General features: G+C 38.1%; 1 protein-coding gene across 3 annotated transcripts; it reads left to right on the top strand.

Annotated features, from left to right (window-relative positions):
* Window positions 1–15811: 15811 nt before the first annotated feature.
* On the top strand, window positions 15812–58978 carry LOC115215815 (small integral membrane protein 14). Of its 3 annotated transcripts, none has more exons than XM_029785127.2 (5): window positions 15812–16005; window positions 43557–43640; window positions 45821–45869; window positions 53233–53381; window positions 57811–58978. In XM_029785127.2, exons 2-5 carry the CDS (start codon window positions 43566–43568, stop codon window positions 57844–57846), a joined length of 309 nt encoding a protein of 102 aa, XP_029640987.1. In that variant the 5' UTR covers window positions 15812–16005; window positions 43557–43565; the 3' UTR covers window positions 57847–58978. The 3 variants fall into 3 exon arrangements, with proteins under 3 accessions (XP_029640987.1, XP_029640996.1, XP_029641004.1); XM_029785136.2 differs by having other exon boundaries at window positions 15812–16025; window positions 43561–43640; XM_029785144.2 differs by having other exon boundaries at window positions 15813–16005; window positions 43561–43640.
* Window positions 58979–72089: the final 13111 nt, after the last annotated feature.

The raw sequence follows: 72089 nt of genomic DNA, 5'->3' as shown, positions 1-72089 counted from the left end.
TCTCTTAATTTCCTCAGAAGTGAAGCATAATAGGCTCCTGTAATTGTGGTACCCTTTGCCAGGAAATCTGTCTTCACTACTGTGAGCATAACCTTGTCAGCAGAGGGCTGCACCCTTGCCTTCTTTGGAGGAGGTGAGTCACGGTGCTTTCACTGCATTGACTGGGCTTTGGTCTATGGATCATAGTGATGGACCCAGGTTTTATCCTGTGTGATCAGTCTTTTGAAAAATTTTGACTCATCTTCTTGGCACATCTCCAAATTCATCCTCGAGCACTCAACGCGTTCTTGCTTCTGGAAATCCATCTGGCAGACACCTTTTGCATATGCAAATGGTCATGAATGATAGTTTCCACAGACCCGGTACTAATCTTGACCTTATGGGCTATTTGGCGAATAGTTATGCATTGACCTTCCAAAATGGCAGCCTCAACTTGACGGACAGACGTCTCATAAACGGCAGAAGGGGCGACCAGATCTGGGAGCTGTTTCTACAGAGTTCCGACTATGTTTGAATTCACAATGCCAGCGTTTTACAAGGTCATATGGTGGGGCATCATCACCATAAGTTACTTTCATTTCATCAAAAGTCTCCCGTGATGTGTGTCCTTTCAAATACAAAAACCAGATCACTGCTCGACACTCAACAGGCTCCATTTCACACTTGACTCAGTTCAAACACCTGTAAATCAGAAACCACAATTAGTTCAGAGCTGTAATTCGCCACTTAATCTATAGAGGTATAAATAAGTGCACATGCAAAATTTCAGCTAGATCAAACAACTGCAAGTGGGTCAGGGGCATTACTTATTGAACACCCCTCGTATTTAAGATGGACTTTTTTTGTGAGTGGATTTCCATCTACTCACAAGATTTTGGTCATCCCAGAGGTAAAGCAGAAGACCCTTGTCCAAGGTACTGGACAGCTATAGAAACTAAATGTTCAATCTATCATAGTTAACTTTCAAGACACTGCAATGTTTTGACAAGGAGGAAGAGAGAGGTGACGGACATTTGTTCAGTCTCCAGACCAGGTTTACAGACAAAATAAGTTCCCATAACCAGCCAACAGGGAAGTGACATGGTAGTTAAATAGTAAAAAAGAGAGAGCCATAGAAACATGGGAAGCGGGGGAGCAGCTAATATCAAGTGAGGTTTGTTGATGTTCTGCGCAATGATATGATCCAGATTGCAAGGCAATGTGTCAGTGTCTATCAAGACTGACAAACATTGCACACAATGATATTAATATACTCACACAGAAGCTAAGAAAAATAGAGGCATACAAGCAATACTTCAATCAGTTGCTGAATAAGAAAAATATGTGTAGGCGCAGGCATGGCTGTGTGGTTAGGGAGCTTGCTTCCTAGCTACATGGTTTCGGGTTCAGTCCCATCGCGTGGCACTTTGGGCAAGTGTCTTCTGCTATAGCCCCGGGCCGACCGAAGCTTTGTGATTGAATTTGGCTGGCGGAAGTTACTGCCGTGTGTGTAGGTGCTTGTGCCTCTCCGAAAGAGAGAGAGGGATGTGTATAAAAATGGGATTATCCCAAGTGGATCCAGTAGAGGGAATCACTATTGAAATTGACTGCCAGATGATAGAAAAGACCATTAAGGATAAGAAAGCAGGGATAATCTCAAAATGCTTAAAATAGGCGACAGAGTACAACATCCAGGTTATTTATAATTAGGTGTGAGGTTTTATTTCTAATAATAGTCTGAAACAGTCTCAAGATGCTTAAAATAGCTGGCTAAGTAGGACATAGTTCATTGCATATTCATTTATGTAGCAGGTGGTATTCCCAGTGACTGGTATAGCAGTATTACTATGAACTGCTATCTGGGTAAAGGAGATACTTTAGAATAGGAGTATCAAACATACAGCCCATTTCAATCTGGTCCCCTGCTCAATAAAAAATTCAAATTCACTGTTTCATTGAAATCAACACCATTTCAAATTAGTCATTTCAGTGCACCTTGAGGCATCTTTTGTTATCTCTGCCATTATAAAAGAAGGTTTATAAATCCATAAACTAAAAGTTGTGGCCTTTTTCCCCTTTACACTAAGCCAAATGAAATTTCTCTTTTCAAATTTGCACATTTATCTGAATGAATTCTGTTTATATGTACAATATGGCAAAGCTTTACTGCTGAAACAGCGCAAGCTTTCTATCAAGCACTGGTCTTTTCAATAACTGCATGCTTTCATTTGGGCAATATCTATCTATGCTCTCACTCTAAGGACTCTTACCTTAATACAAATACAAAGGCATTAAACTATAAACAACCAAAGTCATGAAGGTAGGAGAGAATTACAGTATACCTAATCAGAAAAAGAACTAGTTTAGATGATATGGAGATTTTGTCTATGACAAAATATGGTCAATGCATTATACACTTCTTGATAATCAACTACAGCAGTTCTAAGCTAATGTATTCTTTTCTCATATTCATTTCCTTATTAATATAAAGTTGTTACAATATATAGTGATCTCTTTAGCCAGTTACTTTGGTATACATTATGAATAATTGTCCTTATCCATCCCAGAAAATTCTGTTTGTGCTTTAATTCTGCCCCCAATAGAAAATAAGTCTGATTCTCCTGCTTTAGAAAGAAACAAATACAAAGGCATTAAACTATAAACAACCAAAATCATGAAGGTAGGAGAGAATTACAGTATAGCTAATCAGTTATGGAAAAACTGGATATTATAATGTGGTGTGAAAGAAAAAGAAAGTAGTGAATCTAGTTGAGTTAACAGTTCCTCATGAAGATAACATGGACGTCACTCAGGCTTGAAAGATTGACCTTGAAGAATGTGAAGATGCAGGCTGGAAAGCAGAGTATTTTCCAATTGAAGTTAGATGTAGATGCTTTGTTGGACATAGTGTGAGGCAACTGTTGTTATTGTTAGGCCTAACTCATCCTAAAGTAAATACCACCATGAATGATATACAAACTACAGTGGAAAAGGCTAGCCACTGGATCTGGTTAAAAAGAGACGATGAGCGATAGCTAGAAGAATATTGAGCTATATTTGATAACCAGTTGATCTAGCAAGCAGGGCCTTGTGTCAGTGCACAATGGTGCTGTTGAGAGGCAGGCCCCAAAACAGCATGCATTATCTCCTGATGACCTCCATACACTTGCTGGCTTCTGGTATGCAGAGCTTTCAACTGGTAGCATTTCATAGGTTTCTGTAGCGTTTTTGTCATGTTTAATACAAAACGTTACAGCATAGCAATCTTCAAATTTTCTTCACATCCTGACTGCATTCTGCAAACTAGTTATCCATAACAAACAATGTTTAGTCAGGTGTGTTCAAAGTGCTGTTATAATCACCTCCTTCAATTTGTAATTTAAAAAATGTTGATAGGTTAGCTTATTAGATCTATATTAATGATATACAAAAAATACAATTATCTAGGGCAGTTATAATTGCCTCTTCTACAAAAGTCTTGAAACTTCTGGACTGTACCTTGCAGCATCTGTGTAACCTTCCTTTGGGAGTTTGCTTCTTAATCTGCTCCTGTTTATTACAGTTTTCCAGATTCTAATAGAAGAATTCAAGACAGGCTGTTTATATGAATTCTTGTGTTTTCTCTGTTCTAATTCTCTTGGCTGAATGAGTTGAAGGATTAATGATCATTTCTTCTATAGGCACAAGCCTTGAAGTTTTGTGGGGAGGGGACAAGTCGATCACATTGACCCCAGTGTTTAACTAGTACTTACTTCATCAGCCCTGAAAGGGTGGAAGGTAAAGTCAATCTTGACAACATTTGAACTCAGAACTTATTGGTGGAAGAAATGCCACTAAACATTTTGTCTGACATGCTAATGATTCTGTCAGCTCATCACCTTAATAATAACAATAATAATAATAATTAGCTGTAAAATTCAGGGAAAGCAAAAAATGTAAGCATCTGTAAACAGTGTACTGGTTCCATGAGAAAAATGTTTATATATTATGACCGTCTGTCTTTATGTTCTGAGTTCAAATTCTGCCGAGATCAACTTTGCTTTTCGTCCTTTCAGGGTCGATAAATTAAGTATCAGTTGTGTACTGGGGTCGATCTAATCAACTGGCCCCACCTCCCAACAAAAATTTCAGGCCTAGAAAAGTATATTGTGACAGCTACAGAATGTAGAAAGTAATGTAACACTGATGACTATATAATCCAACCAAAATATCTCAGTTAAATTACTAGTTAATCTTAAAAGACATTGTACATATTCAAAGAACCTCTTTGGTTTAGTGGTATGGAACTTTTTTCTGGTATTCTTTTACTTGTTTCGGTCATTTGACAGTGGCCATGCTGGAGTACCACCTAGACTTATTCTCTGTAAGCCTGGTGCTTATTCTATCAGCCTCTTCTGCTGAACAGCTAAATTACAGGGACGCAAATGCACTAACAACGATTGTCAAGCAATGGTGGTGGTGATGGGACAAACACACACACACACACATACATACATACACATTTACAATAAATATCCAATAAATATTACTCTATACATACTCTATACAGTAAATATCCAATAAATTAAATCACTCCCACAGCATGTAATCTAAAAACTGGACACCCAACAAGAGAACACAACTCACATTAAACATGCAACACACAATACAAACACTAACACAACAAAAGGCTTCAACCAAACACCATAGCAAAACAAATAGATGGAATACCATACCAGGAAGAGCTTGCATTCCTCCAACAACAAAAAAGAACACGCAATGCTGCACATACCTCAGTGACATAGAGGTGTAGCAGGTGATGCAATAGAAATTTGCCTGAAACTATCAAATGTCAAAAAAATAAAATAAAAATAAATTTTAAAAAATAATAATAATAATGATTTAACCTTTTGGCACAAGGCCAGCTATTTTGAGGGAGGGGAATAATTATCTTTTCCACTATAGGCAAGATCTGAAATTTTTAAGGAGAGACTAGTCAATTAAATTGACACCAGTGCTCAATTGGTACTTATTTGATCAACCCTGAAAGATAAAAGGCAAAGTCAGTCTCAGAAGAATTTAAACAAAGAACGTAAAGAGGCAAAAGAAATGTTGCAAAGCATTTTGTCCAACACACATATGGTTCTGCCAACTCAGCACCATAATAATAATAATAATGATGATAAACAGAAAAAAAAAACTCTTTATAATCACAGATTAGATGAATGCCATAACAGATTTTTGTCAAAACCTGGCTGGAATTTTTTTGTGCATTTCAACTCAAAACAGGCATTTTAAAAATTCAAAACAAAACTTTAAATAATAATAAATTCTCTGTTCTTACCATTCTCTCTCTCTGTCTCTCTCTTTCTCTTCCTATTCTTTCTCTCTCCCTTATCCTATTCTCTCTCAGACAATCATCTAAACTAGACACTCTACCTTTATATTGATGGCAGTTTCTTCATGCCCAAAGATCACGATGAAGAGCAGTATGCCCTTAATAGGCTAAAATGATCCTTGAGGATGCAGGGTTTTTCTCCTGTCAGTGCTTAGTAGGGAGTCACTCCTCACAATCCAATCCTGTTCTTTAGACTTGACAAATTAACAGCGACTCAGCAGGCTTAAGATAACTGCCATGACCAGCAAGCTGTAAGATTTACATTGGAGTGGCTTTCTTCATTACAAATTGCCTTACAGGGCTAGAGAGCTGCAACTACCCTGGAGTTGTCAAAAAGGGCACCAGACTACTTGAAGGGCTACTTTCTTTGATTTGATATCAAGGTTGACTCCTTTGCTCTTTTCCTTTTATAAGGTACTGAAAAAGTAATAAGGGTTTGAGCTTGGAATTTCTTCCATAACATGTTAATTAACCTATAGCTGGAACCCTGACATGCATTTATTACTCTGAATTAGATAAGAGATGTAACAGAATGACTGAAAGCTTGGGGAAGGGAAGTGGCAGGGGTAGTAGGTAAATATCTTCATGTAATACAACACATATATTTAAATTGATAGGATTTTTCTAAGGATGTGGGCAGAACTTGTCAGCACAATCTTTTGGATTTCTCTGAGAAATGGTTCTCCTGGGATATTATCAAGATGTTTCTGACATTCCTTTCTTATCATACCAAGAGCACCCACAATAACAGAAACAGTTCTTGCTTTAAGATGCCATATCTTTTGTATTTCAATTTCCAGGTCCTTATATTTACTTAATTTGTCAAATTCCTTTACAAATATATTTTTATCAATGGGAGCATTTACATCTATAAGTCTACAAGTATTCTAATGACTATGTCTGGTCAATTAGTCTGGATCATTCTGTTGGTGTTGACTGGAAAATCCCAGAGGATAGTGACATTTTTACCTTCAACAACTGGCTCAGGATTATGTTTATATCAGTAAGCAGGAGTGCTGATTTTGTAGTGTTTACATATTTTCCAATGTAAATATTGTTTACCCCATCATGGCAATTTTTGTATTCGTTTGGTATCAGCACAAGTCATCCCAAGACGAGGTGGTCTATTGTTTCATCAAATTGATTGCAGAATCTGCACTTAGGGTCAGAACCGTTTTGACTGGTAGTTTTTGGTAAGCAAGCTTTGATCTTGTGCTGCCAATATGAAACCTTATGATTATTATTATTATTATTATTATTATTATTATTATTATTATTATTATTATATGAGTTCAGATCCTTCTGAGGTTCACTTTGCCTTTCATCCCTCCTGTGTCAATAAGGTAAAGTACCAGTCAAGAACTGTAATCAAAATTATTTTGCTAGCCTTGTGCCTAAATTAGAAACAATTATATTAAGTATGGAGGATTGGCAAAATAGATTAAGTATTGGCAAAATAAAGCTTTATATATTTCTTCCAGCTCTTGTTACCTGTTGGAAGGTGCGGTTTGGTGAGCTATTTGTGAGTGAATGTGTACATAACTATATATCCATATTAGTCTATTTATCTAGCTAGATGCATACACACACATATGTTTCAGTGTGTAGTGTGCATGTGCGTGTGTGTGTGTGTGTGTGTGTGTGTGTGTGTGTGTGTGTGTATGTGTGTGTGTGTGAGGGTATGTGAAAATTCTAGTGACAGCTAAAAGCATTTGAAAACCTGTTTAGGTCTGCTTGGGGCGGGGTTACAAGTAAGAGTATTAACTAGAATAAAATAAAGAGAGAATGAGAGAAAGAGAGAGAGAGAGAGAGAGAGAGAGAGAGAGAGAGAGAGAGAGAGAGAGAGAGAGAGAGAGAGCGTGTGTGTGTGTGAGAAAGAAAATAAGCTACATAATTGAGATTAAGAATTGTAGTTCTAGATTTTTCAATTTGACAGCTCTACTAGTTTTCTGTTTTTTGCTACTGCCCTAACACACACACATATTTATATATAAATAAGATGTACTACAATACAAAGCAAAAATATGAGTTAAATTATTTTTCTAGTTCAATCCTTTTCTTAATTGCAACAATTTATCACAATTATTTTCAACCATGGCTTTCAGGGCCTTATGCAGCCCTCAAGCAGCCTTCAACAGCCTTCCCTCTATAAATATAAAATTTTCTTCAATTGACTGATGTTTGATTTTTTGCAGTGCAGACCCCTAAAATATCCTGGTTTTGGATCTGGCCTGGATATTAAACAGGTTGAGGCCACTAACCTATAGAATAAGTGTTTATTCCTGGTTTCTATTTTTAATATAAAAGAAATACAGAGTGGCAATACTTGGGGACTTTAACAGGCTCTTCCAGAATGATTGGATCTATGGTGTCCAGCTTAAACATCTATGGTTCATTGCATACCAGAAATAAGTGCATGGTGAGAAAATTACTGAAGGTTGAAATTCTGGGCAAAGTGTCTCATATAGGATCTAGGTGGTGAGACGTTGGGTATAAAGGGAGGAGAAACTTCCTGATTCAGAAGATCAGAGCCCTTGAAGTCATAATAGATGTAGCTATTACAATAAAGGTCACATCTGTGAGTCAGTGGTTGTACTATGTTACTGTCTATCAATTGAGTGACCTTCTTTTAAGATGGTGTAGCCTAGGGTGGCTGAAATTGCAGAAGCAGAAACACTGTGTTACCTTTCAGGAATACCAATTTATAATGAGTAGCTTTTCCTTTGGGAGGAATTGAACTGATCACCGCAAGACAATTCATTAATTACTAAGTATTGCTATTGCTTACCCACCATGCTTTTATATTCTGAGGTTTTGGACGGTTGACTTCATCTATAGCCTTAGATGTACTTAGTAAAGTCCACTCTGGTGCAAGCGTTTATGATAGTATCAAAGACGTAGAAAGATTTTTTTTAATAACGTTTCATGGGTACAGCTCTTGCCTCTCTGGTTAAATGAAATATAATTAAAAAAATTAAATAGTAAAATTCTAGTAGTGCATGTTAAGTGTTTCTACTTAGGACATGACAATCCTGAAAACAGAGCATACCATTGCCAAACACATAACCGATAGATTAGTTTCCTATTGGCTCTGCTATCAATTATCTTGTTTTTGATAATTCATTTAGGTTACAATTTTTAAACTTTTCTTGTTCTTCTTTAGCTTTAGAAAATCATAAAATTAATTTAATTCATAGCAACGTCATTGACAAGTTTTAAAAATTGTAGATTAGTTACTGAGACAGTATAGCATTGCATATAATCACGTGAAATAATTTCTTCTATTAAATCTTGAATTCCTACAGCAGTAAAATTGATTTTCACACATGAAAAAAAAAATACTTCCATGGTTCTGCACAATATAGAGAGCAAAAACTACTCAGTCAAAATAATTTCTCATTTTCTAACTGTTTTGTTATAAAATTTATACATAAGATCTACCATACATTCATTTTATTTTAAACTCATATGTGGCGAATTTTGATTGGTCCAAATATAAGAAGTAAGAGCCACATCGACTTAAGTATAAATGCTAATGTTCAAATAGCTTATTATATCATCATTCAAAATTTATCATCTTATCCATATAATAAATAGGAAACAGAAATTTAAGAAAGAATGAAAGCTGTTACCAGTCTATCAATCACATAGTTTTATTTATCTAAGTTTATGACTGTTCTGGTAAGTTTAGTGTGTATAATTTATAAGTTAGTATATTTTGTTAAACGAAGGGCAAGTGATGGTCAAAATGATTGGGTTTTTTTAACTGGAAATGTTATACAGTGTTTAGATCCAACTTTTTCAGTTCTTGCATTAGGTTCCACCAGGGTTGAATTTCTTCCGTCTAGGGCGGAGAAAATAAATTGGTTATAGCGAACTCAATGTAACTGTGAAACCTGACTAACACCATGCAAATATGGAAAGTGATGATGATACTTTCAAAAAAAAAAACGAAATATGAGAAACTCTGTGTGTGTGTGTGTGTGTGTGAGCATGTGTATGATGTGTGTGTGTGTTTTGTATAACAGCATTGAAATATATATATATATACACACATACACTAAGAGAGGTATTCATACACACGTACGCATACAATTACAGTGTTATTTGAAATATTTCTTTTACAGAATACTATATCATATATTCTCTATACAAACACTTGTAAACTGTTAAACAATAAATATATCTATCCACTCTACCTGACGTATTGATTTCTATATCAGATATAAATATATATATGCTTGCACTATGTATAATAGGAAGTCATATTTTTCTAAATTAACTATGTATGTGTTTGTTCACACACACACTCACACACATATGTATGTATGTATGTATGTATGTATGTATGTATGTATGTATGTATGTATGCATGTGTGTGTGTATGTGTGTATGTATGTGTGTGTGTGTGTGTGTGTGTAAGTATAAATGCATGCGTTCAAACACACATTGGCATGAAAACACACACAAGCGCGTGCACGCACACACACACATTAGCATGAGTGTACACAAGCAAACAGGCACATTATCATTGGAATGTATGTATGTATATATGCATGTGTGTATCAGTGTGTCTATATACTAGGTGTCCCAAAAGTCACTGATGGGTTTCAATTTTTAATAACTTCCTTAACTTTGTAAATAAATGCATGAAATTTTGATACAATATAAAGGGCATAATGGAAATTGATATGCACATGTCAAATTTTGCAACACCACTACATCACATTCAAAAAAAATCACTTAAATGGCAGCCATTTTCGGCTTCACACGCCTGTGCTCTTTCCGAAACATGCACCATAACACCCTCAAGAGTTTCGGACCCCGCTTCTCTAATTTCTCTATTGATGTTCTCCTTCAGTTGCATCAGGGTATCCAGTTTGTTGATGTAAGCCCTCTCTCTCAAGTATTCCCACAAGAGAAAATCTGGGCGAGTCACGTCTGGGGAACATGAAGTTCAATTGACATTGCCATAGTGGGAGATTATTCTCTCTCTAAAGCACTGCCATAGCAACTGTATTTGTGAAGGCCATTCAAAGTAGACCTCACACTTGGTTCTAGCAAGATGGGGCAACTGCTCATACCACAAGAGAAACAATACAGTTGCTATGGCAGTGCTTTAGAGAGAGAATAATCTCCTACTATGGCAATGTCAATTGAACTTCATGTTCCCCAGACTTGACTCACCCAGATTATCTTTTATTAAACTTTTAATACTTTTGATATATATTTAAAATAATATAAATTAATTAATTTTATGTATTGGCTTATGTTTTTCATTGTTTGATTTGCCTAATTTAATATATTATATATATATATATATATATAATATATATATATATATATATGTAAAGTATTGATAGTCAGTTTTGATATAACAAACATATCTATTTGTTCTACCCAACATATCTATATATATAAAACTGTAGTTGTGTGAGTGTCTGTCCCCTTCGATTTAGATTCCTAACTACTCCCACATTTTGCGGTGCAGTTTAACCAAATTCGGGTATCTTATAGTCGTGATTCATATCGAGCCCGTCTGAGTATTAGCGCGCGTCTACGATGAGTCTACGATTTTAAAAATAATTTAACATCATTTTTTATTCCATTTTAATGCATAAGTTTTCGTGTGTCGATGGCGGCGGAGTTGGCGTCCATGGTCACACCTGCACCTGTTTGCTTCTCCCCCTTCTTCCCTCCCTCGTGAAGCTGTGGGGAAGGGAGTGTAAGGAAATCAACGTCGTAAAGCGTTGTCAAGGAGACCAGCGTTCTTTTAGAACAACGACTTCATGGCTTGAAGACACCAAAACAGAAATGGCTAAGAAAGCCCGAATTGGCATCTATAAGGGAAGTAACTCTCTAAAAATGCTTATATAGTTATTTCCCTTACAAACCCGAGCAACGCCGGGCGATACTGCTAGTTGATTTATATATTAGATCCATGCTTGCACTATGTAGAATATATTCATAATATACATAAATAATTCTTACATTATGATACATAGACATATGGTAGACCCTTCTGTCATAATTGACTGATGAATGCTCCACAATTTCTTACTGAACAATCTACACAGGTGATTTGTTAATCGCGATCAAATATCTGTGCTGTACATTAGCTTGTTCCTTCCATCACATCGATATTGCCTGTACAGGTGCACAGTGTGTCACATGTCAGATGGCGAAGTGACTGTAGAGCAACATAAAATAAAGTGTCCTGCTCAAGAACACAATGCACTGCCCTTTCTGGGAATTGAAATCACTATCTTGTGATTGTGAATGCAACCCTCTAACCACTAAACCTCATGACTTCACTCACATCTACCTACCCACCCACCCATCAATCAATCCATCCATCCATCTACTACATAAATAATATTTTTATGAACAAACAGTTACAAACACATACTCAAACACACACAAAAACACACACACACACACATATATATATATATGTATATATGGGTGTATATATATATATATATATAGTTACATATACACACATGCATATATATATATAGTTAATCCAAACATGAACAATGAGAAAACGCAAGAACGTGGGACAAGTATAGTGTTATTGGACGCCCAGGAAAGGAAAGAAAGAAGGAGGATTTAACGTTTCGAGCAGAGCTCTTCGTCAGAAACATAGAAAAAAGAAAGGTCCAAGGAAGGGAAGACGGAGAAAGAAAATTGCCAACAGTACACATGCAGTCACATATTGAATTTATGATATATTCTGTTAGGAACATAGTAGAGTACACTATAAAGCTCATCCACCTTCCAATTTACCCTGTGCTATCCAGTAGCAGTATTATATGTAATTCCAGGTTTGTGTTTGGGCATCTAAGTTTTAATGTCCAAGCTCACTTCCACAGTTTACAGCAGTGCTTGGAAGGAACGTGTGTAGTGTGATGAAAGATTAAAGGTATAGAGGGGCAAGGACAGGTGCCTTGCTGCTGAGTAGATACATAGATACCCCTTAGGTGAATCAGAGAGTAAAACAAAGAGAGCAATAGTGAGAGAAACGGTGGTGAAGATGTGCCAGGACATGCTCTCAAGGGACATTGAGTGTGCTGAGAACAAGTGAGGTGATATAGAGGTTTGGATGGAGAAAATGGGTAGGATAGAGGTGACTGTGGCAAATGATAGAAAGTAATGTAGGAGAGGCTGGGGTGCAGAGATTGCAGTAGATATGTGAGGGTATTGAGGGTGATACCAGATAAGTGAGCTATTAATGATAGAGAACAACACAGGGGAGAGGAGGTGACTGGTGGAGGCAGTAGGTGGTGTGGGGTGGGGAAGATAACGAAAGATAGAAATGGTTTGGAGTGGAGGGAGAAGGTAATTGAGTAAGCAGGGAAATGTAGTATGCTTTCTGTGCTTTGTGTTGCTCTCCATCATTAACACTTCACTTATCTGGTATCACCCTCAATGCCCTCACATAACTACTGCACCTCATCTCTCTCTATATATATGTGTGTCTCTTTCTTTTCATTTCACATCCATTATCCATGTTGGCATGGGCTGGATGGTCTCATCAGAGCTGGCAAGCTGGAGAGATGTACCAGGATCTGCTCTGATTTTTCTTGGTTTCTACAGCTGGACGTTCTTCCTAATGCCAATCACTTTACAGAGTGTGCTGGGTGCTTTAATGTGGCACCATCATGCATGCCTTTTATGTGGACTGGCATAGGTCCCTTTCACATGGACTAGCACAGGTGCTTTTTATGTGAACTGGCACAAGAGATTTTGCAAGGCAAAAACCTCTTCACCTGGGAAGGGAGCATTAACAATTCTGCTGTGGTGGGTGGGCTTTCTTGAGTAAAGCAGGGCACTAGATATCTCGGTCCTTTGTCATCTCCTTCATAAGGTGCAGTGTCCTGAGATTGATCTTCAGTACTTCATCCCGTATCTTCTCCAACTAGTTCCATCTACTTTAAGTGATTGGCACTTTCTTAAGCAGCTGTCCACATCCATGCATATCAAAAGACCAAACCAGCACAGTCTTCTCTCTTGCACACTGCATTTAATTCGTCTTATGCCTAACTTTTCTCTGAATACACTAGCACTCTGACACACATGTACATTTATATTGCATATCCAGCAGAGTATTCCACTCTAGCCTTTGCATGTCCTCTGCATTCAGGGCTCACATCTCACTGCCAGGTAGAATTGCTGTTCACGCATCATCCTTTCACTTGGAGAGAGAGAGAGAGAGAGAGAGAGAGAGAGGAGGGAGAGAGAGAGAAAGAGAGACCTCTGGTTGCCAAAAGAGGTGAAAGCTCTCTGAATTTTCTCTATTCTATTCTTATCCCAGGGGCAGGTGTGGCTGTGTGGTTGAGGAACTTGCTCCTACTTGATTTTGGGTTCAGTCCCACTGCATTCAACCTTTGGCTGATCAAAGCCTTGTGAGTGGATTTTGTAGAGGGAAACTGAAAGAAGCCTATCATATATGTATATGTGTGTGCTGCAATCTTTGTGTCATAACATGGCAAGGTTGTTGTAAATAAAAGTCACAGTCTTACAAGTGGTGTCCTTTGTTTCCAAACTTCTGTGGAAACATGTTCAGCCATGAGAAAAATATTACCTTAACAGGTGAAGGTTGGTAGCAGGAAGGGCATCTGGCCATAGAAGTTCTGCTGCAACAAATCTATGTTCCATTCAAGCATGGAAAAGTGGATGTTATAACAATAGTGATTTTATATATATATATATAAATCATCATCATTTAACAGCCATTGTCCATGCTGGCATGGGTTGAATGGTTTGCCCAGGGCTGGCAAGCTGAGGGGCTACACCAGACTTCGGTCTGATTTGGCATGGTTTCTATGGCTGGATGTCCTTCTTAATGCCAACCACTCCAAGAGTGTAATGGGTGCTTTTAAGTACCACCAGCATGACACTGGTATCTTCCACAACTACAATTTCACTTGGCTTGATGGCTCTTCTTCTTGAGCATGGCATAATGCCAAAAGTCTCAGTCATTTTTCATTACCTCCATGAGGCTCAATGCTCAAAAGGTGCTTTTTACATGCCGCTGGCATTGGTCACATTGCCTCCATGAAGCCCAATGCTCAAAAGGTGTTTTTTCTGTGCCACCAGTACAGATGCCAGTATCTTCCACAACTAAAATTTTGCTTGGCTTGATGAGTTTTCTTCTCAAGCATGGCATAATACCAAAGGTTTCAATCATTTGTCATTGTTTTCATGAGGCCCAATGCTAGAAAGGTGCTTTTTACATGCTACCAGCACGGGTGCCAGTTATATGACACCAGTATTGGTTATGATTACGATTTCACTTGGCTTGCAGGGTCTTCTCAAATACGGCTTATCACCAAAGGTCTCAGTTACTAGTCATTGCCACTGTGAGGCTCAAAGGTCAGAGATCATGCTTCACTACCTTGTCCCATGTCTTCCAGGGTCTACCTCTACCACAGGTTCCCTCTGCAGTTAGAGATCGGCACTTCTTTACACAGCTGTCCACGTCCATATGCATCACATGGCCATACCAATGCAGTCGTCTCTCTTGCACACCACATCTGATGCCTCTTATGCCCATTTTTTTCTCTCAAGATGCTTACACTCTGTTGTACATGCACATCCAGCAAACCATGCTAGTTTCATTTCTTTCAAGCTTACATATGTCCTCTACTGTCAAAGCCCATGTTTCACTGCCATGTAGCATAGCTGTTTTCACACAGGCATCATACAGTCTGCTTTTCACTCTGAGGGAGAGGCCCTTCGTTACCAGCAGAAGTAACAGCTCTCTGAACATTTAAGCATCTCTGTAGAGATTTCCTGATGGGCCGGGGGCTTTCCGTCTTCATGTCCTTGAGTGTTTTATCGATACACACACAAATACGCACACATATACAAACATTTTTATATACTAAAATATTATTTATAGATGTGTGTGTGTGTGTGTGTGTGTGTGTGTGAGTGTGTGTGAGTATGCGTCTTTATTTTTAATCGGCAGAAAATTAAAAAAAGCTCTCAAGGGCTGAGAGTTTCGTGTATAGTACTTTTAAAACTTTAAGAACCAAGCAGGAAACCGACGGTACTTGAGTCATTTTCAGTTTGTGTCTTTGGCCTGTTACCAACAATAGTTAAATATAGCTGAAAATGTCATATTTTAGTGAAACCAGGAATAAAAACTAATAAAAAGACACTAAAGTATGATTAACATTATAATGATGTTTTTTCTTTTCTTTTTTCTTTACTGCTTTTGCTGAAGTATTTTTTCTTAAGTAAATAATAAATACAAATAACAAAGAAAAAATAAAAGAAAAAATAGTATCATGAAATCAGCATGTGTATCGAAAATGCTGTTGCAATAAGTAGAATAGTCAAGCAAAAAGTTTGTAAATTTATTTCCGATTATAACTTACAAATACTGCAGGATCGCGAGCCGGAGTGATTCTGGCCTACATACGGGCTTCCAGATAATAATAATAAAATAACCTGACGTGGCTCCATTGATGATTTGTCATTAGAGAGAGGGAAAGCGAGAGTCAGAGGGTAGTGTTGTTTCGCCACTGATTACAATCTGTTTGATAAGCTCCCTCTTCGCAAATCCCATCAGCGTTTGGTATTATTATTATCACCAGCATTTTACTACGATAATTATTATCTTTTTCATCTCCTGAACGGTAAATTATATATATACCTCGTTAGTACTTTTCAATTTTCATTTGTTTCTTTATCTGTATATGTATTTTGATACTGCCTCTCCTCTATTGTTTACATGGTGCTGTTATTTTCTCGCCTCACAATATTTCATGTGCACTTTTAGAGCATACGCGCCCCTTATTACTGTGGACTATATTTGATTTTGCATTACAGTTTCTATTTTAATAACAGATGTTTTCTACGAGAGCCCAATGAAAAAACAGACAACTAATTCTCCTCTGTACATAACTACAAACACAAGTTGTTGCTTCATGAGGAATCTCTGAGCTGACATTCGTTTATATTTATTTTATTGTATGCATATTTACACAAACAACACGCACAAACACGCATACATATGTAGTCATCGAAATCAATGCACAATATCTAATCTTTTATCTTTATGAAGTAGCTTTAGTGCCGTTTCCTAATAGATTTATTCCTATTTTCAATATGTATATATTTAGGTATTAAATTAATATATAAGTATATATATTTTAGTATTAATTTCTGAAACATTTTCTATAAATTAATTTTAATTTTTCCTGATGCGATATTGGCTATATATTTCTGTATTCTGTTGCCATTTACATTTATTAGCTTTTGATATTCTGTCTTGAGAAATGTCAAAAGCTCTACATATCCGCTTAGGTCGATTCTGTTTTTATATAATGTCAATGTCGGCTGCATTTTAAAATTAAAAGCTGTTGCTCTTTTACTTTTGGTTTTGCTTCCTGTTGGCCATTTATAAAAACACAAACAATTCTTCCTTTGCGCGCACGCTCGCACACCCATATATATATATATATAATATATATACATATATATATATATATATATTATATATATATATATATATATATAAAATATATATGTGTGTGTGTTTGTATAAAGTTATGTGTATAATAAATTGCCCTCATAAAATGAGCCTCAAATTTTAGTTTAAAATGTGGTCAATATTGACATTATACAAAACACAAAATCGACCGAAACGGATATGTATGTGAACGGATTTATTTATATATATATATATATATATATATATGTGTGTGTGGTGTGTGTGTGTGTGTGTGGAAAGTTCTATTATAAATGTAAACAATATCAATTTTAAAATTTGAAGGAATTACTTGCCCTTGCTAGGTGAAAAATATGTCTATATATATATATATATATATATATATATATATATATATATATATATATATATATATATATGTGTGTGTGTGTGTGTTTGTGTGCATGTGCATTGGTCATATGTGAGATAAAGCCAATAGGAGAGCCACTACGAGGTCAATAGACCTGCTAGAAATAGACTCCAAATTTCCTAAAACCACAAAGTAGTCATTGAAGAAGCGCACATTGGACAATGTAACCAAGGTACACAATATTTGAAAATTGATAAGATGGTTGCTGCTGGAACACTTTTGATTATGGGTTTCGTCAGGTACAGCTGATCCCGCCCTAAAAAAAAATTTAAAAAAAAAACAGGAATGTATTCAGAGCTAAAGATTTCGTGGGATCGATCTTATAGTCGATTGAATTCATCAGTGGATCATGGAGAAATGTCTCTTCTTAACTCGCTAATGAATTATATTCCACCATAAGGTCGATTATAGGAAACACTAAGATCCGAAAATGTATGTACGTGGTGTTTACCTTTAGTATGTACGAGCCAACGAAGGCGTCTCTGAGTAACGATCGAACTGCTGGAAAAGGCGATGAAATAAATCCCCTCACTCCACCCCCATCCAAACATAAAACAAGGAAGGACATATTAGATTATAGTAATCTTAGATAGGTCTACCCGATCAGCTTGACCTGGGGTGAACACCATTTCTAACAAGACATTTTTATATTGAGATATATAGCATCACGAAATAAACAGAAACGACATGTAAATAAGTCTGTGTTTATATGTGTGTCAGACACATATACACACACATATATATATAATGTGTGTGTGTGTATTTATATAATACATGTATATATAATATGCATTATTTATAACATGTGCACACACACACACACGCTTGAATGTAAAGTATTTAGTACGACTGGATGGAAGACTTAGCAATCATAAATACAGGTGTAACATACGATTTCATCATCGAAAGAGTTAAAAATTAATAAAATTAGACCAGATACAGCCGATGTGTACTTTTTAAAAGTTTTATTATTACTATGATTATTATTAGTTCTGTTCTGGTTCTATTTTTATTTCTTGGTTTACCTTGCCAGCTAGCAGAATCGTTGGAGCATCGGAAAATACCTTGCGACTTTTGTTCCGGTTATTTTACATTCCGAGGTCAACTTCGCCCATCATCCTTTTAGCAGTCAATAAAGTAATAGTCAAATGCTGGGGTTGATGTAATCGACTTACTAAAATTGCTGGCCTTGTACCAAAATTTGAAAATTATTATTGTTGTGTGACTTTATTATTAAATTAAAACTTGAATATTACTCACAAAGTTTTGAGCATACTTTGAATGCAATCAAAGCATTGTGTATCCTTCACTTTTTAATATGATAGGATTTGACTTGAGAAAGATGTGGTTACCATTTCTAGCTGGTTGAGTGACTAAGAAGGCCTTATTGCTGGTGCATTTGATAGCAATCTTTGTATATGCCGTTTGTTTACATTTGATTTATTTATCAATTTCTATTTCACGTATTTTGAGCTATAAGGTAATACAATATAACTTTTATTTGGAATTATTTAGCTTTCTTTAAAATAGCCTCGCTCTTAATAACTACAAATATTTTGAGGGGGAATTAAAATATTTACTGTGGTCCTACATCGCAGTAGTTTTATGAAAACGACAGAATGAATACAGTAAAATTGCTGTGGGAAGTGGAGTATCCCACATTTGGGTTAGATTCCTTCTTCAGAATAATGATGACAGGAGGGAAACGAAAGACAGTAGAGTTTTGCATCCAGTTTTTGAGAAACTGTCTCGCCGACGATTCAACACCTGCCGATACATAAATAACTTTACACCTGTCACTGAGCTTTTTCAAAACTTCTGATACACATTCTCCTTCATATATTGCATCATCTGCGAACTTTGTGGTATATTTTACATTAAACAAACAAGCTGTCGCCATGTCAGTATTATTGGGTGCATATTATTCAAAGCACACAGTTATGTATGCCAGTCTAACCTGTCGCCACCTACTTCAACACAACTAGCCACTCCTTTAATGATTTATTGGTTAATGGCATCACTGCATATCAAAGATCCACATACTCAAAGAAACAGAAGGAACACTATTTCATGTTCAAACTTGGAGCCATGTCGCTAATGTTTCCTTCTCTTTCTACACTGCCTCTTTGTTCCCCTCTCACCTCAGTTTTTGCCGCATAGTTAGAATGGTCAGTTATTACCTGTTTGGTTTTGGGTTCTGTCTCACTGTACAGCATCTTGGGCAAATGTCTTCACTACAGTCTTAGGACAACTAAAGCTTTGTGAGTGAATTTGGTAAGCGGAAATTGAAAGTTTTCCATGTGTATGTGTGAAAGTGTTCATGATTTTTAACCAAGGGAAATTTATCTTAGCCTGCGTGTGATCCTGCCAGGGCAGCCATAGTTTTCACTGAGTCACTATATGGAATTTCTACCTACTCTTTTTCTGTATATTGAGCTTGGGCATTTCCTTGATGTTAATAGGGTCCTATCTTATTTCCTACTTACTAAGTTACCTTTTAAGGCCTAATTTCCAGGTTTTGCTTCCAGGTTTGGAATTTCTTGTAAGTATTTAACAGATTCAGTTATATCAACTTAGTCATCAGCATATAGTAATTTTCACAGACAGCTGTTCTTAAACTACTCTGTTATGGCCTGGAGTGCTGTAACAAGAGGAGTTTGACAAATGAGCCCTAACAGCCCCTGCCTGCTCACTAAATATATTGGTCTATCTCATTGCTGCCACATTTCTGATTGCATCTCTACATAGTTTGTTTAAGTAATTCACCTACTCTTAGTTTTCTTAGTGACTACCAGTTTCCAGAATATAGAACTTTGTCAAACATCTCCAGTTTGAAGAATTCCGGGTATAGAGTCTTACTGCTGTACTTCTACAATTATCTCACTAAGAAAGAGATGTTATTCTTTCTCCTGACCCAAAACTGAACTGCATATCATCTAGGTCAATTCTGTTTAATCAGGCTCCCAGATATCTTACCTCACATACACAGCACACATCTGCTTGCCTTTGCTCCAACATCTACATTCCATCCATATTTACCTTTTATTGTATTAATATTTAAAGTGCAGCCCTAAAAGTTTTAACCTGACAGGAAGTTGGGTTAGGTAGGTAGCTCAATGTTAGTTTTCTGCTTATGAAGAAAGTTTATATAATAATTTGATGACAGTCAGTGGACTCTTACATATGGCTTGTTGCTTTTCACATGTCATGAATTACTATTACTACATACAACCAATCACTGATGAACTATTGGGCTGTGAGGCAGGTGTAAAAATATACTGCCAGATGCAAGGATATGCCTCAACTTGAGGCAAAGAGAGGCTGACCTTTTACAATTATAGAAGAGTGTTGGTCATATGAGTGCACATATTGAAGGCAGCAGGCTGGTAGAATCATTTGCACTCTGGGCAAAATTTTTAGGGGCCTTTCATTTGTCTTTGTGTTCTGAGTTCAAATTCTGCTTTGGTCAGCTTTGCCTTTCAGCCTTTTGGGGTCGATAAAATAAGTACCAATTGAACACTGGAGTTGATGTAATCAACTTACTCCCTACCACCAAATTTCTTTCCTTTTGTCAAAATGAAATTAATGTGTACATACGTGTTATATGTGTTTGTGTGTTATTGTTATCATCATTTCAAAGTCCACTTTTCCATGCTTGCATGGTCATACAGAATCTGTTGAGATAAATTTCCTGCTGTTAGATACCCCTCCCTATCACCAATATTTCCCCTTAGCTGGACATGCTTTCTCAGAAGACTGGAAATGAATGACATTGCTTGTATGATGCTTATAACTTTAATGCAATGTCAAAACCAAGAAGCATAAAAGCATACATGCCAACACACACATACACAATAGGCTTCTATCAGTTTCCACTAATCAACTCCACTTACAAGGTCAGGGCTATAGTGGAGGACACTTGTCTGAGGTAATATATGGTGGGACTGAATCTGAAACCATGTGGTCAAGAAGCAAACTTCTTAATCACACTGCCATTCCAATTATATGTGTGGTGTGTGGAGGTTAATTATAATGCAGGCAGTCACCTCATCAGCACATCATGTACGAACCTGGCTAGCCTAGTATTTAGATAACTGAAGGAAGATCAGTTATACTTCAATTAATTACAAAGGGGAGCACTTTGAAAATCCAAGGTATGATCCAGTAGGCATAATACATCACTTTGAATCCTATTTTTCTCATTTAAATAAATAAGAAAATATATATATATATATAAATATACATGTGTGTGCAGGCTTGGTTGTGTTGTAAGAAGTTTGCTTCCCAACCATATGATTGTATTCAGTTCTACAACATGGTACTATGGGCAAGAGTGCATAAATTTACATATGTATTTCCCTTGATGATCCATTGTGGTTAAGCAACCAAGTGCATTTGGTACATCCAATGCAAGGTTCCAAATAGTTGCAATAGTAAAACATACATAGGAATTAATAATTTATACTTATATTTATTTAAAGTTTCCCCGGCATATGCACTGTATGTCATAATAACACTATAAGTACAGTGATAACTGATAATTATACTGGAAGCTAACTAGATAATGATAATCTACCTGGGAGGTCTAATTCAGACAATAGTAGTCATAAATCTAACTGTATACACAACATATACATACATCATATGTATAATGCATGTATATGTAATTTATGTACACCCATATATTCACACAAACACACACATGTTCATGCATACATACACACACATGCATACCTAAATATAAAGATCTACACACACACACACATATATAGATATATACATGTAGATATATGCAGTAATTGATTAAATATATAAACAAATGAGTATAGGCACAGCTGTGGTTGTGTAGTAAAAAGCTTCCCAACTACATGGTTCTGGGTTCAGTCCCACTGCATGACACCTTGGGCAAGTGTCTTCTACTAAAGCCTTGTGAGTGGATTTGGTAGGTGGAAACTGAAAAAGCCCATCACACACACACACACACACATATACATATATATATATATATATATAAAAGTATTTGTGTCTGTGTTTTGTCTCCCTACCATTGCTTGAAAACAGATTTTGATGTGTTTATGTCCCCGGAACTTAGTGGTTTGACAAAAGAGACTGATAGAATAAGTACTAGGCTTACAAATAATAAGTCCTGGGGTCAATTTGCTTGACCAAAGGCAGTGCTCCAGCATGGCTGCAGTCAAATGACTGCAACAAGTAAAAGAATAGTAAAATGAAATAGTTGCTAGGCATACAAGAAAATGAAAAATATGACATTTGAAACAAAAGACATTTAAGAGTAAGAAAATATGTTAATATATGAAGTTTAGGTGATAAGATAGTATAGATAAAGCAAAGTTATTTAACTACAAGTGAAGGCCAATCACTGAGGAAGTGTAATAGCTGTGAGAAAAGAAATTCAGTTGGCATATATACATATCATCATTGTTTAACATCCATTTTCCATGCTGGCATGAGTTGGACGGTTTGCACCAGGCTCCAATCTGATCTGGCAATGTGTCTACAGCTGGATGCCCTTCCTAATGCCAACCACTCTGAGAGTGTACGTGGGTGCTTTTTATGTGCCACTGGCAAGGGAGCCAATCAGGGGTCACTGGCCACTGCTACGATATTGGTTTTACTTGATTCAACAGGTCTTCTCAAGCATATATCACTCGATGCATCAGGGGTATTCTTAACAGGGCCGGATATGTGTGGCTGTGATCTCACTTTAGTTGCTGGGTCTTCTCAATCACAGCATATCTCCAAAGGTCTTGGTCTCCTGTCATTGCCTCTGTGAGGCCCAATGTTTGTAGTTATTTTTATCTAAAGCATCACCCTTGTAGCACTTGATTATGGTGCTGCTACACCAGTTATTGGGTATGACTCCTTCATGAACTACTTGATTTACAATGTGGGTGACAAGATCATAAACCACATCGCCCAATATTTTAAGCATCCCAGCGGGTATTCCTGATCGGCCTTCCCTGTTTTCATATCCTTAATTGCTTTATCTACCAGGGTACTATCGATTCGACTAGCTGGTCCCTCAATTGGGTCAGCCTTTGGTAGACTCTTCTCCTCTCATTCATTCTTTCACAATGGCATCTTAGCAGAATCATTAAATGCAAGGACACCATCATCTATGCAGACACATTTCTCTCCTATGACATTACGGTTTTCTCTCACACACTGTCTTGCAGTCCAAAATACTTTAGTTCTTTGGTCCTCATGTTACTGAACATTGGCAAACTTCTTCTGTTCTGCTACTCCCTTGGCTCTATATACCTGTCTCTTAGCTTCCCTTTTAGCTATCTGATACATTCTCCTGCTACCCACACTCTTCCAGGCCTTCCAAGCCTATTTGCTCTAATGGCCCTGTCTACAGTATTGTTCCACCACCATGTTACCCTAGGTCTGGAACTAGCTGCTTTCTATGTCACAGGACTGTAGCTCCTCCTCCCTATCATCAAATTTCTTGGTAAGGATATCCCTAAATCTCTGAACATGTGAAGAGTTAAGCTTCCAAGTCCTTTTTTTCCAGATTGTTCTGGTTTTTGGCATCCTTCTGGATGCCAGTTTACATTTGGCTATTCTAGACAGCCAAATGTAAATTTACAGTTCAACAGAAGTTTTCTTACGGTAAAACAATAGTTTTTCTGTGACAGCAGTTTTACATTTTCCAGATGCCTTAGCCAGGCTGAAATAATATCTTCACCACTTGACCTTTCTAATATCTTCTCCTTCACCAAAAGCTAGAAGACCACCAACTAAATCCATTGTTCTCAATGATATGTCTATCCTTCTGGATAGTTATAAAAGCAAGAACCCCAAGCAAAAATCAGTTAGTCGGTTCATGACAACTCAACCAGTTAATGAATGACAGCTTGAATCAGAGACAGCTACCATCAGTTATGGAGTGGAACACTAGAATCATGATCACAAGCAAGGCAGCTACTAAAGACAATGGTCAAATGGAGAAATGAAATTTACTGTCGGCAGCTATGAGACCCAACTTCCCACACTCTTTCACTTTCACTAACTCACTTTGACAAGATAGTTTGCTATAGATTATTGGGAGACATCAATCTACTGGCTGAATGTAAACATTAAGCTTTACATTCAGTTGGTGGGTATGAAGTTAAAAGAAAAATGTCTGCATGCACACACACACATGCACACACACCACACACACACACACACACACACACACACACACAGGTAGTCTTCACAGCTTCTAATTTTCATTCTATGATCATTTTACCATGTTTACATGATACTTGTTGCAGTTTCTTGCCACCTGTTGCAGTTCTTTGTTCATTACCTTCTTGAAGATTCAGCCTCCAGATACCAGATTTCACAACTTTGTCCAGTACTTTTCTTTGTCTTCCTTTTCTCTAGACCCATTCCACTTGGATCACATGGCACTTCTTTACTCAAATGCCATCCTCCATACATTGCATGTCTGTACCAGTGCAGCGCTTTTCTTTCTTTTCTTTTTTTTTTGTATTTTGTTTACATGCTGAATGTGGAGGAAAAGACAGACACCTTGATCCTTACAGGCCCTCCAAAATTGGTGAGATTGATGCTGTTAGTGTTCCATTTAAGTTGTTACAAGTCAGCATCTGCAGGAAGACATGAGCAGAGAGGAAGTTCCATTAGGATGATGTTCTAGGTAGAAGGATTGGGTATAGTGGTAAGTGTGGAGAAAGAGCAATTGAAACTACCAAGGGTAATGAGTTAGTTGGGGGTACCCCCGTGATAGAGATATGAGACAAGCCAACTCCAATGTGTAGAGGGCATTATAGTTACGATAGAAAAGATAGTGAAAGGGGACAGCATTCCTGTCAGCTAGAATGTAGACATTAGTGATGGAATGCCAAACAGCTGATTGGCCTTTCTCTGAAATGATCCAGGATATCAACTTCCATAGCAGCTGTACCATCCCAGATGTGGGATAGAACAGTTGCTGTGGTGTGTCCTGCTTGAGCCATTGTGTGACTGCTTGTTAACAGCTGCTAGGGACTGAAGTACTTCTGGTACTCTGCATCTGATTCCTCTTATATCCAGTTTTCTTTCTTGCTCATTTGTGCTCTGTTAATCATGCTTACTCATATTAAACTTCCAATAAAGCACGCTTATTTCATCTCATCCCATTCACCCTTTGTATATCCTCTGAATGCAATGCCCATATTTCACTGTCATACAGCATAACACTTCATACACATACATCATGATTCAGTGAAAGACTCCCTCTTCTACTAGAAATAGTAATAGCTTCCTGAAATTTTTTAAACTCTGCTTTCAAAGCATTTACTGCCACCATGCTTTACGCCACTTACTTGATTATGGAAGCTATCAACTACTTCTAGTTGAGCCTTAACACGTGAAGGAATTTATGACATGGTTGCTCTTTCTGTTAACTGCTCCTGTACATCTGTTGCATTTGAATTTTTTCTCTGTCAGTCTACTTGTCCCACTACACCTTTTGCGCACTCATAGTATATATTGAATACATCTTATGGAATTTTTATCTACACTTGTTGTTTATATCTAGCAGGACCACTTTCCAGACAGCAGCAGAGACGTATCTCCTTTCTAAATAGTTAAAACTTTTGTCTTTGCTAGGTTTACTGTAACATGTCTTGATTTTAAATTTTGTTTCCACATTTGGAATTTCTTCTTATTCTTGAAAAGATTCAATTACAAGAAACAGGTCACCAGCATATAACAATTCCTTCAGACAGCCAGTTTTAAATTTCTCTTTTATGGCTTGGAGAATATATATGTTCACATATGCATATGCACACACACACACGGCTATTTTTTGGAGCTTCTAATTTTGTGTGACCTGTTTCAGAGTTCAAATTCTACAAGGGCTGAATTTGCTTTATATTTCTTCTGAGATGAATTGAGGCAAAAACTAGTGTTAAGAATTCACTAAATTTTTCCCTCAGCTTTTGTAGTTAAAAGAGAAATTGCACTGTATGTGTATGTGTGTGTGTGCGTGTGTGCATGAATTTGAAGACTTTTTTTTTCCACACTTATTATTGTTTTGTAAATTAACTGCACCATAACTACATTGAGTAAACTTATAATCAAATACATTCTAGCTGAGCAGATAGACTTATCAAAGCTGTTGCAACTAGAAAGACCGTGATGAAGTGTAATTCATCGTGTGATCAAAGTTAGCTGAGCAGACTTATTATCAAAGTGAATCCAGTTGAGCAGACTTGTGATGGAAGGCGTTTCAACTAAGTTTCATCATTGAAAGCATTCTAATCATGACCATCTTGTCTTTTGAGGGTATATAGAACTACATGTAGAGGCTTACTCTACATGTAGTTCTATATGATTGAGCCCATTATTTGTGTTTTACTCAAATGTAAATATTTCTGTTTTCACATGGAAACTTCAAACTTATTTAAATTCTGGTGTTATATTTCCTATTCTCTCTCTCTCTCTCTCTCTCTCTGTCACACACACACACACAAAAAAAAAATATCTGTCACCAATGTTTTTCTTGGTACTGGTTTTATACCCTTTCTGCATTTGAATAATTGGGAAGATTTGTGTTGATGACTAATTTTTGCAGCTGGATGTCCTTTTCTATTGTTAGTCACTGAATCTTGAAGTGGGAGTGGAGCCTGTGTTTTAGGTCAATCAGGAAAACTGAGGACAATATTTAAGTTAGAACAGTGTAGTGAGCATGATTAATCCAATTCAGAATATTTGCACAGTGGGGGAAAAGACAACATTAGTGGTTTTTTTGAGGTAATCTTTTACAGTGGGATGCCATTTCTGACTACCAACCCTGTTAGTTGCCCTTTACAATACACAAGAATATATGTACTTATCCCAAAACTGGGACACACATGGAGGTGTAGCTCAATGGCTATTTTTATCATTTCAACAAGTATAGATAACTTTAGGTATGTTTCTACCCTATCAGATTGTCTCCGTAAAGCCAGGTTATAATATAATGACAATTATTACATTTATAATTACGACCATGGGGTCTGTTGTTTAAGACCTTATTCTCAAAGTATTGCTTATCACAGTTTAAGATAGCCAAGGTATTTATGATTTCTATGCTATATTAGCATCTTAATTAGTCAGGCTAGAAAAGAAACCAACAAAAATTAGGTACTACTTTCACTTTCAGAATTAATTTCTTAGTCTCATGATAAACCATTTTGTTAACAAATTTCTGTTAAAATAGTCTTTTTTTCAGTTTTGAAGATAATGAAGAATTTAGTTAAATAGATTTTTCATTATTAAGTTAGTGTTTGAAACATAAATTTAATTGAACTTTTAATGGACAGTTTTAAATAAGATCACTTTAAAAGTGCAGGTTTGTATCTTTAGAACCAGACTGGTTGGTAACATAAATGTTAACATGAAAGAACCTTAATTCTAATGTTCTTGATAAAGACATTAGTACCCTGTGATCTTCATTTATCTTATAGGTATTAAACTTAGTGCTGATGTGGAAAATAAATTCTAAATTTCTTAGAAGAATGTAAAAACTTACTTCATTAATTATTTGCTTTTATCTTGAATTCAATCAATAGCTAATAATCTTGAATTCAGACTTCTTAGAAGTATCTAGACGGTCACTTGATCCCCTTTTCAAAACAGCAAACAAATCTCTTTAATCAAATTCTCCTTCATCGTTGAAACGGGAACTTAATCTTAGTGCTGCAATTCCAGAATAAAAGCAAGATTGACACAGTTGCAACGTCACTCATAGAATATGGTTTGATTTAACCCTTTAACACACTGTCAAATGTAATGCTTTATTATTCACATTGTTTGAATTAATCATGCATTACCTTGTAGCTTCAAGATTTTCATTATGTGATGGTTTACTTTTAGAATGACACTGTAGGATAGCTGTGAGGGGCAAGATCTGGCCAATCTGAACATAAAACATGTAGGATATTTGGGCCTGATACAGCCAGTTTAAATACAAAACAGATAAACTCTAATGTACAAATCTACCTGCAATTCTGGATTTATAAATTGCATTTTATTAGCTGTATTAATGCCACAAATTTGTGTAACACTAATCATATGTTATTGAATACATATGGATGAAAGACTTGAGGTATTTCGTGTTGCAAGACAGTGTGTGAGAGAGAATCGTGATGTGGTAGGAGAGAAATGTGTTCGCATGGAGGATGGTTCACTTGCGCTAAATGAGGATGCAAAGAGAGAAGCTTGGAGACGCCACTATGAAAGGTTACTGAATGAGGAAAATGAATGGGATAAAGAGAGTCTGCCGAATGTTGACCCTACAGAGGGACCAGCTATCCGAGTTGATAGTTCCGTGGTAGCTAAGGCAATTAGAAGCATGAAGACAGGGAAAGCCCCAGGCCCATCAGGAATTACTGCAGAGATGCTCAAAATATCTGGCAGTGTCGGCTATAACCTAGTCACCCGTATAGTCAACCAGGTGATACACGAAGGAGTCATACCCAATGACTGGTGCAGCAGCATACTAGTCAACTGCTACAAAGGTAAAGGTGATGCCCTAGATACAAATAATTACAGAGGTATCAAGCTGTTGGATCAAGTAATGAAGGTTACGGAGAGGGTCATAGCCCAACTAATCAGAGAGAGAGTTAGTTTAGATGAGATGCAGTTTGGGTTCGTGCCAGGAAAAAGTACCACTGATGCTATATTCCTGGTAAGGCAGCTGCAGGAGAAATACCTAGCCAAAGATAAGCCCCTGTACCTGGCTTTCGTTGACATGGAGAAAGCTTTTGATAGGGTCCCCCGATCCCTTATCTGGTGGTCAATGAGGAAACTAGGGATAGATGAATGGCTGGTGAGGACTGTGCAAGCCATGTACAGAGATGCCGTAAGTAAGGTTAGGGTTGGCAACATGTACACAGAAGAATTCAAAGTAGAGGTTGGGGTCCACCAGGGTTCAGTACTCAGCCCCCTCCTATTTATCATAGTACTCCAGGCAATTACGGAGGAATTCAAGACAGGCTGTCCCTGGGAGCTCCTCTACGCTGACGACCTTGCTCTTATTGCTGAGTCACTATCAGAACTGGAGGAGAAGTTCCAGGTGTGGAAGGAGGGTTTAGAATCAAGGGGCCTTAGAGTCAACCTAGCTAAAACCAAAGTACTAATAAGTAGAAAGGTAGACAATCCACAAATATCTTCAGGAAGATGGCCCTGCTCGATCTGTAGAAAAGGTGTAGGTAGAAACTCTATAAGATGTACCCAGTGTAAGCTATGGACACATAAGAGGTGCAGCAATGTCAAAGGTAGGCTAACTGGGAAGATAGTTTTTGTATGTGGCAGATGCTCGGGAGCATTAACCTCCGAAAATCTGCAGAGAAAACAACTTCCGTCACTTTCCAGGGGGAAAAACTAGAAGTAGTTGATAGCTTCCGTTATCTAGGTGACCAAGTCAGTAGTGGGGGTGGGTGCGCTGAAAGTGTAACTGCTAGAATAAGAATAGCCTGGGCAAAGTTTAGGGAGCTCTTACCTCTGCTGGTGACTAAAGGCCTCTCGCTCAGAGTAAAAGGCAGACTGTATGATGCGTGTGTACGAACAGCCATGCTACATGGCAGCGAAACATGGGCTGTGACTGCTGAGGACATGCGTAAGCTCGTGAGGAATGAAGCCAGTATGCTCCGATGGATGTGTAATGTCAGTGTACATACTCGACAGAGCGTTAGCACCTTGAGAGAAATGTTGTACCTAAGAAGCATCAGTTGTGGTGTGCAAGAGAGATGATTGCGCTGGTATGGTCATGTGGCGAGAATGGATGAAGATAGGTGTGTGAGAAAGTGCCAATCCCTAGCAGTTGAGGGAACCCGTGGAAGAGGTAGACCCAGGAAAACCTGGGACGAGGTGGTGAAGCACGACCTTCGAACTTTAGGCCTCACTGAGGAAATGACCAGAGACCGAGACCTTTGGAAATATTCTGTACGTGAGAAGACCAGGCAGGACAAGTGAGCCCAGCCCACTTATGAATGCCTTTCCTCCCTTGGACACAAAGACCGGTTGAGGCAAGCGAAGTCGATATAGAACCTCATCCGACGACAGACACCCATCCCAACCCCCCATGCTTGCGAAGACATGTTGGGGCAAGCGAAATCGAAACCGAATTGAACCAGCCAGGATCCCTGGCCTGGTGGTACGTAAAAAGCACTATCCGACTCGGGGCCGTGGCACGTAAAATACTCCAATGCGACCGTACGACAGGCACCCATGCCAACCCCCTTTGCTTGTGAAGACATGTTGGGGCAAGCGAAATCGAAATCGAATTGAACCAGCCAGGATCCCTGGTCTGGTGGTACGTAAAAAGCACTATCCGACTCGTGGCTGTGGCACGTAAAATACTCCAATGCGACCGTACGACAGGCACCCTTGCCAACCCCCTTTGCTTGTGAAGACATGTTGGGGCAAGCGAAATCGAAATCGAATTGAACCAGCCAGGATCCCTGGTCTGGTGGTACGTAAAAAGCACTATCCGACTCGTGGCCGATGCCAGCACCGCCTCGACTGGCTTCCGTGCCGGTGGCACATAAAATACACCAATCTGACCGTGGCCGTTGCCAGCCCCGCCTGGCACCTGTGCAGGTGGCACGTAAAAAGCACCCACTACACTCACGGAGTGGTTGGCGTTAGGAAGGGCATCCAGCTGTAGAAACATTGCCAAATTAGACTGGAGCCTGGTGCAGCCTTCTGGCTTCCCAGAACCCCGGTCGAACCGTCCAACCCATGCTAGCATGGAGAACGGACGTTAAACGACGATGATGATGATGATATGTTCCCACACCCTTTTATTATAATATTCACAGTATACTAATTAAACATAGAATTCTAGTTTATTCTGTTCTGAAAAATCTGTTATACAAAAAAGTTCAGTATTCTATTTAAAATGTCAATAAGTCAAAATATAATGCAACAGATGTTGCATTGACAAATGGCCACATACATAGAAAAACAATAATTCTATGTTTTATAAGCAATATTTACAGCTAGCATGCTGTCATGTCTATTTGACAACTGTCCTTTTGTTTTTTAATATATATACTGCTGTGTAATCTATATACTTATAAAAAGCAAAGTTTGTTAATATGTTGACTGCTATTTTCACTAAATAAAATTGGTAATAAGTTAGGTTTTTTGTGTGTGTGTGTGTTTTAAACTAATCCAACCTCCATCATGCTCACTATGGACTTTTTTTTTTCCTCAGCAAGAGGTTGTTGGGTAGGAAATAATAACCGTTACAAGTTGAAGTTCAGAAGTGTGGAAGTTGTAACGATAATTTATGGACGTCCTTGTGTCTCGTCACTAATGCCAGTATAAGGAGTCTAAGACAACAAATGGAGTGGGAGTGAGTGACAGATGGAGTTGTTAAATGCAGATATAAATGGTTTTGTTCTGAAGTCACTGCTCTTTTAATCAAAATGAAACTGTAAATTTTTGTCTTAAAATGAATTTAGTTTATCAGTTTCACACACACACACACATTTAAATATATATTGGGTCATCCCATAGATAATGCAGTTTTTTCAATTGCATGAATTAAAAGTTGGAGGGGAACGGGATAAACTACCTGCATCAACTTGCTATAAAAGCAGATTTTACCTTGTACTTATTCTTAGTGTATGTTTTGAAGAGTGCAGTTTAATTTTAACAGTTATTTTTTCAAAGCTGTAATGGAAGTGACAAAGGAGCATATTTGGCATATTTTGCTTTATGAGTTCAATAAAGGCAACAACGCAATGGAAAGTGCGAGGAATGTTAATGCAGTATATGAGGATCGGACAATAAGTATAGGCCAGTGTCAACAGTGGTTCCAGAAATTCCAAGCCAGAAACTACAGTCTAGAAGATGAGCCTCATCTTGGAAGAGCTGTAGAACTCAACAAGGATGTCCTACAAACCCTGTTTGAACAAAATCCCATTGTAACTGTTGAGGAACCAGCAGGGAAGCTTGGATTTGGTCATTCAACCATTCATTTGCACCTGCATGCCATCAGAAAAGCCAGTAAATTGGGTCAATGGGATCCTCACAAAGTTTCTGAATCTAATCATGTGCAGAGAGTGAATGTGTACTCTTCTTTGTTGTCATGTCTCATGAATGAACCTTTTTTGGACTGAATAGTGATTGGTGATGAGAAATGGGTTCTCTATAAAAATGTTAAGTGCCGAAGACAGTGGGTAGGGAAAGTAGAAACACTGGCATCCCAGGCTAAAAAAAGGTCTTCACCTATGTTAGGTGTTGTTATTTGTTTGGTGGGATAGGAAAGGTTTAGTCCACTTTGAACTTTTAAACCCAGGTCAAACAATAACAAAGGAGATCTACTGTGAGTAGCTTGAGCAGCTTAAGTCAGTGCTAGAAAGAAAATAACCAGCTTTGGTTTCAAGACAAAAGGTGTTCTCACAGCAGGATAATGCTCCACCACATACACTGAATATAACATTCCAAAGGCTAGAGCAGTTTGAATGGGAAATGATGCCTCACCAATCATATTTGCTGGACATTGCCCCATCTGATTATCATTTATTCTGCAGTCTTTAAAATCATTTGGACAGAAAAAACATGAATTCTGTAGATGAGATTATAATAGTACTGGAAGGGTATTTTTCATCACAGACAAGTGAATTTTGGAAGAGGGACTTTGCAAGTCTACCAGATAGATGGAAGAGCTTTGTAGAAAATGAAAATAAGATAAACAAAGTTTTCTTTTTTTTTTATTTTGAAAAATAGAAGTATAAAATAACTGAAATATTTATGGGATGACCCAATATATGAAATCAAATATTGAACTCATTTGTTTTCAAAATATTTCCTTTTCCAAGAATAACATGCAAAATTCATCAAGCTAAGAAATGTAAACAAACATGTGCACATGAACACACATTCACATGCTCACACATACATACACACATATTTGTATGTATGCACATGCATAATTCAATACATATATATGTACATATATATATATGAGATAGATAGATAAATGTATATATAGGTATATATACATACATATATCATCATCATCATATATACATATATATCCATATTTATGTGTGTGTATATATATATATATATATATATGTGTGTGTATATATGCATACATGTGTGTGTATATATATATATATATCCATGTATATGTGTGTGTGTGTATATATGCATACATGTGTGTGTATATATATATCCATGTATATGTGTGTGTGTATATAGATATACATGTGTGTGTATATATATATATATAATTCCACATGTGTGTGTGTATATATATATATACAGACATATATAGTCCTTCATTAGATTCTACATTCATTTCACTCAGTATGAGAATGCATACCCAAAATAATGTCTCGTTTTCAGCAGTTTACAGACAAAGCTAAACCCATTGATGTAGTGATAGACAAGGTACAATTATGGTCAAAATATAAAATTCAGAAATAAAGAAACAAAAAAAAATATTCAGATTGACTATAAATTACAATCCTATCTTATTGAGCAGATTGAAGAATAAAGTTAACCATTTAGAGATAATAAAGTGGTGAAGACTGACCATTTCAGTATATATCAACTGTTATTTTGTTTCTGTGAAGGATCTAAATTACTTTCTGTCTCTTGTGACAAAACAGCAATTTGTACCGTCTAGATTTTATATACTTGGTTTGAAACAATTAGAAAAAAAAGTTAGTTGATATCCTTCATATAGTGCTTGTTGTTACACACACACACACACACACACACACACATCTAGTTATAATATATACATATCTTGAGAAGTAAATGGAAAAATATGGGCTGCAATAAGGATGGAGCACTTGCAGAAAACAGCACTGCTTGGAACTGCTTGAATACTCCGGAAGGCGCTCGAAAAATAAGGGGTGTTACCTTAGTTCACTGGTAGTGAACAGCTGACACCGTAGTGCATCTTTAGTGTTAGAAGCTGTGCAAAGGTAATGATAATAAAAGAAAGTGTTTATATTACAGTTTTTAGGAATAGCGTGTATATAAGTGAATGCATGTACAGATATAGATATATGTATACATATTTCCTTTTACTTTATTATACTATGTTTTACCTGACTCTATAATAGTAAGAATACATGTATAGATGGGTAGGTGTGTGTGTGTACATACATATGTATATGTTTAGATATATAGAAATATACACACTACATTGTATGTGGGTTAGACTTTCAACCAAACATAAATTAATATTGATATAAATAGTAAAAATAGTAAGACTATAAGTAAGAAGTATATATCATCATCATCATCATTTAACGTCCGCTTTCCATGCTAGCATGGGTTGGACAGTTCAACTGGGGTCTGGGGAGCCCGAAAGCTGCACCAGTCCAGTCAGATCTGGCAGTGTTTCTACAGCTGGATGCCATTCCTAACGCCAACCACTCCGAGAGTGTAGTGGGTGATTTTATGTGCCACCGACACAGGTGCCAGACGAGGCTGGCAAACGGCCACGCTCGGATGGTGTTTTTTATGTGCCACCGACACAGGTGCCAGACGAGGCTGGCAGACGGCCACGCTCGGATGGTGTTTTTATGTGCCACCGACACAGGTGCCAGATGAGGCTGGCAAACGGCCACGATCGGATGGTGCTTGTTATGTGCCCACAGCACGGTGCCAGTCGATGCGGTACTGGCTACGGCCACGTTCGGATGGTTTTCTTGTGTGCCACGTGCCACCGGCACTGGTACCACAAAGATACAAATTCCATTGATGTTCATCTATTTTGATTTGTTTTGATTTTCACTTGCCTCAACAGGTCTTCACAAGTGTCACAAGAAGGAAGGTATGCACAGGTGGACTGACTACGTCCCAGGTAGGGGCCATGGTTATGGCCTGACTAGTCTTGCCGGGTCTTCGGATGGTGTTTTTATGTGCCACCGACACAGGTGCTAGATGAGGCTGGCGAACGGCCACGATCGGATGGTGTTTGTCATGTGCCCACCGCACTGACTACAGCACTGATGGATTTCTTGTGTGCCACAGGCACTGGTACCACAAGATACAAATTCCATTGATGTTCATCTATTTTGTCTATTTTGATTTGATTTGATTTGATTTTCACTTGCCTCAACCGGTCTTCACAAGTGTCACAAGAAGGAAGGTATGCACAGGTGGACTGACTAGTCTTGCCGGGTCTTCGGAAGGTGTTTTTATGTGCCACCGACACAGGTGCCAGATGAGGTTGGCGAACGGCCATGATCGGATGGTGTTTGTTACGTGCCCACAGCACGGAGGCCGGTCGATGCAGAACTGGCTACGGCCACGTTCGGATGGTTTTCTTGTGTGCCACCGGCACTGGTACCACAAAGATACAGATTCCATTGATGTTCATCTATTTTGATTTGTTTTGATTTTGATTTTCACTTGCCTCAACAGGTCTTCACAAGTGTCACAAGAAGGAAGGTATGCACAGGTGGACTGACTACGTCCCAGGTAGGGGCCATGGGTTATGGCCTGACTAGTCTTGCCGGGTCTTCGGATGGTGTTTTTATGTGCCACCGACACAGGTGCTAGATGAGGCTGGCGAACGGCCACGATCGGATGGTGTTTGTCATGTGCCCACAGCACGGAGGCCAGTCGATGCGGTACTGGCTACGGCCACTTTCGGATGGTTTTCTCTTGTGTGCCACCGCACTGGTACCACAAAGATACAAATTCCATTGATGTTCATCTATTTTGATTTGTTTTGATTTTGATTTGATTTTGATTTTCACTTGCCTCAACAGGCCTTCACAAGTATCACAAGGAGGAAGGTATGCACAGGTGGACTGACTACGTCCCAGGTAGGGGCCATGGTTTATGGCCTGACTAGTCTTGCCGGGTCTTCGGATGGTGTTTTTATGTGCCACCGACACAGGTGCTAGATGAGGCTGGCGAACGGCCACGACCGGATGGTGTTTGTTATGTGCCCACAGCACGATGGCCAGTGATGCGGTACTGACTACGGCCATGTTCGGATGGATTCTTGTGTGCCACCGGCACTGGTACCACAAAGATACAAATTCCATTGATGTTCATCTATTTTGATTTGTTTTTGATTTTCACTTGCCTCAACAGGTCTTCACAAGTGTCGCAAGAAGGAAGGTATGTACAGGTGGACTGACTACGTCCCAGGTAGGGCCCACGGGTTATGACCTGACTAGTCTTGCCGGTCTTCGGATGGTGTTTTTATGTGCCACCATGTTCCCACAGCACGGAGGCGAGTCGATGCGGTACTGGCTACGGCCACGTTGGATGGTTTTCTTGTGTGCCACAGGCACTGGTACCACAAAGATACAAATTCCATTGATGTTCATCTATTTTGATTGATTTTCACTTGCCTCAGCAGGTCTTCACAAGTGTCACAAGAAGGAAGGTATGCACAGGTGGATCGACTACGTCCCAGGTAGGGGCCACGGGATATGGCCTGACTAGTCCTGCCGGGTCCTCTCATGCACAGCACACTTCCATAGGACTCGGTCTTCAGTCATTTCCTTGGTGAGACCTAAAGTTCGAAGGTCGTGCTTCACCACCTCGTCCCAGGTTTTCCTGGGTCTACCTCTTCCACAGGTTCCCTCAACTGCTAGGGTGTAGCACTTTTGCACACAACTATCTTCAGCCATTCTCGTCACATGACCATACCAGCGCAGCCGTCTCTCTTGCACACCACAACTGACACTTCTTAGGTTCAACTTTTCTCTCAAAGTACTTACACTCTGACGATTATGAACACTAACATTACACATCCATCGGAGCATACTGGCTTCATTTCTTGCAAGCTTACGCATATCCTCAGCTGTCACGGCCCATGTTTCACTACCATGTAGCATGGCTGTACGTACACACGCATCATATAGTCTGCCTTTTACTCTTAGCGAGAGGCCTTTTGTCACCAGCAGGGGTAAGAGCTCTCTAAACTTTGCCCAGGCTATTCTTACTCTAGCAGTTACACTTTCAGCACACCCACCCCCGCTACTGACTTGGTCTCCTAGGTAGCGGAAGCTATCAACTACTTCTAGTTTGTCTCCCTGGAACGTGGTAGAAGTTGGTCTCTGCACATTTCCAGTGTTTATTTCTCTTGAGCATCTGCCACAGACAAAAACTATTTTCTTAGTTAGCCTTCCTTTGACATTGCTGCACCTCTTATGTGTCCATAGCTTACACTTGGTGCACCTTATAGAGTTTCTACCTACACCTTTTTTACAGATCGAGCAGGGCCATCTACATGAAGTCGTTTGTGGTTGGTCCACCTTCCTACTTATTAGGACTTTGGTTTTGGCTAGGTTGATTCTAAGGCCCTTCGATTCTAATCCTTGTTTCCACACCTGAAACTTCTCCTCCAGTTCTGATAGTGACTCAGCAATTAGAGCAAGGTCATCAGCATATAGGAGCTCCCAGGGGCATCCTGTCTTAAATTCTTCCGTTATTGCCTGGAGGACTATGATAAATAGGAGGGGGCTGAGGACTGAACCTTGGTGGACCCCAACCTCTACCCGGAATTCTTCACTGTACTCGTTGCCAACCCTCACCTTACTAGCTGCGTCTCTGTACATGGCTCGCACAGCTCTCACTAACCATTCATCTATCCCTAGTTTCCTCATTGACCACCAGATAAGGGATCGGGGGACCCTGTCAAAGGCTTTCTCTAAGTCAACAAAAGCCAGGTACAAGGGCTTACCTTTGGCTAGGTATTTCTCCTGCAGCTGTCTTACCAGGAATATAGCATCAGTAGTACTTTTCCCTGGCACGAACCCAAACTGCATATCATCTAAGCTAACTCTCTCTCTAATTAACTGGGCTATAACCCTCTCCGTAACCTTCATTACCTGATCCAACAGCTTGATGCCCCTGTAGTTATTTACTTGTGAAGACCTGTTGAGGCAAGTGAAAATCAAAAACAAATCAAAATAGATGAACATCAATGGAATTTGTATCTTTGTGGTACCAGTGCCGGTGGCACACAAGAATCCATCCGAACGTGGCCGTAGTCAGTACCGCTTGTGGTACCAGTGCCGGTGGCACACAAGAATCCATCCGAACGTGGCCGTAGTCAGTACTGCATCACTGGCCATCGTGCTGTGGGCACATAACAAACACCATCCGGTCGTGGCCGTTCGCCAGCCTCATCTAGCACCTGTGTCGGTGGCACATAAAAAGTAGTCAGTACCGCTTGTGGTACCAGTGCCGGTGGCACACAAGAATCCATCCGAACATGGCCGTAGTCAGTACCGCATCACTGGCCATCGTGCTGTGGGCACATAACAAACACCATCCGGTCGTGGCCGTTCGCCAGCCTCATCTAGCACCTGTGTCGGTGGCACATAAAAACACCATCCGAAGACCCGGCAAGACTAGTCAGGCCATAAACCATGGCCCCTACCTGGGACGTAGTCAGTCCACCTGTGCATACCTTCCTCCTTGTGATACTTGTGAAGGCCTGTTGAGGCAAGTGAAAATCAAAATCAAAACAAATCAAAATAGATGAACATCAATGGAATTTGTATCTTTGTGGTACCAGTGCCGGTGGCACACAAGAGAAAACCATCCGAAAGTGGCCGTAGCCAGTACCGCATCGACTGGCCTCCGTGCTGTGGGCACATGACAAACACCATCCGATCGTGGCCGTTCGCCAGCCTCATCTAGCACCTGTGTCGGTGGCACATAAAAACACCATCCGAAGACCCGGCAAGACTAGTCAGGCCATAACCCATGGCCCCTACCTGGGACGTAGTCAGTCCACCTGTGCATACCTTCCTTCTTGTGACACTTGTGAAGACCTGTTGAGGCAAGTGAAAATCAAAACAAATCAAAATAGATGAACATCAATGGAATTTGTATCTTTGTGGTACCAGTGCCGGTGGCACGTGGCACACAAGAAAACCATCCGAACATGGCCGTAGCCAGTACCGCATCGACTGGCCTCCGTGCTGTGGGCACGTAACAAGCACCATCCGATCGTGGCCGTTTGCCAGCCTCATCTGGCACATAAAAACACCATCCGAGCGTGGCCGTCTGCCAGCCTCGTCTGGCACCTGTGTCGGTGGCACATAAAAAACACCATCCGAGCGTGGCCGTTTGCCAGCCTCGTCTGGCACCTGTGTCGGTGGCACATAAAATCACCCACTACACTCTCGGAGTGGTTGGCGTTAGGAAGGGCATCCAGCTGTAGAAACACTGCCAGATCTGACTGGACTGGTGCAGCTTTCGGGCTCCCCAGACCCCAGTTGAACCGTCCAACCCATGCTAGCATGGAAAGCGGACGTTAAATGATGATGATGATGATATATACTTCTTACTTATAGTCTTACTATTTTTACTATTTATATCAATATTAATTTATGTTTGGTTGAAAGTCTAACCCACATACAATGTAGTGTGTATATTTCTATATATCTAAACATATACATATGTATGTACACACACACACCTACCCATCTATACATGTATTCTTACTATTATAGAGTTAGGTAAAACATAGTATAATAAAGTAAAAGGAAATATGTATACATATATCTATATCTGTACATGCATTCACTTATATACACGCTATTCCTAAAAACTGTAATATAAACACTTTCTTTTATTATCATTACCTTTGCACAGCTTCTAACACTAAAGATGCACTACAGTGTCAGCTGTTCACTACCAGTGAACTAAGGTAACACCCCTTATTTTTCGAGCGCCTTCCGGAGTATTCAAGCAGTTCCAAGCAGTGCTGTTTTCTGCAAGTGCTCCATCCTTATTGCAGCCCATATTTTTCCATTTACTTCTCAAGATTTTTACTCACTGTGCTCCAACAATTATTGGTACTATTACCACCTTTTTTCATCGACCACAACTGCTTAACCTCCCAAGCTAACCTGTTATATCTATTGACTTTTCTTTCTTTTGTTATTATTATTATTGTTTTTATTATTATTCAGTATTATTTTTATCACGTGCTTCCATTGCAATACTGAACACAGCTCTGTGTGCCTGGGGTATGTGCTGTGGTTTGTTGTGATGCTCTTATTTTTACTGTATTGAAAATGTTTTACGTAGGATGTGAGCAGTGCCTAGTAGTGCTCTTTTTTTGTATGTAATATATACTTGTTAGTACTGGAGTTTTTGTTATGTATTTATCTGAATATTTCTTTATCATCCCTAATGCACCTACTATGATAGGAATTGTTTCTGTTTTTAGACTTCTCATTTGAGTTACCTCTATTTCCAGATCTTTGTATTTGGAAAGTTTCTCTGTTTCTTTTAGAGAAATATTGTCATCTGTGGTATTGATATATTGATTAGAAAGCATTTCTTTTCTTGGTGATCTCTGACAACTATAGCCAGTCTATTGGCCTTAATTTCTTTATGTGTATTGACATATCCTATAGTATGGTTGCATTCTCATTTTCTGTGACCTTTTCTGGCATGTGCCTATACCATCTTTTTTCTGTTGTTATTCCATAGTGTTAGCATAGCTTCCAGTGTATATTGGTCCCAACTCTGTCGTGTCTGTGAATATATTCCTTCTCATCCAGGACTGGGCAGCCAGCGACAATATGAGTTATTGTTTCTTCTCCATCTCTACATATTCTGCAGTTACTTGTATTTCTTTTCATTGCGTGCTTTTGATGATTTCTGGTGGGAAGGCTTTGATCTTGTACTACAATTAAAAACCATTTAGTCCTTGCTTTGAGTCCTGAGCTTCTCAGTCAGTGGAGATTTTGCTTTGTCTATTTCTTTTCTGTGTAATTTAACCAAGTATTTATCATGAAGGGGATTTTCTTGCCATTGTTTTATCATGATCCATTGCTGTTCCAGTTTTAGTTTGGATTTCAGTTGTTTTACAGCTTTTGTTTTTTTTTCTTCGTGTTTTGTGGCTATTTGTATTAGTTTTCCTTGCTTCTGAAGTATATATGGTGATTATTTTGTAATAGTTTTCTAGCTGTATAAGACCTCTAACACCTTTAATACATTGTATATATAATCTTTCTATGTCAGATTTTGGGTGGTGCATCCTAAATCCTGTCATTATTTTAATTGTTTTCCTGTCTATTTTGATTAGCTCATTTAGAGTCCAGTTAAGAATATTGTAGCTTTAACTTATTACTGAGATGGTTAGAGTGTTGATACCTAATATCCTGTTTTTCGCATTGAGCTCTGTTTTCAGTATTAATCTAACTCGTCTATAGTATTCTTTTCTTATCTTCTCTTTAATTTGTTTGTGTTGTATTATATCTAGTTCATTGATTCCTAAGTATTTGTATGTCTGGCTTTGGCCTAATTCTCTTATTTCATTTGCTTTATCTAGTGTGATGTTGCTACTCTTAACTAGTTTTCCTCTTTTCAAGGTTCCTTTGGGACATTTTTCTAAGCCAAATTTTGTGTTATTTCTTTGGTAAATCTATGTACTGCCTGTAGTAATGTTTCCAGCTGTTTGTCATTTGTAGCATACAGTTTTAGATTATAAGAGGTGGCTTATTGTTTCGCCATAACAGTTGTATCCACATCCAGTTCTGTTTAGCATATCAGATAAAGGTGTCAGTGCCAAGTAGAAAAGGAGTGGAGAGAGCATGTCTCCCTGGAATATTCCTCTTCTAATTGGGATGGCTTTGGTTTTTATGAGTCCTTCTTTTGTAGCACTGTAGCACTGTCTGCCATTTATTCATGGAATGTTTTATATATTTTATGATTATTGGTGCTACCTTGTTCATGGCTAATGTTTCTAGAATCCATGTGTGAGAAATACTATCAAAAGCCTTTCGGTAATCGATCCAGGCCATACTTAGACCCTTCTTCTTACTGCAGCTGTCTTTAGTTATGGCTTTATTGATCAGTAGCTGATCTTTACAGCCGTATTAACTCTTGCAGCATCCCTTTTGCTCTTCTGGAAACAGGTTGTTTTCTTCCAGATATTTGCTCATTCTCTGTGATATTATTGCAGTAAAGGCTTTGTAAATTGTTAGGAGACAAGTTATTGGTCTGTAATTTTGTGGGCTTGCCGTTTCAGTGGATTTGGGAATTAGAATAGTTTTCCCTTCTGTGAGCCATTCAGGCATTGTCTCTGGTTCGCTTAGTATTTCATTAAATTTCTCAGCCAGCTTTTTGTATGTTCCTGTTAGGTATTTTAATCAGAAGTTGGGGATCCTGTCATGTCCGGGTGCCTTCCAGTTGCTTAGTTTTTGCAGTGCCTGGGTGACCATTATAAGGGTCCAGAGTTGTTCAGGTGCTGTGTTTTTTGTTTTAATAGATCTTTTCTGAGGTTGTTCCTTCGCCGACCACATTTCTTTCCAAAATTCCTCCACTTCTTCTGCTGTTGGTGCTGCATTGATGTCTGTTTTATTTTTGTCAAGTTCTTGGTTGAATCTTTTGGGGTTGGAGTTGAGCTGTTTGTTTTGTTCAAAGAAACATTGGCGTTTCTCATACCAGCAAATTCTTTGTACTTTGGCGAGGATATCTTGCTTTAGCTGTTCTTTTACCTCAGGTATACCTTGTATTGTAATTTTGTATTTATTTAGTATTTTCTTCTCTACTCATTGCTTAGTAGTGTTGATTGTCTGCTAGTTTCATTAATGATTGACAGATCCTTTCTCTTATTTTCTATTTTTTTCTGGATATTATTTAGCCACAGGGTGGTGATGCTCCTGTTTGGATGGGTTTTAGTAGGTATCCAGCTTCTTTTGTGACCACAGAGGTTCCTGCATATATCATATCATTTAGCCTGGTCATATTATTATTATTATATGAAAACTCACTGCTTATTTTGCTGGGTATTATGGAAAATATCAGCTGTCCACAGCCAGCAGACTAAGGTGACACTTGTTTTACTGGTCATGCTTCAAGAACCCTGCAAGAATTCTTGTAGTTCCGAGCATTGCTGGTCTTTGTAGGTGTTCCACCTTCACACTTTAACCAATTTTTTTCAACCATGTTGGTAGTTAAGTGCTAATACTTCTAAGTGCACCAATTACTATTTGTATCACGTCTACTCCTCTCATTGACTACAACCTTCGTATTTCCCACTTCAAATCATCATAGTTGTTTATTTTTTCTTCTTCTTTCACATTGATCCTGTTGTCACTGGGGCATGTTATGTTAATTATCATATATGTTCTTTCTTTTCATTCACCACAACAATGTCCGGTTTCCTGTCTAGTCAGGTGATCACACTGGATCATTACATCCCACAGTATTTTGCAGTTCTCATTTTTGGTGACACCTTCTGAGGTTTGCTCATGCCACGTCTTTGCTCTATTATTATTATTATTATTATTATTATTATTATTATGATTATCATTATTATTATTAATTAATTAATTAATTAATTTATTTATTTAATTTTTACAGTCAATATGTCAGGTGGACATTTTGATCCCTGTGAATGTATTTGGAATCATGAGAATGCTATGAGGAGACTGATTCAAATAGTGAGTGTTATTTTCAAATTCAAAATTATTTCACTAAATTTCACTTAATATACTTTGCTTTGTTGTTGTTGCTATTTAGATGCAAGTCAACCATGATCAATGAGAATCCAGCCACGGCAATTTTGTTTTCTTTTTCAGACTACATAATTTACCTTTTCATTTTTATTCCACCATTTTCATTGAATGTTGAAATTAAGACTTAAGTGAAATTTTGCTGTTATTTCTTGCAAGTTAAGAAATCACCTATAGGCTACCTCATTGGCTTCAGCTTATGCATGTGTGTGTGTGTTTTCCATTTATCTATTACCATTTCTGGAATTTATAATTTAATCCCTTCTTTTTAGGATCATTAAGTTGTTGAAAGCCGCTCTATAGAAAAAATGTTTCTTTAATGCAGATTTTAACATAGCATTAACTGTTAAAAGAATCATCAGTTATACAATTCTCTAACTGTTAACAATAATGAACTGTATCTCTTTGTTTTCTATTTACAGTTTAAGATAATGATGATGATAAATTAATTAATTGAAAATATATTCAGACTCATTCCTAGTTTCCTGCTTCAAGCAGTATACATTCTTGTAGATTTAATGATTACCCCATTATCATTTTGGCAAGTATGGTGAAATCTAAGCTTCACTGATGAGGTCATAATAATTTCAAAACATGTTCTAAGTTGTCTCCCATACTTGCTGAACTAAATAAAATACTATTAGTCAATTGTCATCGTTTAATGTCCATTTTTCCATGCTTGCATGTGTTGGACAGAGTTTATTCTTGGCAGATTTTTTTATGGGCCGATGCCCTTCCTGTTGGTATTCCTCACCTGTTTCCAACAAAGGTAATATTCCCCATGATGAGGCATGCTCTTGCAGAATATTGGAAATGAATGACACAACTTGGAGTCAGTGACACTTACAATCACCATGTGATGTCAAGACAAGGAGACATACGCATGCGCATACACACGCATGTGCACACTCACTCACTCTCTCACATACACATATATATATATGTGTGTGTATGTGCATGTGTGTATGTATATATATATATATATATAGGCGCAGGAGTGGCTGTGTGGTAAGTAGTTTGCTAACCAACCACATGGTTCCAGGTTCAGTCCCACTGCGTGGCATCTTGGGCAAGTGTCTTCAGCTATAGCCCCGGGCCGACCAATGCCTTGTGAGTGGATTTGGTAGACGGAAACTGAAAGAAGCCTGTCGTATATATGTATATGTATATATATGTATGTGTATGTTTGTGTGTCTGTGTTTGTCCCTCTAGCATTGCTTGACAACCGATGCTGGTGTGTTTACGTCCCCGTCACTTAGCGGTTCGGCAAAAGAGACCGATATAATAAGTACTGGGCTTACAAAGAATAAGTCCCTGGGTCGATTTGCTCGACTAAAGGCGGTGCTCCAGCATGGCCGCAGTCAAATGACTGAAACAAGTAAAAGAGTAAAAGAGAGTCCCACCCATGCTAACACAGACGTTAAATGATGATGATGATGATATAGATATGTATATCTTTGTGTATTGAGGCCACCATTAGTTTCATGTTAAGAAAGCCATTCACATGAAGGAATGGTGTTCATCTCCATTTTGGGTGAAAACACAAAACTACTCCAAAATAGAGACGAATACCATTCCTCCATGTGAATGGCTTGAAAAATTATAAAGATATTTTTTTAACATGAAACCAATGGTAGCCTTAATACACAAATAAAGAAATTTTATCCGCCATTGTGGTGTTGAGCATGCATTCTTGTTGTTTGATATTTATGTATATATACATATATATAGACACATACATGCTGGGCTTCTTTCAGTTTCTGTCCACCATATTCACTCCCAATTCTTTGGTTGGCCCAGAGCTATAGCGGAAGGCACTTGCTCAAGGTACAACTACCTCACAATATTAATAGGTAGTTTTTTTTTTTTTTTTTTTTGACACTCCCAGCATAAAATATATCAATTCTATTGTAACTATAGCTAATTAGCATGTAAGTACCTTTGCTTAGATCACAGTTTATTACTGACAAACTATCAACCTGTCATTTAACCAATTTGCAAGACTTCATTTCACTTCAGTTTAATAAACATTTCTTTTATAAAAATTTTTATTGGCAAAAATATATATTTAAATTACATATCACCTTTGCAATTTACCTTAATTTCAGTTACGGACGTCTCAGTCACACTGTACAAATGACCAATGCCTCCAAGAAAGTAAGTGAATTAATTCTTGTTGTCATATATCATTTGTTTATTTTTATGTTATATATTTTATCTTTTACATGTTTCAATCATGTGGCCATGCTGGGGCACTGCTTTGAAGGGATTTAATCAAACAGATCAACCCCAGGACTTTTTTTTAAGCCTAGTACTTATTTTATTGGTCTCTTTTGCAGAACTGCTAAGTTATGGGGATGTAACTTAGCAGTTGTGCTCTACTGAGATGTTTCCCTGCTCATGCACATCTGGAGTAGGGTCAATAGATTGACACCTTTCACAGTTCCCAACCACCTTTTGGATGCTCTGTCTAGTAACATTGACATCAACCCTCCTGGCAAGATACATGGTTCTATCCATGCCTATATGATGCATGGCATGCAGTCTCCTTAGTTCTGAGTCACTTAACCGACACTTTGCAGCTATCCCTTGCTTTGAATCTTCTGGCTCTTTCACCATGTCCTTTTACCCTGGTTACAGTGTCTGCCTTGTTCCTTTCTGAAGGCACAAAGACCATGCTCAGCTTTGAACCAAATTCAGTAGCTAGCTCTCCTAGAACCCCTATGTGGCTCTTTACTAACATCTCTGCAGCCCCTTTGGTTCGAACCCTCTTTTCATTCGTGATCACTGATCCTACCCAACCAAGTATGGTGGCTGAATCGGTTTGGATTTCGATGTAGTGTAGCCCCCATTTCAGGGCCAGATTCACCCACTTCAGTACTGTGTCCAACACAGCTATGTTGATGTGGTTGTAATTGCCTGCTTTTCGAAGCCAAGCCACATCCTCCACTTCAACGCCTCTGATTTCCAGTACAACCCCTATCGCTATGCTGCTAGCATCACATCATATAGTTGCATTCTCCAATTTAGGCATGTACCAGTTACCTCTTACTAGATCTTCTGCTCTTGTCCTCTCTAGGATCTCCTGCATCATCGCCACCCACTTTGTCTCCCCCAGATTGCCCTGTCTGTTTGTCTCTTGATGCACACTGTTTGTAGCCACCCTGCAATTGGGTAGTGACCCACTAGTCTCCCATACATCGAGAATAATTCTCCCCTGCTGACGCTGGTACCCAGTTCCAGGATCTCATTTCCCCTCTGAAACACCAACTGTCCTGTTTTATCTCTTTGAAGCTTGAGCCTCAGTGCAGCTCCTCCAACCATTGGCTCTGGTAGCTTCACAATCAGCCCCAAATTCTTTAGATGACTTACAACCTCTGAAACAGACACTACAGTCTCATCTACGAAGATGTCATCGATATAGGAATTGGTAGCTGTTCTTATTCTGTCCACCTTTCCCAGGATAGACTTGAGCACTGTTGCCATGATCTTCAGTACAGAATTTAGCCTGAAATGCAACCTAGTCAAACATTATATCTAGCCCTTATATCACACCAGCTGATACTGCCACATTTTCTTGTTCACATGGAGCTGAAAGTACGCCAACTTCAAGTCAGCAGTCATTGCCATTCTCATCATCATCTGTCTCCATTTGTGCAACATCTCACTGCAAATGTCAATTGCCTCGCTGCCCATGTGGCACAATACATGGTCATTCCTCTCCCGAAAGTCCAGTCCTGGCCTGACTTTGCCCTTTGTTCGCTGCACCATTGCCATTAATAGTAGACTCCACTCACCACCTCCCCCTTCCACAGGATAAGGACACTCTCCTTAATCCACCTCTCTACCTCTCCTTCAAACTCACTCCTGGCATGTCCTTTTGAAGTATGCCGGTAGCAGCACAGCATGTTCTTCAGCATCGGTGGGCTCCCCTTTCCAGCACAATTCTACCGTCCACCACTAATCATCAGACATTGCCAAAAAGTCTTTATCCTCAATAGTGTAAGTAGTACAGTCCCTCACAGAGTTCTGCTCCCTCTCTTGTTGCAGACTTGCAGCGCATGACACTCCTGCACCACCAAATGAAATGTCTCCACCAACACTGACACCTCCAAGGTAATTAGTTGATCACATCCATCCCCATCACAATTCCGTCTACTTCATGATCAATCATAATCACCCGCAGCCTCAGTATTGTGCCCTGCAGCACTATCTCCACGTCACTGCTACCCTTACATCCAATTTCGTTGCCGTCAACTGACCGAACACTACTCATCCCCTTCCATTTTTTTATCACCCTCAGAGTCATGAGAGATGTCGTACAGCCTGTATCCATGAGGTCTTTGAATGCCTTTCCCCCAGCCAAGACTTCAACTATGGGCAGCGACTGCATGAGTGCCTTTACTCGCTTGTGGGTGAAGTTTGAGAGGCAGCAGCTTCCCCATGGCCTTTTCCCTAGCTGCAATTTTGAGCAATATGCCCAGTCTGTCTGCATTTGTAGCAAATGGGTCCGGGCTTCGTCTCCGCACAGGCCCTTGCCATGTGTGATCACTGGCACTTGAAGCACCAGCTCATGAATGGTTGCTGTCACTCCTTGGCAATTTTTTCTCCTTGTTCATTACCAGTCATTGCACTACGCCACTAGCTTCTGCAGCTGCCATCGCCACTGCCTTCTGCCTGGTGTTTTGTGTTGACATACGTGCTTGAGCAATGAGCTCACTCATTGCCATTTTCTTGCTGCCTGGCAGTTGTTGCAGTTGTGCCGATATGTCATCAGGAAAGCCGTTTACAAAGGCCAGTTGTGTTGCCTTCTCTAGGCCCTCTTCAGTAAAACCAGATAGCATGGCTAGTCTCTGAACCTCCATGGTATACTTGTCGACCCGTTCCCTTGTCCACCTGACCATTCCCGGCTTGGCAATCTCAGTGTATGTTCCCTCTGTATAGGCTTCCCTCAAGTGCTGCTCAATCTTCACTACGCTCAATTGGTCTTCCTCATCCATCTCGAGGTACAGCACCAGTGCACACTCCCTCCAGGTACAGGGCCATGAGACCTGCTACATTGTCAATGCCTTGTAGCCTGGCCACTATCTCGATCTTATGGATCCAGGCCAGTACACCTTCGCCATAGAAAGGTCTGACAGCATCGCTGCTGATCCTTATCTTCACTGCCATTTTGTGGAAGGGGAACAACAACAATGGAGAAATATATTTATACATGAGTGCTTGTTGTATGAGGGAACTGTAATGCAGGGAAATAAGATATGGTTCACTTACCTTCTGTGTGTTGGCCATCCAGCTGCGCCTTACACATCGCACCTAATGTAAGCAGCTGCTACTACCAATCCTGCTAGCTTGCTCCACTGACGTCTGTTTATGGTGAGTTCCCCAAGCTGAAAGAGGATGACCCTTCCTATCCCAGTCAGACCCCTTGACTGTTGACGCTACATTCCTTTCCTTGCAGCTCATCTCATTCTCATAGAAACTTAATTTGATATTTAATAGGATTCTTTTTTTTTTTTTAAATACAAAGTTTTAAAGTAGCTGGTAGCCTAAATTGAAAATAAAAAAATACGTATCTCTGAAAAATACTATAATCCAACTCCCCTATTTGGCAGTCCTAGCTGAATCTCAGTTAGCCTCTGTGTACCTATGACATACCTAAATTCTATGAAACTATTTTCTCCTCCAGATTTATGTTTTTTCTCACCATCTATAGCAGGGGTTCCCAATTGGTGGTTTCCGCACCCCCCCCCCTGGGGGGTCGCGTAGCCTTGCTAGAAGTGTCTTGGGATAATATTAATTAATTAAAATGTAAATCAAGGGCTGCTTATACTATGGGGTTGCGCAGGTTTCAAGCTTTTGGGTAAGGGGTCACGTGTACAAAAACATTGGGAACCGCTGATCTATAGGATAATTTGTCAGCTAACTAGTACTTGTCTCTCGTTTACCAATTTTGCCTTATTTTTCCTAACAGCTGTACAATAATAAAGAAATGAATAATGTAGATAGAGACAGCTATACTCTTGCTTTAGATGTAAATAAATAACAATAATGAGAAAGCTTTAAAAAAGTAACTTCTTAAACAATAAAGATACAAAACGTTTATCAATCAGAGGAGGAGGATATAACTCATGACCTTCGTAGTTTTGCATTTACCTAAAAGACATGCTGGTCACAGCTGGTTAGCCTTTGAACATAGCTCTACTTAATCAAGGCTTCCTGAGCCTAACCATTTGCATCAAATTCAATTATTTTTTTCATTCAACAGATGTTTGCACTCTTTTTCCATGAATGCCTGATAATACTTTACATACAAGTCATTACTTATGTAGCAGTATAAACATTTTAGTGACAGTTTATGGAAAAACCTTTTTACCAAGACTAATATTTGCATTTGTCTTCTACAGATATTCTGATCATCATCATCATCATTTAATGTCCGTTTTCCATGCTAGCATAGGTTGGACGATTTTGACTGAGGACTGGTGAACCAGATGGCCTCACCAGGCTCTAATCTTGATCTGGCAGAGTTTCTACTGCTCGATGCCTTTCCTAACGCCAACCACTCCGTGAGTGTAGTGGGTGCTTTTTACGTGCCACCAGCACGGGGCCAGTCAGGCGGTACTGGCAACGACCTCGCTCAAATCTTTTTACACGTGCCACCGGCACAGGTGCCAGTAAGGCAATGCTAGTAACCACAGGTGCCAGTAAGGTGACGCTAGTAACAGGAGAAACATAACTTAAATACTTAAATAGTCATTTTATTAGCTCTCTACTTTTGTCATAACTATTTCTGTTTGGCAATGCACTGTTTTACTAATTCCCTTTTGTGTTAATCTGAATTTGATGAGACTGCTAAAGGTCATTTCTGTATCAACAATATATGATAGTAGTGGTGCCAGATATGGTCATGTGGTAACGTTCACTTTGCAATTGTGCATCTTAATGCATGGCCTTTTGAGCATCTTACTGCATGGCCTTTTGAGCAAATGTCTTTTACAGTAGCCTTGAGTTGACCTAAATCTTGTGGATGAATCTGAGTTAAAAGACAGGATGTAGAAGCCTGTTGGATGGACTATATATGTAGTTCAAAGTTCCAGCTTTGTTTAGCATACTGCTTCTGAGAATTGCATTTGGGATATGAGTCTCTGAAATTCCCAGTCATTCTGTACTGCAAGTTGTTCAGTTAAACAATTAGACACTCACACATCAAAACTGACATCGAAGTTCATTGTCATTAATTAATATCATCAACACCATCCAAAGACCCGGCAAGACTAGTCAGGCCATAACCCATGGCCCCTACCTGGGACGTAGTCAGTCCACCTGTGCATACCGTCCTCCTTGTGATACTTGTGAAGGCCTGTTGAGGCAAGTGAAAATCAAAATCAAATCAAAACAAATCAAAATAGATGAACATCAATGGAATTTGTATCTTTGTGGTACCAGTGCCGGTGGCACACAAGAAAACCATCCGAAAGTGGCCGTAGCCAGTTCCGCATCGACTGGCTTCCATGCTGTGGGCATGTAACAAACACCATCCGATCATGGTCGTTCGCCAGCCTCATCTAGCACCTGTGTCGGTGGCACATAAAAACACCATCCGAAGACCCGGCAAGACTAGTCAGGCCATAACCCATGGCCCCTACCTGGGACATAGTCAGTCCACCTGTGCATACCTTCCTTCTTGTGACACTTGTGAAGACCTGTTGAGGCAAGTGAAAATCAAAACAAATCAAAATAGATGAACATCAATGGAATCTGTATCTTTGTGGTACCAGTGCCGGTGGCACACAAGGAAACCATCCGAACGTGGCCGTAGCCAGTTCCGCATCGACTGGCTTCCGTGCTGTGGGCACGTAACAAACACCATCCGATCGTGGCCGTTCGCCAGACTAGTCAGGCCATAACCTGTGGCCCCTACCTGGGACGTAGTCAGTCCACCTGTGCATACCTTCCTTCTTGTGACACTTGTGAAGACCTGTTGAGGCAAGTGAAAATCAACATCAAATAAAATCAAATCAAAACAAATCAAAATAGATGAACATTAATGGAATTTGTATCTTTGTGGCACAAAAGAAAACCATCCAAACGTGGCCGTAGCCAGTACCGCATCGAATGGCCTCCGTGCTGTGGGCACGTAACAAACACCATCCGATCGTGGCCGTTCGCCAGCCTCATCTGGCACCTATGTCGGTGGCACATAAAAACACATTCCGAAGACCCGGCAAGACTAGTCAGGCCATAACCCGTGGCCCTTACCTGGGACGTAGTCAGTCCACCTGTGCTTACCTTCCTTCTTGTGACACTTGTGAAGACCTGTTGAGGCAAGTGAAAATCAAAACAAATCCAAATAGATGAACATCAATGGAATTTGTATCTTTGTGGTACCAGTGCCGGTGGCACGTGGCACACAAGGAAACCATCCGAACGTGGCCGTAGCCAGTACCGCATCGACTGGGCTCCGTGCTGTGGGCACGTAACAAACACCATCCGATCGTGGCCGTTTGCCAGCCTCATCTGGCACCTGTGTCGGTGGCACATAAAAACACCATCCGAGCGTGGCCGTCTGCCAGCCTCGTCTGGCACCTGTGTCGGTGGCACATAAAAAAACACCATCCGAGCGTGGCCGTTTGCCAGCCTCGTCTGGCACCTGTGTCGGTGGCACATAAAATCACCCACTACACTCTCGGAGTGGTTGGCGTTAGGAAGGGCATCCAGCTGTAGAAACACTGCCAGATCTGACTGGACTGGTGCAGCTTTCGGGCTCCCCAGACCCCAGTTGAACCGTCCAACCCATGCTAGCATGGAAAGCGGACGTTAAATGATGATGATGATGATGATGATAATGGAAATTGTAGCTGTGATACCAGTGCCGGTGGCACGTAAGAGAACCATCCGAATGTGATCGTTGCCAGTGCCGCCCCAACTGGCCTCTGTGCCGGTGGCACATAAAAAGCACCATCCGATTGTGGCCGTTGCCAGCCTCGTCTGGCACCTGTGCAGGTGGCACGTAAAAAGCACCATCCAATCGTGGCTGTTTGCCAGCCTTGTCTGGCACCTGTGCAGGTGGCACGTAAAAAGCACCCACTACACTCATGGAGTGGTTGGCGTTAGGAAGGGCATCCAGCTGTAGAAACACTGCCAGATCAGACTCGGCCTGGTGCAGCCTTCTGGCTTCCCAGACCCCAGTTGAACCGTCCAACCCATGCTAGCATGGAAAATGGTCGTTAAATGATGATGATGATAGTATTTTCAATTAATACTGAGTGTAAGAGGTGTAAAGAGAGAGAGAGGTGGGGTACACTTTCTGTATGACATGCATTTGATAGTAATGTAAAACCTTAATGGCACACCACAGTCACAGTGGTAATGAATAAGCTTGACTGGGTTTTCAAGTTGGGATCATCAGATAAAAGTAACTGAAAATGATAGATTTAACTTATGCTAATCTATACAGAAATTTCTGTCATTATGAACTTATCCCTTTTAAAATGTTAACTTTTTTTTCTTTGTTTAGTGCCAAGCTTACCTGAGGGACCTGATGGTGATTTTAGTAGTATGATGTTCATTACTTTGGGATGGATTGTTATTGCTACAGCACTATTTCTGCTGCGTCCTGCAAGTCTTCGGAACACATCTAGTATGAAGTCTGACCGGAGATCAGATGTGAGTATATATTGCATTATTTTATTGGTTTCAGTCATTGGACTGTCTTCATCTTGGGGTACCACCTTCAAGGTTTTATTAGACTATCATAGTGATCCTCAATACTTATTTCAGTCTGGTACATATTTTATTGGTCACTATTTATCAAATTGCTAAGTTATGCTTCTTGACAAAATTGAATGCAGCTTCAAATTATGGAAAACATGAATGTGGATACACACACACACACACATACATACACACACACACACACACACACACACCACACACACACACAGGGCTTCAGCACAATTTTAGTCTACCAAACCCTAATCACAACACATTGATCATAAATATCTTTTTCTAAAACTGATGTAGGTGTTGAATGGTTAATGTACAAGACATTAATGATACATTTTGATTTATCTGCATTATGTTCTATACAATTATTATGCAAGAGATCTTAGTCAACCATGGAAATTAAATTTTCTAAACATGCTAACATAACAATATTAGTTAAGATCACTTCATAACCATGGTTCTAGTTTCAATCCTAATGCATGACACATTGTGCAAGTTCTACTGTAGTCTCAGCTTGACCACTACCTGGTGAGTAGAGTTTGGTTGATGGAAACTTTGTGGTTGCCCATCATTAATGTGTGTACCAGTGTAAATCTGTACATCAGACTGCATTGCCTTACATCAAAAGGTAATTAAGCCATTTGATAAATATAAAATGATGTAACAAGTACCAGACTAATATTAGTATTGGGATCAATATAATTGACTAAGAGACCTTGAAAGCATTGCCCCAGCATGAAAGCAGCTCAAAGTCTGAAACCACCATCATCATCATCGTTTAACGTCCGTTTTCCATGCTAGCATGGGTTGGACGGTTTGACCGGGGTCTGAGAAGCCAGGAGGCTGCACCAGGCTCCAGTCTGATCTGGCAGTGTTTCTACAGCTGGATGCCCTTCCTAATGCCTACCACTCCATGAGTGTAGTGGGTGCTTTTTACGTTCCACTGGCACAGGTGCCAGGCGAGGCTGGCAACAGCCACGATCTCTTGGTGCTTTTTACTTGCCACCGGCACAGGTTTCACAACTACAATTTCCATTTGATTTTTTGATATTTGATGTACTTGACTCAATTTTGATGTTGACGTACTTGACTCAATCGATGTACTTGACTTAATTAATATAATTCATGGCTGAGGGGTTAATACTAGAAAGGTATATTTTGTTTAGAAAAACAATGGTTTTTCTTCTTGCACTTGGCACATGATTAATTGCATATTACAAAAATAGTAATTTTATTTTTGTGGAGAGTGTAGTTGTTTGTATTGGCCTTGAACTTTGTAACTGGTTCTTATTTGAATGACTCCTTGGAAGAATAGAAAGTAAAGTCAGCCTCAGCAGGATTTGAAATCTAAATGTGAAGGATATAATTAGATACTACAAGTATTTTGTCCAACATTTACTGATAAAATAAAAGAATAATTGCGATCTATATTTATCAATTGTTGAATAAGAAATTTTTATAGCTGGAAATTTCTTAATTATTACGATTTACCTGCCCTTGGTCTACTAAATAATCCCAGTTAACATTACTCAGAGGTAGTAGATCAAATGTTTCCCTACAATTAAAAATTCAATATAACAGTTATATCACATTTAGTTGACTGGATTTTGACACTACACAATGTGTTTGGCTGTATAGAAAGTAAAACGGTAGTAGAGGTATTTATTATCTTGAAGCTGTATTTTCTGGTGCCAGGAAATATTTGAATTGCATCATACTCCTTCCAGAGGAAAATGACAAACTGGTGGACTTATAAGTACATAGGCTAAAATTCTCAGCAGCTTTTCTTTTGCTTCTTTACATTCTAGGTTCAAATCCCATTGAGGACAACTTTAACTTTTATCCTTTTGGGGTTGATAAAATAAAGTACCTTTCAAGTGCTGGGCTTGATGTAATAAACTAACTCCCTCCCACTAAAATTGTGCCAAAATGTAAAACAATTATACTTTGCCTGAGGATGATTAGCAGCAGGCTGGTTTATAACTCAGTGTAGAGTTCAGATTTTAAAATTTGATGGGTCAATGTATGACCAGTACATTTAAGAAATTTAATGTGGTTGAGATGAATTCTAAGTGTAGCTATTGTTATGTATAGGAAACAAATTTAATGTAAGGAGCATCAAACACTTAGCTCAATATGATCACAAGTAATTTATTCTCTAAACAATAGTAGTTTTATATGTCAACCTGAGCATAATCTCAGTACAATTATTTTGTAAAATTCACAGCACTACTTTGGCAAGTACTCTGGATGTAAAATATCAACAGCTGTCTCCTGTGTTTTGTAAAATAATTTAAATTATTTAGTCTAGGTAAAGTTATGTTTACCTCACATTAAAAGTATTTCATGTAAATTTTTTTTTAAATATTTACCCAACTGATTTTTTTGTGCTGATGTCATCTCTCAGAAAACAATTTTTTACAGTTTGGTAAGATAATGCAAATAAAGTTTTATATTTTACTCAGAAAATAATATTTGTAGTTTGTTTAAACTTCTTTCTACTCAGTGTTCTTCTATTCTCACCATCTTGGTTTTAATTTAGTGAAATAGGAACACTGATAGGAAACCTGTTTAGGTCTTCTGCACAGATGACATAAAACTGAACTTGCCTCAGTCAACAAAGTTGAAATTAAGAACCATTTATCTGTCAAAAAATAACAAAAAGTGTGACTAAGTGGTAAGAAGTTTGCTTCCCAACCACATGGTTTTGGGTTCAGTTCCACTGTGTGGCACCTTGGGCATGTGTCTGCTACTGTTGCACTAGACTGACCAAAGCTTTGCAAGTGGATTTGGCAGATGGAAACTGAAAGAAGCCTGTCGTGTGTGTGTGTGTGTGTTACCATCTCCTTGCTTTGACAGTGCCTGACAGTCGTGTCCATTTCTAGTCTTCTGTAAAACATATCAGGCCATGAGCTGAATATTACCTTACATGGAAACAGGTATGGGTTGGTGACAAGAAGGGCATCTAGCTGTAGAAAATCTACCTCAACGTTTCATGTTTAGTCTGATCTATGCGAGCATGTCTAGGTGGACATTAGAATAATGGTGATGATGATGGAATTGTGTATTTAAGATATTGAGCTGTTGATTCAAAGATATTGTGATTGTGGATTTAACTTTGCTGCAGTCAACTGTGTTGTGCTTAAAGAGTAGTTACTATGCTTATCTCAATCAACACAACTGATAACAAGGGAAAGTTTACGAAGAAAACAAAAGACGAAGACAGGTGCTGTACAAAACAAACAGATGTATTAGTATAATGCACAGGAATAGAAAAAGTCTTTCATGTTTCGAGCCTATGCTCTTCTACAGAAAGGGACACAGAAAAAACAAGGAGAGAAAAAAAAATGAGAGAAAAAAAATGTGATAACAAGGGAACTTCTACAAGATTTCTTTGCTTGTTTGAAATGGCAGCCAAATTTTCAAATCATACTCCATCATCTTGCAAAAGGAAGGACACATTGTAATGTACCTAGAGACAGTGTGTCTGAAAAATAAGATAAGACCAGAGGTGATCTGAGCTGGGGTTAAACAATAACAGTAGCTGACTGGTTAGTAATAGAAGAACTTCCATTATAAATATGTTTGCTTCAAAGATATGCAAATTATTGAGTTTTCTAAAAAGAATTTCAATCCATTAATTCTCCTAGTTTGGAAAAGTGGATTTGTTTTTCTATGCTGGCATGTTGGATGGGAATTTATTTGGGCTAAGTGAAGTAATGTTCTCTAGGAATGTAAGCATCACAGCATCATTTTATAGGATAAAAAGCCAAACTGGCTTTGGCAGTATTTGATCTTAGAGTGTAAAAAGCTGGAAGAAATGCTACTGAGCATTTTGTCCATTGCCCTAACAATTCTGCCAGCTCACCACCTAATGATAATAATAATAATGCTTTCTACTAAAGGCACGAAGCCTGAAATTTTTGGGGAAAGGAATAGTCGATTACAATGATCCCAGTGTTTTACCAGTACTTAATTTATCGACCCCGAAAGGATGAAAGGCAAAGTTGACCTTGGTGGAATTTGAACTCAGAGCAAAGCAACAAGCAAAATACTTTTAAGCATTTCACCTTGCCTTCCTAATAATAATAATAGTTTCAAATTTTGGCACAAAGCCAGAAAGTTCGGGGGATTGGGTAAGTTGATTATGTCAACCTCTGTGCTCAACTGGTACTTATTTTATCAAACTTGAAAGAAGGAAAGGCATATTTGACCATGGTGGAATTTGAACTCAGAATGTAGAGAAATGTCACTATGCTTTCTACCCAGCATACTAACAATTCTGCCAGCTCACAGAATAATAACAACAATGATAATTTTACTGAACATTTTAATTAATTATATTTTTGTTTTTTTTCTGTTTTTCCAGTCGCCAGACACCCAGCCTCCAGCTCCTACTCAGTAAGACTGTAATTATCAAGAAATTTTAAGACGTACTATAAGGAGTGATCTGTTACTGGAAATGATATTCGTTATGCATTTTGGACATTAAATGTGATTCTGTAACTAAATTTTGACATGTTTTAAGGACTGCCTTCTTCGAAGGGTCTGATGTTAGTGTACTTCTTCCCGGTTATATCAAGGTTAATTGCTATTAACTATTAAGTGGTGATGGTTTCCAAAAACTTTTCTTTGTTTTCTTCTTAATTTTTGTTTGTTTATTAGCAAAATCATTTAAAGAGTTTTCATAAACTGTTTAATTTATTAGAAAGGAATAGTCTCTTGATATATTTATATTTTTAGCAATTCAGCATATATACATACACACCCTGCTCTCTCTCTCTCTCCTCTCTCTCTCTCTCTCTATATATATATATATATATATATATATATATATATATATATAAAATATGTGTGTGTATACATGCATAATTTTCACCACACTTATATAGTCACTGTAGTGTCCTTTTTTTTTGTTTTTTGTTCTGTTATTCCCTGCTGTTATGTTGGCACAAGAAATTTCAGTCATATGAGTTGACTGATATAGATGTGAACCATGCATAAGTGTGAATATATTTGTGTGTGAGCATGTGTGTGTGTGTATGTGTGTTTATGTTACATACTGAGTACTCAAGGAAACTGTTTTTTCTTTAATACATATTTGTTGAAAAGCTTTTGGGGAGATGGACATTGATCTAAAGAAACAATTGCCAGTAAAGTTCAAATCCAGGGGAAATTGTAGACATTATTATGCTACTGAAAATAATTAAAAAGAAAAAAATTTGAATTCAAATGAAATTCAGAAATGGAAGCATTTATATAACTACAAAAAAACAACCTAGCCATTTTAAACATCTGAACTGGATGACTTCTTTACACTTTCGTGGTGAACTAGATTGAGAAGTATTTCTATTACCATATTGCTGAGTAAAATTTTAGTGTTTATCTGATTGTATGATAGTGATGATGATTGTGAAGATGAATGCGCCTTTTCTTATTAGTTTACTACTAATATTTATCTCTTAGTTACTCCATGGTTACTTGAAATTATCTTTTGCTATTGAAATAAAATTTTCAAGGCATGTATTTTATTAATATTTTGGACTCATTTCTTGATATATTTCGTTAAATTTCATGTGTGAAGCTAACCTTTAAGTTGTTGATTTTACAGGGCTCTTCCAGACCATAATGATATTTCTGAAAATATAATTTTCATTCCATATTAAGAAGTGGAATTGTACTGCCTCTCAGATTGTCTTCAAAATATATGTTTAAAACAAGTTTTCACCCATGTTGTTAGTTTTATAGAATTATTTTTGCATTACAGTTAATATTAGAAACAATATATATATATATATCCATATATATATATATATAATATATATATATATATAAAATATGTGTGTGTATACATGCATAATTTTCACCACACTTATATAGTCACTGTAGTGTCCTTTTTTTTTGTTTTTTGTTCTGTTATTCCCTGCTGTTATGTTGGCACAAGAAATTTCAGTCATATGAGTTGACTGATATAGATGTGAACCATGCATAAGTGTGAATATATTTGTGTGTGAGCATGTGTGTGTGTGTATGTGTGTTTATGTTACATACTGAGTACTCAAGGAAACTGTTTTTTCTTTAATACATATTTGTTGAAAAGCTTTTGGGGAGATGGACATTGATCTAAAGAAACAATTGCCAGTAAAGTTCAAATCCAGGGGAAATTGTAGACATTATTATGCTACTGAAAATAATTAAAAAGAAAAAAATTTGAATTCAAATGAAATTCAGAAATGGAAGCATTTATATAACTACAAAAAAACAACCTAGCCATTTTAAACATCTGAACTGGATGACTTCTTTACACTTTCGTGGTGAACTAGATTGAGAAGTATTTCTATTACCATATTGCTGAGTAAAATTTTAGTGTTTATCTGATTGTATGATAGTGATGATGATTGTGAAGATGAATGCGCCTTTTCTTATTAGTTTACTACTAATATTTATCTCTTAGTTACTCCATGGTTACTTGAAATTATCTTTTGCTATTGAAATAAAATTTTCAAGGCATGTATTTTATTAATATTTTGGACTCATTTCTTGATATATTTCGTTAAATTTCATGTGTGAAGCTAACCTTTAAGTTGTTGATTTTACAGGGCTCTTCCAGACCATAATGATATTTCTGAAAATATAATTTTCATTCCATATTAAGAAGTGGAATTGTACTGCCTCTCAGATTGTCTTCAAAATATATGTTTAAAACAAGTTTTCACCCATGTTGTTAGTTTTATAGAATTATTTTTGCATTACAGTTAATATTAGAAACAATATATATATATATATATCCATATATATATATATATATATATATCCATATATATATATATGGATATATATATATTGTCTGTTTTGAAGTGGAACACTGTTGAACACAAAATATTCTAGAAATAAAGTTATTTCTATAGCATTTCTTAAGAAGTAAAGATGCTCAGTGTTACTATTTACACTATCATAACTTGAAACTTAACTCTAGATTTTAGTAGTATTTCCTTTGGCAATTATTATTATTAAGGTAGTGAGCTGGCAGAGTTGTTAGCACATCACATGAAATGCTTAGCAGTATTTCATCTGCCTTTAACATTCTAAGTTCAAATTCCACTGAGGTCGACTTTGCCTTTTCATCCTTTTGGGGTATGTAAAATAAGTACCAGTTGAGTACTGGGGTCGATGTAATTGACTATCCTCCTTCCCCAAATTTCAGGCCTTGTGTCTATAGTAGAAAGGATTATTATTATTATTACTTCAAGTTACCTAATTCTCAATAGTTATCACTGCTACTTTTATTTGAGTAGTTTGCAGTATAAAAAGTATTTGATTATTAAAAAATATTGCTCTGTAAGTATGTAAATATCTAAAATCATTTAAAGCTATCATTAGACATACTAACTTGGCAAAAAATGGGAAATGTTCAAATAAAAATAGAAAAACAAGATTTTTTTCTAAAAGAGTTTCTTCACAATAAATTTGTTAAATTAGAAAGCTTGTCTGTTTGTTTGATTAGTTCTTGTTTTCTATTTTTCAAAACAAAAGTCGTTCGCGTTTATTTGAATATAATTTAAATTTCAACAAGTTAATGCTCCCTAGTTACTTTTTTCAAACTATGTAGAATCAATGAAATAGTCTTGCTCTTTAAAGCAATTTGCTGTAGTTTTAGATTGTTCCTTTGTTTCTGATTTATAGTAAGATGCTCCTCTCTCCTCAACCCACATTCATATCAAATTGGTCCAATTCCAAATAAAAGTCAAGAAAAAATTAGCAACCTAATTAATACAATTTATTCAAATTCTTAAGTTTTATAATTGCTTTTATTTATTTTACTTAATAATTTTTGATAGTTAACTTTACTACAATCACTTTTACAATAATAAAATATAAGTATATAAATTTACTTACTTTAGACATGATGGAACTATTTAAATAATCTTAAATATATTCTGGTATGTATGTAAAAATTAACTTTATTATGTGCACATAATATTAATAGATAATAATATTTTCTTAATTTAACTGTTATGTTTTTGCTTTAAACTTCTTTTTCCAAACCAAGATTTAATGTTTTTTTTTTTAACAGTTAAGTTTTTATTTCAAAAATGCTTATTTAGTAAAAATGTTTTAAATGTGTTTTCTTGTTAAGTTTTCTTTCTTTTGTTTTTAATTTCTTCATAGTGTAATTTAAAGAGTTTTTCTTCTGAACCAATATATTTTTTTCCTACGAGATGCTTTAATTATATACTTTATTTGGAATTTGCCTTTAGCATCACATCTATTAAAAGAAAAAAAAAAGTAATGAGGAGAGAACAGAAAAAACTTGAATAGATTTGATTGATGATGCAAGTTTTTAGTTATTTAACAAAGCAAAAAAAAAAAAAAGGAAGAAACCTAGAAAAATATCTTCACAAAATTTTTAAAGAAAAATTTTAACTGCAAGTTGAATAATCTAAAAATAAATTATAATGATAAGATTTATATATTATATATTTCTGTACTTATATGTATATATATATATAATTTAGTAACATTTATCTTGGTTAAATTCTTAAAGTTATATTTACATTTATTTTCATGTAAATTTTTTTTCTTCCGATTTTATAATAATAATAATTGTTATCAATAAAGATTTCTTAGCATGCTGAAATATATCTTAAACATAAATTCTGATGAAACCATTGAAATTATTTACTATATTTAAATTTCCTACTTTTATTGATGATACTAGTTTTTCAACCCATCACTTTTTAATAGATGGCTCCATTACAGTGTTCAATAAAACTGATTCCATTCAAATCTTGGTAATGCGAAGAGAGAGAGAGAAAGAATCGAAGTTTTGCAATGGCAAGAAATATGTTTTAAAAATCAAAAATGTTACTAGAATATTTTCTTCAATGAGTTAACTATTACAAATTGGTTTTGCTGCTGGACAAAGATGACAAAGTTTGCAAAAAAAGAAAGCTGTTTATTCATTTGTTTGTAACCAGAAATAATTCCAATGAGAATCCAGAAAATTTGCATGCTGCACAATGTATGAAGTTGTCATTTTGATTTTTCAGTACCAGAGTATCTTTTGGTCAGATGTAATGTGGTGGAAATCTTTGCCAATTAACTGGAGTATTTTCCCTTCGATGCAGTCTAGGATACCTGTGTGTAGCAATAGCCTCAACCAAAACGTAGGGGAAGTATTCCAGTCTTGATACCATATGTTGTAATGAGTTTATGTTCCTGTAACTTAGCAGTTTAGCAAAATAGACCAATAGAGTAAGTACCACACCTAAGAAAAGCATAAGTTCTGGAAGTGATTTGTCTGACTAAAACCCTTGAAGCAGGGATGTTGTCCAGTGAACTGAAACAAAGAATAAAGATAGATAGCTTTATTAGTTTGAAACATTTCACACTTGTAGAGCGGTAAAGGTAAATTTTAGAGGCATCCTATTTAATGTGCACAAAGAATTTAGAAGCAAAATGGGCTGTTAAGGATAAAAATTTCTCTAGTAGTTCTACTTACAATGCCATCTTGGTTAATCAGTAATCGTCTGGAAATCATTCAGCGACGTGCAACCAAGAGAATACCCTCCATCAGGCATTTGCCATATTCTGAATGCCTTACTTCCCTGGGAATGGATACATTGAAACTCCGACGTCTGGCAACTGACTAGGTAGACACCCATAAAATTATTAATCATCTTACAAACTAACTCTGAGCACCTTTTCAAACTCCACCTGTCTAACACCCATGGACATGTTTACTAAGTCAGAAAACAGCACAGCTCCCATGACTTTCGAAAACATTTTTTCACGCTAAGAGTTGCTGAAGTATGGAACAAACTGCCGGCATCAGTTGTTAGTTGTCGGAGCACTGCATCCTTCCAAATTTCCATGCTTCCTGAGATTCGTCAACACTACACCTGATTTTCTCCCTTCCATACACACGCAAGCATGTATCTGACTCATACACTGTTTACTTTCCAAACATTTGTACATTACTGCATATGCTTTATACGCACTTTTGACAAGTTGTGGTGCACCTGAGCACTGTATACAATAATATCATTACCATTATTATTCTACAAAAGTAATGGAGATCTTGGCAAAGGAACTTGCATTACTGACTGTGATTTGGCAGATGCAAGAGCATGAAGTCCACAACGTTATTTTTTTGCTTTTTAGGTGATAATTGATCAGAAATTGTGTGAGTGGCTAAAAGCTACCCAGTTGTGGGTGAATATCTCTAAATGTGGACTGTGTTCTTTGGCCAAATTGCTGGGGGTGAGAGAGGCTTTGGTTTTTGTGTGGGATGTGAAGTAATGCTCAAGAGCATTGATCCAGTTAACTGCTTAGCTTTTGGATGAGCCCTGTGTGAAGGATATTAACTGATTGTTAGCTGGATTGTGGAGCTAAAGGGTTCAAGAAATTGTATAGTATTGGGCAGTATTTGGAGGAATGTCCATTAGTCAATGGGCAAACAATCCTGCCAAAGCAGAGACTGGTAATTTGGTAAAAGCTGGGTATAGAGTGATCAAGAATGATAGGAGTGTCAATGTTGACCATGGAAATATGTTGGTAATAATACAAAAAGAGTTTAAGATAATAAAAATGTGTTTTCTGTGCCAGCAAAGGAATACAAGAACCAAGAATAGTTGTTCATATTGAGCAATAGCAGAGTGTAAACTATGCACACCATTTAAAAATGGTAAATTATATTTATAATAATTCTGTTCTTTGAATATTATATAAACTGGTTAGGGCGGTGAGCTGGCAGAATCATTACCATGCTTGACAAAATGCTGGGCAGCACTTCTTATGGCTTTTTATGCTCGGAGTTCAAATGTTGCTGAAATCGATTCTGTCTTTCATCTTTGTGGGATCAGTAAAATAAAATAGCAATCAAATCGATGTAATCATCTCCCCACTCTCCTCAAAATTGCTTGCCTTGTGCTAAAAATTTGACAGAACATGAGATAATCTGGTTGTAATTTCTTTATAAACCTGATGCTACACACTCAGTGACAAAGATTGTTATATTTAATTTTTGAGTGATATTTATGTCAGAACAGTAGGTTCTGCACAGTCACATATCCTTTGACAACAATTACCATATACCTCTAGACAAGAGATATCAAACAGTTCGTTGGTGATTGGAGAAGTTCACAGATTGGCAACGGCAGCAGATGAATTTAAAGGAATGAGTACAGCGAAATTCCTTTATTCATATGGAACAAGAAAATGGAGTCTAAAGACAGAAAAAGCTACAGTTAAAAGGTGAGAGATTTGTTGCTTGTGTTGCTTCATCTTGATAAAGGCATTCTAGCTTTGGATTGGGATTTGACTATGATTTCTAGCAAGGCACATGACAACGCAGAAGCTCATTCGTTGGTTTGTGTGGGTTGCCTTGCTGGGTTTCAGCTCCAGGTCAATCCTGATCGAGTAGTCCTATAATTAAAAATATTCCAGCTATGATCATTCAGTGTTTATTCATGTGCTGGTATTACATTATCCACCATTCTTTTTAATATTGTTGGATGTGATTTGAGGGAGATTCAGCTACTACTTCAATCAAGGCAGACAACAACAGAGATATTCCCTCTTTAGACTGAAGGGGCTCCTTGAGGTGATGCGTAGGATTATTAGTAGGAGCTTTTGGTTTTAACTGGGACAAGTTTTCGAATTCACATCATACTACTATTGTCAATGCTATAATTGTAAGACGCGAATTCAAGACTATTATATTGTTATGCAAGGGACATAACTCTGTATACTTTCGTAATTTAGCCACCATACAAAGTACATATTCATTCACGTTTGAATATATAATATGTAACTTAAGTCAATCACTCCAACAGAATCCATAGAAAACAGGATGTATACTACACACACACACACACACATATATCAGGCTGAGTAAAAAGTAAGCAACATTTTAAAACATGAAATTCATCACAATATATTTCAACAATGCGGAAATTTTATTTATCTAAGTAAGTACCATTACAATCAACACATTTTTGCAATGAGTTACAAGTTTGTTTATTCTGGTAACATGACAATTTGGAGTTCTGGAGCTGATGAACTCTTCAAACGCACTTTCAGCATCGGTTTGGTTTTTGAACTCATTCTCTCGCAGGAAACCATCAAAGGTGCTTGAAAAAGTGGTAGTGAGTAGGAGAACGGTCTGGGGAATAAGCTAGGTGGAGAAGAACTTCGTAGCCAAGTTCCGTCAACTTCTGGAGCGTCATTATTGAAACGTGAGGTCGAGCATTGTCATAAAAAATGACTGGTTCTCTTCTGTAACCCCACTCCTACACATTCCAACCCAAGTATCCCAATACAATTCCTTAGACCCCACCCATGATAACCCCCACTCTCGCCTCCACCACACCACACCACACACCACCACACCACCATACCACAGCACACCATATCACACTAGCCCGCACACACTCACACTGACCATTTCTCATCACCCACACACTAGCACTGACCACTTCCTAGCACCTACACCATCATCCACGAAGAGAGAAGATTAATCTCTGCTCATGGCGAAGACGGGAGTCCGGACGGCCCCTGTGCAATGACAATCCGAACACAGACAGGTGTTGTAAAGAGTGACCGGTAGAGCGGAAATGGCGCAAGACCGGGGTGTGGTTGCCTAGTCGGATGTCTCAGAGGTGTTCCGCGAACCGGTCAACCAAGCGGCGTCCCGTTTGACCGATGTATAGAGAAGGGCAGAGAGAGCAGGAGATGCAGTAGATGACGTTGCTAGGTGTAGGTGAAGGAGTCAGTGATAGGGTCAATAATGTGTGCCTGTGAGGAGGGCGGTGTTGGAGAGGTAAAGGCAAGTGCGACAGCGTGGGCGGGAGCAGGGGAACGAGCCGGGTTGGGAGGTTGGATTAGGGAAGAAGCTGTGGACCAAGAGGTCTCGTAGGTTGCAGGCTCGTTTGAAGAAGGGGAGGAGTCGGTTTGGGAAGATATGCGAAGTGGAGGGGTCGGCATATAACTGATAGGAAAGTTACCTTTGGTTTCGCGTCGACTATTGTACTTAGTGATAAACAACACATCAGATATGCTAGCTGGGAACATATAGCCTCTTTACTGATGGAAATAACTATACAACCTTAGTGAAAGAGTTGCCTCCCCTTCTACGATTCCTGTTTCGTACGGATTTCCTGAGTACCATTTTACTTTTTGTAGTTCTCAGACGGGGAAGACCATAATCTATATCTATGGGATTGTGTGAAACGCTTATCTGCTAATCTAAGGAAGACCCTTTCCCACGTAGGTTTTGTCGCTGAGTGAGTGAGACCAGCTAAATGACTTTATGACGACGCTTTATTTTGAGGATGTCAGGTACCGAAATATAGATGATGCTGTCCTTAAACCGGCTGGCTATCAGAGTTTCGCTGTGTAAAAAATGTTTTTATTCGAGGATAGGTTTGAATTCTCACTGATCCTAAACCGAGTATAATATCTAAAAAAAGGTTACCTATTGTAAAGTTGGTCTCAATGCTATGGTAACCTTAAGACCAAGGGAGTTAAGTGTGTGAATCAGGTCCTGTTCAGGTGTGCCCACTCGCACTTCTAGAAATGGTTAAAACTTCATCGCTATATACGAAACCAAAGCAGACTGATGAGAACCTCTTACTTAAGGTGTCAAGTATTTATAATCATGAGGCCGCAGATATCTGCGCTGTCGAATACTCCTATTGCCACATCGAAGGAACCTTCTGGGTCTTTTCTGATGTGCATTATACCGCTATATTTCTATCACTAACGTTAGTTAGTTCCTTTGCGAATACAAATGCCCTTTCTAGTAATCCTTTCGATAAATATGGATTAAGTCCACTATATCGAATGGGATGAACCGTGCTCTGTCCCTACTCTGGTTTGCCTTAAACCATGAAATTACTTTATTAGTATTACACCACAAGAAAAGAGCGGAATACCTTCTTTGTGTTGTTGTTTATCTTCCTCAAATTATGCTCGCTCATCAGCCCGATTTCCGATTTATTTGGGTTTATCAGATAGGACTAGATTGGAAGCGAAGTTCAGCTTATGATTCTTGATGGTAATAAATGCATTCCTCGTAGCTAAAGTCCCCACTTTGTTAGTTATACCCAGAGCGCTAACTGCTTGGCTTTGCTAGTTATGCCATCGTATGTACGAGTGGAAGCCTGTCTATCATAAGTACCGTATCTACTCTGCATAGTTTTTTTTGTTTTATCTTAATTTTTAAGGGTGGATCTGAAGTAAGCTTGCGTTGAAAAAGGTTGAAGAAATTACGGTATTTCAATTTGGGGAGTATCTCTGCAAATCTGCTTCGAAAGCCTCCAGTTCGTTGAGTCTGGGTAGAAATCTTAGATTTGATGTTGTAAGTATTGGATTCTGAGGGTGGTGCTACTCGATCATAGAAGTGGGATTTCAATCCCATGCGTCTTGTTTGCTTTCCGATACCATCCTAGTGTAGATTTTGTTTGACGGCATGGGAACATCTTTGGTAGAGTAACCGAAATCATAGAATTCCATGAATATAAAACATATAAATCATAGAATTCCATGAATATAAAACAAGCCCTCTCGTGACTATGTATATGCGCACAGCCAGCGGAGCAGCTATAAAACACCAATTACATGGTGACTTATTGCGATACACTCTGAGACCAGGAGAGCGTGAAGTAACTCAAGAAAAATATACACCCTAAAAGAAATACATTTTATACATTTATGTAGTCAAGTAGTATATTCTTGATTGTGGCACACGACCAGTCAGAAAGTAACCATTGGTTTCGCTTTTAGTATTGCATATGGCAATATAGACGACTGTCCCGAAGCATATAAGTATTTTTACTAATGGAAGTAAATGATCACTTTGGTGGCAAAAATACAAAACTAAAAATGAAAAAGGAAGCAAATAAATTCTTTTTGAGATGGAAGAGTTGTCTCCCCTTTTACGATTTCAGCCGTGGATCGAAGTGGGTTTCCTGTACCTACGTACGATTTTTCCGTTTTCTAATACACAAATGTGGAAAGCCACGTTTCTAGAATGAATTTTCTGTCATGCGATTATTTTTGAATTATTGTCCTCTTGGCTAAGCAAAGTTTGTAACAGACTGATTCTGTTGCAGTGTGACCCAAATTTGTTCCATCTGCTTGCAGTCAATTTTATATGAACTGCCCTTCTCTTTTAATCGACCTATAAAGCTGGCTGGTAATTTCCAAATCAACAGAGACACTGGGTCTATGTTAAACAGTGGAATGGAAGTAGAGGCATAAAATATACTGCCTCTGAGTGCTTCATTATTCCACTTAGACCAAACTTAATTGTAAAGAGATAAAAAAGTACATCACATATATACTCAAAATCGTAAGATAAGTAGAGAATATTCTTGAACAAGTAGGCCTACAGTACGTTTACAGTCGCTCTATGTGAACCAAGAGTGGCTCAACTATTCTACTTAGAGACTTGGAGGAGAAACACTCATCGTATTCGCAGAAAAAGTTATGCATGGGTACCTATCCCATGCTAGAGAATGTCAGCAACATTGACAGGAATAGTAGCATCTCCTGGACTTGTGATAAGTAAATTACATCTGACCAAGAAAGTTATGCCTTTGCAATCCAAGAACAAGAGATACTAAATACTAAGTCAACAAAAGAGATAAAGATACCTCTGAACCTCCATGCTGTGTCAGAAAGTGTTGATTGTGTCATACCAGTGTGGATATCACTCATATTATCAGTAGCTATCTGAAAATATTTTCAAGATACTACCTTACCATGAGACATGACATTGTTGCTAAGGCAGTTTACAGTATTACACACAGGAAGGATAATCCAGACTGCTATACCAGTGGAACAGCAGAACTGGAGAGTAGCCACATGTATAAAAATAGAATACTAGCAGTATCGCCTGGCGTTGCTCGGGTTTGTTTCGACCCTTTAGAATTAGAATTTTTGTCATCAAGATAGAATTGGAATTTTTGTTATCGAGATAGAGACTTGAAACCTACTCTGGCCATAACTACACCACGCCTTCTATAAGTGTGTAAATTTTCAGCTCAATCCTAGCACGTCTAGTGCCATTGAATCCTTACCAAAGCCAAAGTGTGCAAGTTTTTTTCCCCTTTTATATAGGTAGACTAGTGGAACATTCCAATACAAACAAACCGGTGTAAGAACAGCAGGCCAGACATGGGACAGGGAATAAAAGTTATGCACTGTTGTTAAGATCAGTTGTCCAGAAAATGTGAATGTGTCTTCAAAAATTAGGGAAATGGAGAACTAATGAGAAACCTGTAGCTCTTACACACAGGCTACGGATTTTCGTTTGCTCCTAATTATCATATGTGTACTGGACTATGTAAAAACAGATCTACACAGAAATCAAGAAATGCTTGGGTTCTCCCAAAATGGACAGAGCAAACTGATTGATTTACTTACATACACACATACATAATCGGTCACTAATTGTGACTAAGGGTGCTGAATAGCACCTATAGTGCTAGAAATATGAGTTAAAACCCTTAAAGTTGCACACGCACGCACACACAAACACACACACACACACACACACACACACACACACGCACACGCACACACACACGCACACACACACACACACACACACACCACACACACACACACACGCACGCACACACTGACAAGGGAGGTAATCATCCATGAGCAAAGCTGGAAAACCACTGGACTAGACTAGTTTTGTCTGGTAATTGCAGACTCATCACTTGTGTCTATCCCAATTACTTGGATGGTTCAGCTAAAACCTCTGTCAGTATATATGTATCATATAAATTTATGGTTAATTTAGTAATATGGTAATGTGTTTACACAATATAAAGCCATAAAGGAAAAATTTAATCGGGACTGACGATGCTATATATATATATATTGCTAAAATTATAAGTTAAAACCCTTAATGCTATGTGTGTGTATATATATATATATATATATATATATATAAATCCGTAATAATGAAGGGTGAAATTAATTAATTTGGAAAAATTATCAATTACACCAAGTAGTCTTCGGCATGTAAAAGCCTCATTCGAGGAAAATTTAAGTAATACTAAGCAATAAGGGTTTAGCAACGAGTTGCCTTACCACATACCGAATTTAGAAATAGCAGTCAAAGGGTTATAGCTATTTCTTCTACTAAAAAGGGAGATCTCTGAGATCTCCCTTTTTAGTAGAAGAAATAGCTATAACCCTTTGACTGCTATTTCTAAATTCGGTATGTGGTAAGGCAACTCGTTGCTAAACCCTTATTGCTTAGTATTACTTATATATATATATATATATATTGGAAGATTTGGAGATGATGTACGGGTACTTTATATTAGAAGAAATGAGGTACTCAGAAAATCAGATGGTTTATATTTACAGATATTTATTTGTATATTACATTTTTTATACATCATATAACTTAGATCATGTATTAGCCCTTCCTCCCATTCTAGTGGGGTTTTCAAATCAAACTAAGTTCCTGTGTGAAAAGTTTTGACCATTTTATAGTGGCATTGAGTTTGTAGTGGTGGGGAGGAATATAAGACAGTACAAGAGGGTGATGGATGAGGAGAAAGTGAGAGAGAGAGCATGTGTGTGTGTGTGTGTATGCTTTTGTATTTGGAATGAGTGCTAAAGAAAAAGAGGGGAAGGGAGAAGGAAGAAGAAGGAAAGAATTTTATTTGCTCTGCTGGACAGCATGCTTACTCCAAGGGGGTCTAAGATCTTGGGGGAAAAGAATTTCAGTTTTGACCATTTCATAGTGTTATTGAGTGTGTGGTGCAGGGAGGTAGACCATAAATTATATTTCTTTTTATCATTGTGAGAGAGAGTGTGTGTGTGTATGTGTTTAATGAGAGATGGTCAAATGGTTTTTTGGGTTTAGAGAAGAAGAATTCTTTTTATGATTGTTTTGTGGAGGTGTGTGTGTGTGTGTGTGTGTGTGTGTGTGTGTGTGTGCGTGCGTGCGTGTGTGTGTGTGGGGGGTATCTGTCAGTTTGGAGAAGGGAAGAAATGAGAAGAGGAAAAGAGGAAGGAGAAATAATTGTGTTGATATTTATACCACTATTTCAATATCAGCGACAGTGGGCGCTGGAAAAAAGTATAAGTATTTGTGAAGGAGATCTAATTCTCGCCGACAACTATGATTGTCACACGCTGACGAGAGGTCAATACCTCGAAACTCGAGTCCGTGTGTATCATAAGTTGAAGACGGGAAGGATGACTTCCCTTTGCAAATACTGACAGGACACAGAAAGTGTGTCTATGGCCAGCTGGAGGAGTGTGTCCTCCTGGGGCTAAAAACTACAGTAGCATCCACCCTTAGGGGTTAGCCATATTGAAATGGCAAAAATACGTCACTATATATATATATATATATATATATATATATATATAAAATATTAGAAAAAAACCACCTTTTATCAATTCAAAATGAATAATTAAATTACACCATCTAGAAAATTACATATCATAGAAAAGTTAAAATTAAAATAACAATTAAAAAGTAAAGATTAAGTAAATTACAAAAATAATATAATGTATATAATAGGTAAAATATATACATATACATACACACACACACACACACACACACGCACACACACACACACACACACACACACACACACACACACA

This window comes from Octopus sinensis, linkage group LG1, assembly GCF_006345805.1.
Source record: "Octopus sinensis linkage group LG1, ASM634580v1, whole genome shotgun sequence".
NCBI lineage: Eukaryota > Metazoa > Mollusca > Cephalopoda > Octopoda > Octopodidae > Octopus > Octopus sinensis.
Note: the sequence above shows the minus strand (reverse complement) of the source record. Positions and strands in the feature narration are given on the sequence as shown.

What these genes read in the sequence shown, in the direction of transcription:
- LOC115215815 (XM_029785127.2), top strand. Translation starts at nt 43,566, where the DNA reads ATGTCAGGTGGACATTTTGATCCCTGTGAATGTATTTGGAATCATGAG. An exon ending in TGAGGAGACTGATTCAAATA is followed by an intron (nt 43,641 to 45,820) that starts GTGAGTGTTATT and finishes CCTTAATTTCAG; the next exon opens with TTACGGACGTCTCAGTCACA. An exon ending in AGTCTGACCGGAGATCAGAT is followed by an intron (nt 53,382 to 57,810) that starts GTGAGTATATAT and finishes CTGTTTTTCCAG; the next exon opens with TCGCCAGACACCCAGCCTCC.